Source organism: Carassius auratus, chromosome 3 (assembly GCF_003368295.1).
Source record: "Carassius auratus strain Wakin chromosome 3, ASM336829v1, whole genome shotgun sequence".
Classification (NCBI taxonomy): Eukaryota; Metazoa; Chordata; class Actinopteri; order Cypriniformes; family Cyprinidae; genus Carassius; species Carassius auratus.
In genome coordinates this window covers 16974040-17034987 of record NC_039245.1, presented here as the reverse complement: position 1 = coordinate 17034987, position 60948 = coordinate 16974040, and the positions used below count along the sequence as shown (strand labels likewise).

At 37.0% G+C, this 60948-nt stretch overlaps 3 protein-coding genes across 4 annotated transcripts; all 3 read left to right on the top strand.

Annotated features, from left to right (window-relative positions):
- Positions 1–13816: 13816 nt before the first annotated feature.
- On the top strand, positions 13817–15882 carry LOC113055664 (phosphoinositide-interacting protein-like). The gene is made up of 2 exons (XM_026222068.1): positions 13817–13961; positions 15274–15882. The coding sequence occupies exon 2, from the start codon at positions 15337–15339 to the stop codon at positions 15739–15741; it is 405 nt and encodes a 134-aa protein (XP_026077853.1). The 5' UTR covers positions 13817–13961; positions 15274–15336; the 3' UTR covers positions 15742–15882.
- A 3515-nt stretch (positions 15883–19397) lies between these two features.
- Positions 19398–21872, top strand: tmem238l (transmembrane protein 238 like). Its single transcript, XM_026221795.1, has 3 exons — positions 19398–19942; positions 20119–20533; positions 20971–21872. Exons 1-2 carry the CDS (start codon positions 19621–19623, stop codon positions 20520–20522), a joined length of 726 nt encoding a protein of 241 aa, XP_026077580.1. The 5' UTR covers positions 19398–19620; the 3' UTR covers positions 20523–20533; positions 20971–21872.
- Positions 21873–28567: 6695 nt separating this feature from the next.
- LOC113054955 (forkhead box protein K2-like) lies at positions 28568–48850 on the top strand. Of its 2 annotated transcripts, none has more exons than XM_026220776.1 (9): positions 28568–29001; positions 40458–40649; positions 41735–41864; positions 43385–43531; positions 44071–44312; positions 44604–44806; positions 46131–46370; positions 46456–46668; positions 47256–48850. In XM_026220776.1, the coding sequence occupies exons 1-9, from the start codon at positions 28730–28732 to the stop codon at positions 47435–47437; spliced, it is 1821 nt and encodes a 606-aa protein (XP_026076561.1). In that variant the 5' UTR covers positions 28568–28729; the 3' UTR covers positions 47438–48850. The 2 variants fall into 2 exon arrangements, with proteins under 2 accessions (XP_026076561.1, XP_026076570.1); XM_026220785.1 differs by having other exon boundaries at positions 28570–29001; positions 44119–44312.
- Positions 48851–60948: the final 12098 nt, after the last annotated feature.

The window sequence follows — 60948 nt, the reverse complement described above, 5'->3', positions numbered from 1 at the left end:
AATAAACTCCAACCAACGCCATCAGATGCTGACAGAGGTAACACACTGATCCAACAAACTCTGAGAGACTAGTCTGTTGCCATTTGTCAGTGCGGTGTGAATTTGCCTTTAGAAACTCATACAAGCATTTTTGATTGTAAGAAACAATGTTTATGGGGCAGTTGGTGTCTGATGTTGTTGCAGATGAAATATGTTATTTAAATGTGAGTATGGCAATGTGAATTTATGCACAAATGAGATTTAAGAGCATCAGCAGAGGACCATTTTGAAAGTAAAGCTGTTGTTCAGCTTCAGAAGTGTTGCAGTGCGTGAATCACATGGATTAGGTTACTTGATACTATACATTTTGCGGAAATATGTTTTGAGTAACTTTATGCAAAAATTAGATTTTAGAGCTACAGTGAGTATTTTATGTAGTAGTGACTTAAATTTGTCAAAGGTTTTGGCAGTGACATACATGGTGTTTTGCAAAGTTTGCTGCTTCAGTATTTGTAGATTATTTTTCCAGGTTTCTATGGTAGACTGAAAAAACAATGATGAGCATATACGTTTTAAAAGCTATACATATATAAATAATGAGTCAGTATTTAAAGTGTTGACCCTTGTTCTTCATAACCTCTGCAATTCACTCAAATGCTGAATGCAAATCCTGAATGATGGTGATCCATTCTTGCCTTATTAGTTGTCGGAGTTGAAAAAAAAAAAAAATTATATCACTGCCAAAACTTTTAGGCATGACTGTTCACTTTCTTTATAATAGAAAAAAACATGTTTCTATATAGTGCTGAATGCACGAAGGAAAGGCTTATGGGTTTGAATTAAATTAGCATTTTCAGTTAATTTTCTATGGGTCACAAACCTCTGGGATTAAATTGTTCTGTTGAGAAGTTTTTAGATCATAAATATAGCTGTGTTTGCAATTTTTCCTCATTGAGCAAGCTTAATGTGCTTTGTAACCCAAATGATTGTCTGTGGACGAGGTGGTCTGGGGTGAACACATCTCCGCAGTTCCCAGGGCGTCCCGGGTTCTGTGGGTGTAGAAATAGAGATGAGAAACAAAATGTGAAGCTGGGAACTTCTGAGGGGCTTACGGAGGAATCGATCCTTCACAATCCTGTGAGCGTCCGAGGGATTCACCTTTACCCCTCACCGCTGGAGAGCTTCACGCACTGATCTCAGGTCAGACTCCAGGAAACGCTGATCTTTGCTTGACCTGTGCATGTAATTAAAGCGCTTGTGCAGTCAAACTGAGCATGCTAATGAGGAATATGACAGAGCCGGGATTTCCTAACTGAGAATAAATGCCACACACAATAAGAAAATAATTTGATGGGGGTGGGAGGTAGGACAATCACTGAAAATTGATAATAATACAAATATTATTCGGTGCAAAATCTCACATCAATTGTTAATAAGGTACTGTTCATTTGGCAAATGCCACAAAAAGTTAGAAAATAATGCAATTTAAATGTCAGAAAAATCCTAAGGTAAAAAAAAATATTTGTTACCACATTTATTATTACGACAGTAAAAAAAAAAAAAATTATGTAAAGAAAAAAACATTGTGATATAATTACATACAAATTACTATGGTAAAATACCACATTTATTGTTACTCTTGCAATAGAGATGATTTGATAAATGCCCATACAGTATGATGCTGACCATCAGAGGACATCAGATGATGCAAACGCTGAATCAACAACAGAACTAACAAATATTGATACATGTGTGACTGCATCATATAATAATTATTCATTATTAATAATATTAATAGTGATCATCATCTGGCTGACTACGACTTGTATACATTTTCCTACAAATCCTGTCAAACGTGCACAAACTGACAGTCAACACTTATAAGCTATTACTAAATATTGTAGAAACAGAATTTTCTGTAAAGTTGCTTTGTAACGATTTGTATTGTGAAAAGTGCTATACAAATAAACTTGAAATGAATTGAATATAAGAAAATAATGTTATAATAAAAAAAGACAGAATAATTAAAGCTGCAGTAGGTAACTTTTGTAAAAATATATTTTTTACATATTTATTAAACCTGTCATTATGTCCTGACAGTAGAATATGAGACAGATAATCTGTGAAAAAATCAAGCTCCTCTGGCTCCTCCCAGTGTCCTATTGCCATTTGCAGAAATACATCGCTCCCGGTAAGAAACAACCAATCAGAGCTGCGGTCCGTAACTTTGTTTGTGTTCAAAATGTAGAAAAATGTGTATAATAAGCGAGTACACCATGAATCCATTTTCCAAACCGTGTTTTTAGCTTGTCCTGAATCACTAGGGTGCACCTATAATAAGTGTTTATATTCGGACTATTTTAGATTGCTTCGGGGGTACTGCGGCGGAGTAACCCAGTACCTTTGTGATTCTTCATAGACATAAACAGAGAGAAGTAGTTCCGGCTACGATGTTCTTCCGCAAGACGCAAGCAGTTCTGTTTATTAACCGCTAGAGCGTCAAAAGTTACCTACCGCAGCTTTAACATGGTGAAAATGTTATTTAGTAAAAAATACTGCATTTATTGTAGAAAACTGCTGATTTGGTTAATAAGACAATAATGTCACAAATGACAGAGCATGTATTTTATGCAGATCAGTGTAATAATGTTTTCCATTGTAATTTACTATGATTTTACTGTGGGGGAAACAAAAAAAAAATGCTGTAGAACTGTTGTTACCGTGTTACATTTTCGTCAGGTTATTTCAGCCTGGTGTTTTCCAGCAATTCATATTTCTTCACAGGTGCATTATTATCTAAAAGGCTCACAAAAGAAAAAGAAAATGTCTCTGAAATAATTCAATGAAATTTCAAGAATGAGAAATTTAAAGGTCAACGAGTATAGGAGGAAGACTCAAGAGCTCTTAAAGTAAAGAAAGAGAAAGACACTTTCTGGATTGAACTCGGAGAGATGGGGCTTTGAACATCACATTTGATGAGAATACTGTGACCTTTGGGCTGCACATAAAACATTTTTGTTGTTGTTATTGAATTCTTCTTTTAAAAGCTGTGCAGGATCGACATGTGATGAAACCCTGCTGGGCTGTCAACAGTGAGTCCAGCCTGAAGCAGGTCACATTAATTATGCTGAAGAAACAGAGAAAGTGCTTTGGCTGAAACTGTACAGTGTTTATATGTTTCCTTAAAATAAAAGTTTGGAATATAAGTGAATATTTCATGCATTCACTATAAAACTTCATTCCACTCCAGCCTTTTGCTATAATTTACCAGTATTAATAAAAAATGTAAAAGGTAAAATAAAGCAGTATGAGTTCTGTAGGTTCTCTTTAGCCTCTATATTGTTTAGCTAATTTGTTGATTCACTAAATGCAAATATTTCCTTCAGTCAATAAATTGTCAAAGCAACTATAGATGTTCGATTAGCAAGTTCTACATTAGCTGCAAAACATCATTAGCACCCCCAAAATCTTAAAGATACATATGTTGTCGTGATGTTTGTCTTTTGGATGAAAGCATCTGCTAAATGAATGTATGAGAATGCAAACAGAATTTGTCGTCATTTCATTGTTACATATTGTTTAACATGTGAACTCCGTGCCTCTGAAGACAACAGCTTGCAAAACAAAGATGTTTGAGTGGAAATTTAAGATTATAAAGTCATTCATCTTATAAAAGTAACCACATTATATATTCATGCTGCAGTGCATGATGGGAGTTTACAAAGTTGTATCCAATAAGCAGCATTAAAACAAAAATGTAATTGTTTATTTAGATTGTGTTAGGCTACTTGAGATGATATTTGAGGGATTATAGCCAGCCTAAAAGTGTTTTTTATGCAGATTCATAATCATTGACATTTGTTCTTATGTGTGATTTAAAAAGTCCTGATGTTTAATTTAGAATTAATTGCTTTTTCACAGTGTTGAACCATTAGCAGCTTCCTTATGTTGCCATTACTTTAAGAAACCAATAAGCCATTCAATATGTGCTTTTACCACAGTTAGAGAAAGCTCTGCATGTGTCAGGCCCAAGAATCCCCATTTCCCTGGTAAAATCAATGTAAATCAGTGTAAAGTTGTTTATTTTTTTTTGTTATCCTGATGCTCTGAAAGTCAATGGCGCTGTGAATCTCTCTGTAATACTCTCTCCATCTCTTGTTTGGTCTTGTTTGGGATCTTTGGCCCAAAAGCTCTTCTTTATTGCTTTGGCTGACTTTACCGCAGTAAGCGCTGACAGAGGCCTTTGTGCTCTTAGAGGAATGATGTGTATTACAGGAGTAAATGGGTTCAGATCCAGCTCGAGATTCTGGACGACAAGTTCAGGATCCAGATTGCAGACGCAGTGAGGAAACTCGTCTGGAGCATTCAAAAGCCTCACACGCATTTAAAGGTGAAGTGTGTCATTTTCCTTTTTAGGAAGTTCAGACAGTTTCAGCTGTGTCTGTTTAAGTCATAGATGCTTTCTAGGAATAGTTCAGGCTGTCCAAGATGTAGATGAGTTTGAGAATATGTTTGGAGAAATGTGGCATTGCATCAACTGCAATGAATCCTCTGCAGTGAATGGGTGCCGTCAGTATGAGAGTCCAAACAGCTGATAACAATGCAGTAATCCACACCACTGCAGATGATCAGTTAACATCCTTTGAAGTGAAAAGCTGCAACATTGCTGAGCAAATGATGTCATGCAACATTTCTCCAAAAGCTGATGCACAGCTGTGTGATGTCATACTGTCACGATCATTAGCTGTAGTGCCCATGAACTTCAGTAGAGGGCACTCCACTCAGGACCATTCCACCCATCCACCACCAGATGTCACTATATCATCACTTGGACACTAGCACCACTCATACTGTTGCACAACACCCGAACTACATCTCCCATGAGTCACTGCATCACTATCACCTTGCCACACCTGCACCTCATTCATCAGCTAATCTCCTTGCCACACCTGTACCTCATTTACACACACATATTTTAAACCTTAAAACAGGCATGTGTGTTTTGTGGCGAGAAACATATTATCAAGGCAAGAAGAAGAAGGTGCAAAGATGAAATACTCTTTTCTTGAACCTCACAAGAGCAAAACACATGGAGATGCATTACAAAAGACCAACATGAATGAATGAAACTTATTATTGTTACTATACGTCAAATAATTTTGAAACAAAAATGGATGATAAGGCTCCTATCATTTTCCATAAATGTTTTAGAACATGTCATTCAGACAGAGGGTGCTTTGATCCACAAATTATGTTTTTGTGTTTTATTAATCATTCTCATCTCTTTAAATCTTGCTTGTTTTTCCCCATGCAGTGACTTCAGTTAGAGCTGATTGTGTTGAAGGCTCATCGCAGCTGCTCTCTGTAAAGTCTTGTCTGACTCACTGTGTTTCTCTAGTGCAGGTTTTCAGATGTGAGAGTTACCTAATTACCCAAACAGACTCAAAAGTTTGCTGTTTGATCAGAGATGATGAGCTGTTTACTCACGACATCCTCACAGCACACAATAATTATGAAATAAACATCCTGATATCCTGCAAGGTGCGTCATCAACTGTAGTTTTTGATGTCTGAAACATGAGACGAGAGAATCTGTCAGAGCAAACACCAGAAACATAATTCAAATTTGAATAAATCATCATGAATAGTTTGTTTTCTTTCATATCACATTAAGCAATTAAATGTAACCCGCCTTCTCTTGCATTCTCCGTTTGCACATTTCTGTGTTATTGCTCAGGTTTCTATTAGGTGTCAATATTAAATTTAAGTCAGTGTTTGCTATTGCTTTAAATAAAAGTGTGTGTGTGTGTGTGTGAGAGAGAGAGAGAGAGAGAGAGAGAGAGAGAGTAATTTACCTAAAAATAAATACAAAGACTTTTAAGATGAAAATATCAAGAAATTGCTATTATAACTAGATAGCAGCAGAGGATCACTTATTTCGCTGCTTCTTCAACTCTCTATTTTTATTTATATTTATACTTGCTTTTGGATTTATTATAAAATGACTCTGTTATAACAACATTAAGTACTTGTACTGTAGTTAAGTATAAATTATAGCAAGTGCAAAAGTTACAAAATCTAATTTAATTTAAAAAAAAAAAAAAAAGAGCCCGGACACCAACAGCCTAGAAAGTATTATTTAAATAATTCAATTTATTTAAATAATTCAATAATAATGCATTCAATATCGTCATTGTTGTTTAATTTAAAAACCACATTTTTACATTTTAAACCATAGAAGCTGCTGAATATATTCAGCCGACAGATTTGTTGCTGCTGCAGTTTTATCAGTCTGAATTTAGTCTGAATCACAGCTCTACTTTTGACATCAGCTTGTCAGATTGTCAATCATGGCAATGACTCGTGCACAATTAGTGAATTCACTCGCGTCATTTTTTACACTCATGTTTGTGGAAACAGTATATATGTTGACGTTCTGGGATCAGAATCCCACCTAAAGTATTGCAGTCACAGATAAAGAAATAACAAGCGTGAAAACTAAATTTAAAAAACGCAAGTAAACATATATTGTACAAGATTTATAAATAGCAAACAATGGTCACAGATTGAAAAAATAATAATAATAACGCATTTTTACAAATAATAAGCATGAATCAAAATTTTAAACACATTTAAAATCATATTCTACAACATTGAAATATTAATGCAGATATTGTCTAACTTGGGCACAAAATCATGTTTTCCTCGGTTATATTTCTCTGTTTTTTTCTGCTGCCAGACATTTTCTTAGGCCTTTTATTGTGTTCAGCCTAAGGCACGCCTGTTCAATAATCATGCTGTCTAATCAGCATCTTAATACGCCACACCTGTGAGGTGGATGGATTATCTCAGGAAAGGAGAAGTGCTCACTAACACAGATTTAGACAGATTTGTGAACAATATTTGAGAGAAATAGGCCTTTTGTGTACATGGAAAAAGTCTTAGATCTTTGAGTTCAGGGGGCAAAAGCAAAAGTGTTGCATTTATATTTGTATTGCATAACACTATCATAATGTTTTCAATATATAAAGTTAGAATATAGAGACAGTATGAAAGTAAATCAGGCAGCAGGTGGCAGCGAGTATCTTCAGAGGACGACGGCAGATTCATTCAGTGAGGAATAAAGTGAATCATTCAGTATAAAGCTGCTGTGTGTAGCTGGTAGGACACCGTTCTTCTGTGGCTTTGTTTGGACTCTTCATCAAGCAAAATTAGAAAATAGGTATTGTATTATTCAAACTTAAAATATACTTGTTATATTGATAGTATACAAAAGTTTAATAAAGAGTTTCAATGGAGCTGATATTCAGGGAAAACACTCTTCCTCTTGTGATATCATTTTAAAATCTCAGAGTTAAACAAAATATGATAAATCTTACAAGACCATCAACCTTATCAATGACATACTGGACATGAAAGAAAAAGCTGCAAAGCTGTTTGCAAAAAAACAATACTTCAGGCAGGATTCTACGTTCATTCCTCTTGCACAAACAAAACTTTTCTTCAAAGTATGAATGGGTTATGTATAGAAAGTGCTCTCCCGTTATAGCACAGCTGGTTTGGACAGTTCACCAGAAATGAATGAGCTGTCTTATCTAAAACCAGGAAGTAACTGTGCGCATAGTCAATTAGGCCTATTAAAATAGCCTATGGCCTTTACAGGTACAGTACTACAACACTGTGTTAGATTTGTTTGTTTTAAGAATTTCCAAGTTCAGGTCTAATTTTCCATCATGCTATCTGTTCGAAGCCTGATGTGAACTGCTAGTTCTGGCATACAGGGTGATTTGTCTGATTTGGAGCAGATTTATTGAGTTTTCTGTCTAGCTGCAGGGCTTTTCATGTTGTGGTGAAGAGGAACATGAAAGGCCCCCCTCTTTCTCTCATTTTTTGAGGATTTAACTGCGTTTGCATCAGTGTAGCTGCCTGTCGATCGTCGTGTTAGACTGTTTTTGAAATGTGTTTTCCTCTAACTATGTTAACTATGCCAACAGGTCTGAACGCAAACATCACTCATCAAGAAGCCAAACTAGCAGTAGCCAAACAGATGACAGCCAACAGCTCTACATCAGCCCGTTCATCATCATAAGTGATGGCCGTGTCAGATGTGATCACTATGACAGCAGCTTATTTGACATAGCTCATAAAAACGAGCTGGCTTGTAAAAAAATGATGGTGAAATTTGGTCCTGACAGAATCTGGAGGTTTCATAAGCTTGCAGGGTTTCATAAGACTTTTATCATCACAGACCTGGGCTGACTCACAAGACTAACTACAATCTAAACCTAACTTATGTTGTTAATCTCTGCGGGACACGGCTTCGCATTTGGACACTTCCTCTCTGACTGTGCCGTTATATTTTTTACGCCATTATTTCTTCACCCACCTGCTTTAAAATCATCCTTAACTGGTCAAGGTGGTCATTAGTTGGAAAACCAGCTTGGATCAGCAACAATCCCATTACTTTGGTAACTAGAAGCATTCCTGTAACTCAAACCGTAGATCATGATGCTATCGCAGGGAACAAAATGAATGAAAATTAATGATAAAAACGTTGTGGGAACATTGTTTTAACATATTGTGATTAGAATGTCACTTTTAAGATTACAAAAACATTTCTTAGAACATTCTCCCTACTTTTTTACCCAAAATATGTTACATTATTTTTTTTATTTATGTTACCAGTCTTCTTATTTTGACTAGAACATTCATCAAATAAAAAAAAAAAAAAACATTTTGAAGACGTTACAAAAATGTTGTTCTAAGAATGTTTTCTCAACATTATGAGAAAAAAAGATAAAGTACAAATAAGTACGTTTTGAGAATGTTGTTATTACTATATCACATTTTTAATAAAGTTATATGAACGTTCTGTAAACATTAAGAGCATTTTTTCCTAACATTTATATAACTTTAAAAATCCTTTTTTAGCTAGAATAGCAACATCAATGTTATGGGTTTGATTCTCAGATAATTAATGAATCAATCGGGTGTTGACCAGACAGATCGATTCATGGGTGAGCTGGAGCATTAAAGTTCTGTGGCTCAGTTTATAGGCTTCTTGTTTTGATGAAGAGATGGACTTGTATTGCTTTGGTTCTGCTCTAAAGGAGGGCTGATGGTATTTCTAAGGTTGTCGATAAACAGCTCACAACTTTGAATGTGTGAAAGTGTGTAGAGACAGACAGAGAAAGAGAGAGACTGTTCATATCCAGACGTAAGCAATGTGTTCAGAATAATGTCTTTCAGAGAGAACACAGGCAGTGTAGATTTGAGTGAACTAGCAGGCTATCACTCTCCTGCTGTTTAGATTCAGAGCTGGGGTTAATAATAAAGCTCTTCTGCACTCTAGTGTTGAGCGCTGGGAAATCTGATTCACTTGAATGAATTTGCTTCGAATTGCTTGAATGAATGAACGAATGATGAATTTATATAGCGGTTTATTGTGTAATGTTGTACACCCAAGTTATTTAGATTAAAATTAAGTAGTTCAAACTTTTTTTTTTTTCAGTTAGTTAGAAAGGCAACTGAATATTTTTTATTTATTTAGGTTATTCATCTAATATCTATGTTTTATTTATGTATATTTATAATTTTATTTCTGCTTTATTTCAGTTACTTAATAGTAAGAACACTTTTCTTATTTTTCCGCATGTATCTCATTTCCACATGCTCCGCCTGTGATGTGAATGTAATGGCTCTCTTGTGCTTCTCTCCAGAGCAGGTAGACTCAATAACAACAGTCCCGCAGAACATTCTGACTGTTTGCTTTACCCAAACACAGCAAAAGTGACTCTCTGTGACCTGCACCGCTCAGCTGGAACGATTGGGGATTGTGTCTGAATACAGGGTCACGTCTGTTTGAGAACTCATGCAGAAACCAAATGAACAAACACTTTTCTTCACTTTTCTTTAGAGAACTTTCTCCCAGAGTGCACTGCACTATCTATCTATATGCATTATAGTACAAGGAATTCCATATTTCAAGATGTACAATATCAGATCTAATAATTTTTTTAGTGCTAGTATATGCCAAAACTAAGGCAACACTAGGGCATGTGATATCTGGGAAGCATTCAAATAAATGTGTTTGAATAATTCATTTCTTTTATCTGAACGCAGCTGATGGAACGTATCATTCTTCTGCTTATGAACAGCAGAATGAAAATCAATGCCTGCACTGAAGCTCTATGTGACTCTATGGGGAATATGATATCCCACATTATGTTTCTGCCCTAATCACCCACTTATTAATGATTTCCTGACAGATAGAAGGTGAGATCATGATACCATCAAGTCCTCTTGCACCAGAATCTGTGGATATTTGCCATCTGGGACATTTGAGCATCATGGGAAAACCACAACAACATTACTGATGAATTGAGTGCAGCGCCATCACTGATGAATTGTGGGAGAACACATGCTTTAGTAGATGTGTATTATCTATCTACCTGTCTATCTATGTGTCTATCTATGTATCTATCTATATCTCTATCTCTCTGTCTATCTGTCTGTCTGTCAAGTCAAGTCAAGTCAATTCTTCCACATGAACAAGAACATACATACAGAAAATTTAAATTGCATTACTCTCAGACGCTTGGGGCATACAGATAACACTATTAAATACAGATAATAAAATATAAAGCACAACTATACAAATAAACAAATAGGTAATGCAAAATAAAGATAAGTAAAGCAGCACAAGGCACACGGCAGATAGAGTGCAAACCAGTAAAGTAAACAGTGTGGATATAATGACCCTAGTGCAAAAGAGCATATTGAGTCTGATTCAAGTGTCAAAAATCTCAGAGAGCAATTCTTTATTTAAACTGACAGAATAAGTAGTTGATTGAGGTCAGTTAAATGCTGAACGAGGTAGTGAGCAGACCAATGCTGCACAAAGTGTCTGGTGCAGGTCCCAGAGTGTTAGTGGGAGCTGTGGGGGCTGGGGGGGGGGGGGGGGGGGGGGGGCTGGTGGGACTGAGGTTAAGAGTTCAGTGTTGCATGGGAAAAAAGGGGGGGGGGGGCAAGGTAGGGAGGGAGTGCAGCTTCCTGACAGCCTGATGGATGATTTTATTTGTCACGTACAAATTATAAGACATACAACAACCAGTGAAATGTAGGTTTGGCATACTCTTTTCAGACTGTGCGGAAAAAAAAGAAGAGAAAGTTAATTACAAATAATGAAATATCTGAAAAAAGAATAATAAAAAAAAAGATAATGAGATACAAATAATTAAATATACACAATATATTAAACTACTACACAGATGCTGTGTAGAGATGCTACAAAGAAACTGCTACACAGATGATGTGCAGAGATGTAAACAATATGCAGTGAGGATGAGTTGCATAGTTAAGATTACTTAAAAAAGTGCAGTGTGCAGAGAGTTATTGGGTAACCCTACACTACCAGAGTCTCTAAAGTGTAGTGTGTTTAAATGTCCATGTTTAGTAGTCTGATAGCATGAGGGAAGAAACTCCTCTTGAGCCTCTCCTCGTTTTAACCATCAGACTGGGGAACCATCTCCCTTACTGTAGCAGATTAAACAAAGGGTTTCCATTTCTATAGCCCCAATATAGACATTTTTCAGGATTCCAGGGGAAACCTCAAATTTTCTCAGGAGTCTCAGATGGTACAGCCGTTGTCTGGCATTTTTAACTTGGGCCTGAATGTGGTTAGCCCAGGTCAGGTCCTCAGAAAATGTTTACACCAAGGTATTTGATGGGTGTAGATCCGCTGCTGCCTCCTCCTGAAGTCCACAACCAGCCCCTTGGTTTTGCTGACATTCAGAAAGAGATAGTTTGTTTGGCACCATGATGTCACACTTTCTACCTCATCAAGGTAGGCAGCCTCATTGTTGTTGGAGATGAGGCCCATCACCACTGTTTCATCCGCAAACTTGACAGAAGTGGAGGTGTGAGTGGACACACAGTCATATGTGTAGAGTGAGTAGAGCAGCGGGCTCAAAACACAGCGTTGTGGGATTCCTGTACTCAGGGTGATGATTTTGGAGGTGGTCTGACCCACCCTCACTACCTGAGGTCTGCATGATAGAAAATCAAGAACCCAGTCACAGAGGGGGGCATTCAGTCCGAGGTTTCTGAGCTTGGATGGCAGCAGACTGAAGAAGCTGTGTGATGGGTGGGTGGGATCACCTGCGATGCAGAGGGCTTCAGGGATGAGACGGGTTCCATAAATGTCCTGGATGGAGGGGAGAGAGACACCAACGATCTTCTCACCTGCTCTCACCATGCGTTGCAGAGTCTTTCGGCAGGACATGTTGCAGGTGCCATACCACACAGTGATGCAGCTCGACAGGATGCTCTTGGTGGTGCCTCTGTAGAAGGTGCACATGATGGGGGACGGGGCTCTGGCTTTTCTCCATTTGCGGAGGAAGTAGAGATGCTGCTGTGATTTCTTGGCCAGTGCCGCAGTGTTGTCGGTCCAGAAGAGGTCCTCTGTGATGTGCACACCCAGGAACTTGGTGCTGCTCTTCTGTTGATGGTCAGAGAAGCATTTTGAGTGTCCACTCTCCTGAAGTCAACAACAATCTCCTTCATCTTCTCCACATTCAGAGAGAGATTGTTGTCACTGCACCACCTGATCCTGTAGTTTGTCTCATCTTTGTTGCTAATGAGACCCACCACAACCGTGTCATCCGCAAACTTAATGAAGAGGTTGAAGTTGTGTGACAGTGTGCAGTTGTGGGTCAGCAGAGTGAAGAGTAGGGGGCTCAACACACATCCTTGGGGGACCCCAGTGTTCAGTGTGATGGTGCTGGATGTGTTACTGCCGACCCGTACTGCCTGAAGTCTTCCAGTCAGAAAGTCCAACAGCCAGTTGCACAGCGAAGTGTTGAGCCCCAGCTGGACCAGTTTGTTAATGAGCTGCTGAGGGATGATTGTGCTGAACCCTGAACTGAAATCTATGAACAGCATTCTCAGGTATCTTTTTTTGGCTAGATGTGTGAGTGCTGAGTGGAGGGTAGTGTTGATGGCATCATCAGTCGAGCGGTTGGACCGATATGCAAATTGGAAGGGGTCCAGGGAGGGGGGAAGGGTAGACTTGATGTGGTGCATGACTAGCCATTCAAAACACTTCATGAGAATAGGGTTAAGAGCAACTGGATGGTAGTCATTGAAGAGAAAGCACTGATGGCATTGAAGAGATGGCTTCTTGGGGACTGGAATGATGGAGGTAGTTTTGAAGCATGTGGGAACAAAAGCCTGACTAAATGAGATGTTGAAAATGTCTGTGAAGGCATCAGTGAGTTCCAATGCACGGCCTCTCAGTACACGCCCAAGGATGTTGTCAGGACCTGGAGCTTTGTGTACATTGATCCTGCTGAAGGATCTCCTGTCTGGGGCCAGCGTCATCACCTGGTCGCCGGGAGGAGGTGGAGTCTTCTGTGCAGTGGAGCTGTTTTGTGTCTCAAAGCGAGTAAAGGAAGCATCTGTCTGTCTGTCTGTCTGTCTGCCAGTCTATCTATCCATCTATTCATCTATCTATCTATCTATCTATCTATCTATCTATCTATCTATCTATCTATCTATCTATCTATCTATCTATCTATCTATCTATCTATCTATCTATCTATCTATCGTCTGTCTGTCATTGAGTTTATCTGTCTGTCTCTGCCTGTTGTTTCTTCTATCGTTCTTTCTTTTTGTAGCTCTATTGTTTGTCTTTTTTATTTTGTTGGTAATGGGTTGTGGGAGGAGTGAGAACTCCACTTAGTGTCCATCTAATGCACTTCACCCCTCTCTCTCTCTGTCTCTCTCACTCTCTGTCTCTCTCACTCTCTCTCTCTCTCTCTCTCTCTCTCTCTCACACACACACACATGATTCTGAGGTCTTGGGACATCTCATAGCAGAGGAGATGACAGGACTGATGCTCATCTGACAGATCAGACAGATATCAGACTCAGGAGGATCCTCACGATTACACACATACACACACACAGACACACATCTGACAGGTAAGACCTTTCATTCTGTAGCTTTGTAACCTTCATCATTCATACTGAAAGACCAGCAATAGACTAAAGTACATAAATTATGTCCATATATTTTATTTATTTTTAAATCTTTTATTATGCAGAAATTATTAATTGCAATTTTGTCATAATTCACGTTCACCGAAGTGTAATATTCATAATGTGGGCTGTTTATGATTTTTCTGTTCAGTAGCTCATCAGGGTGTGGTCCTGTAAACCTTCTAAACTCAACAGTTATTTTTCTACAGTATTACTGAAATACAGTGCATGTAATGTAGGGTGACTGTTGGTAACTGTTATGTTGTTTATTATCATTTCAACATTGTTTATGGTATTCTGTTTGGGCTTTATTAGTGATGTTTCCCAAGAAAAGAATAGCTGTTACTAATGTCTGTATTAAGTATTAAACTAAACATTTGTGGTCTTGACATGCATGACACATCTTGTTGAGGAGAGTTTGTGCTGTTACTTTAGTAACTGATCAGATGCACTATTTTCACCTGCTGAACCACCAGAAAATACAAATAAAAATCCCACAAATGCACAATGAAGGAGGAACCACATCTAGAAACTAGATGATGGCTGAGCGAGGGTGCAGGACTCTCTACATGACAGCCAAGAAAAAAAAAACAGAAAACAGCAGTCTAGCAATGCAGTTAAAAACTTTCTCTGCATAGCACCTTTACATGATAGTGGCAAATGCACACCATAAACATTATCTTCATAAAATAAGAACAATATACATCAGAGAAAAAAAGATGGTTTGATGGATGAAATCATTAGCATATTCCTTGATGTGTTTTGAAAAAATCGTCAGTGCATGTTATTCAAACTAAACAAATCATCTTTTATTAAAATGCAATTATTGCATCAATTCTAAAACAATGTTATTTTAATATTATTGAGATATACCTGTATGTTTTTTATTAATAGTTTAACTTCGTTTTTATTTTTATAGTTTCTGTTTTCCTTTTAATTGTTTTGTATACATATGTTTGTGTTTATGTGTTTATCATTTAGGTTTAATATATCAATATATATATATTTTTTTATTTTAGTATATCAGGTTAAGCTAAATAAAAATGAGAAATGCTTCCTTGGCAATTTAAATATTTTATTTCAGTTAACATTTATGTATTACTATGTTAGGAAATGCTGTGTTAATAATAATGAATTATTATTATTATTATTATTATTATTATTATTTTTTTTTTTTTTTTTTTTTTTTTTTTTTTTGCTTGTATGACTGAATGCTTGAATTCATTGATAAAACTCACTTGATTATTTCCCACAGGCTCGGCTGACCGGGTGTCACAGCGCTGTTACCCTGCGGTCACGTGAGGTGCAGGGGTGCGGGATGTCCGAAGACATGTCGTCTGTCCCAGAACACCTGCCTCTCAGGGACGGTGCGCGCTCAAACTCCTGCGAGCAGCTCACACCTTCCACCGTGAGCACAGTCCTCAACCTGTCCCACAACAAGATCTCCTGGACCCTGCAGCCCACCACAACGGGAAACTGTGAGTACTACTGGCAGGCCATCCTCCTCATGACCTCGGGGGGCAGCGTGCTGATCTGCGGGATGGTGCTGAGTGGACTTTACCATGCTGGCTTCTCCAAGATGGCCACAAATATCCTGGGTCCCACCCTGCTGTCATTGGGGCTGATGGTGCTGGTGGTGGGTTTGGTTTTGATGCCCGTAACACGACAAATGAGGGATCAGAGCGCAGCAAAACACCTCTACAAGCCTCACATAAACCTATGAGGAGAACGTAAGGCAAGAGACTACAGCTGATTTTGAGCTTTTGTTTTTCTTACTTTTAGAGCAGGGTTATTAAAAAGTGTGTGTTACCTGAAATAAAGCTAAAATAAAATATAAATATTAGATGGAGCACTAAAATTACTAACTGGAACTAAATAATAATAATAATAAATATATATATATAAGCTTATTTAAAATATTAATAAAAACTATAATAATATATAAATAATACTTACATTAAACAAAGTTTAAGTTGGCAAGTAAAAAGAAATATGTTTTTTAAATGACCAGCTGGAAATAAATAAAACTAGATAACTATATATATATATATATATATATATATATATATATATATATATATATATATATATATATATATATATATATATATATATATATATATATATATATATATATATTTAAATAATAATAATAATAATTAATTTAACATAAATAGTAATAATTAAAGAAAAATACATAAAAAACATTAACAAATAAATAAAAAATAAAACTGCAAATTCAAAATATTCATAAAACTAGATAATAATAATACTAAAAACATCCAATTTAAGTGTTTATTGCACTTTATCTATTATCTATTTTCATCTGTAGATTTCAATTACAATTCATATCATTAAAGTTTTCTCAAAATGAGCCAAAAATTCCCACTTCGGCATCACTTACATACACCAAACTTAACAGTTGTATTCATATATATATATATATATATATATATATATATATATATATATATATATATATATATATATATATGTATATATTGAAGGTTTCATTCTTCAATATCATTCACCTGATTTAAATAACATTTTATTCTTATATGTATTCCCTGTTGACAGTATTTTCAGATTTATTGAGTAATAAAAGCAATCCAAAATGCCCTCTGTGAAAAATATCTAAATATGCCAACAAATTTGAACCTAGCTTTATAGGTTACTGTTCTGGAATTCTATTCATTTTAATGCAAACTTAATTAGATAATGCCTCATTTTCATTTCTGGGGATACTTTAATATTTTCACCCTATTCACATGTAGTGTCTTGCCTTAATGGAAAAATTGCATTCTGAACAAATGTATTGAACACAACTTGTTTTTGAATGACTAAACGGGCAAAAAATCGAATAGACTCCATATCTGCAGGAAACAGAGACTGCAGGATGGACACTTTCCCCTTGGGTCTGAAACCATGCATTCTTCTGAAAATGTAAGAATGTAGTTTACAAAGTTCTTCTGCTTTCCTCCATGAGTCTGTTTAACCAGCGTGGTGACTGACCTGTCTGCTTTGTGTGTAGCTTCAATGCAGATCTGAGCTCAAAACTCAGTATGCATAATGTGAATATTAAAATTGTGTTTGAATATTGACTCGAATTCTTATTTACTGTGAGAGATGTATTTGTTGTCTTTTTTTAAGCTGATATGTGTAACGCAACCTTTTTTTAATATTCTTTGTTACTTATAGTATTTATTCATATTTCTAATTTGCATTTTTTCACTCATTATACCATCCGATCAGAAAGTGTCCGAAATTAGAAACTGAAGTCACCAAACATGACTGGACCAGAAAGATGCGTGCAGCTTTAGTACACAAACCCAAGTCTCTTGTTTGAATGATTTGAGCTCACATTTGAAAGGGAAATTTTTAGGATGTGCAACCTGACACAGAATCCCACATACATGTGTTACTATTTGCGTGTAAACAGCATAGTGTGATATAGTGCATATTAATCAGTATTAAAGGGATAGTGCACCCACAAAGGAAAATTCATCATTTGAAAACCTCACGTCCTTTCAAACCTGTATGAGTGTATTTTGTCTGTGGAACCCAAAAGAAGATTGAGAAATGTCTCAGTCATTCAAATAGGGATCCACACAATCTGGAGTTTCGGGTCTTACTTGCACCTCCTCCAAATAGGAGACAGGTCTACTAACATGGAGGCTAAAGACGGCAGACTAATATCAGTAGCCAATACACCCCTTGAGATCAAGGAAGTGAGGTTACCTGCACAGCACCTTCCACTGGCCTCCATTGCACTCATTAAAACTCACTCCCATCCGGGTCACGGCACCAATATAACCCCCCTGGGATCATATTCGCACTCGCTCCAAGTGGGACTCGAACCCAGGTCGCCAGCATGGGAGGTAAAGACTGCAACCTCTAATATCAGTTGATAGAGCTAGTTTTCAATGATTTTTGGACCTCAAGCCTTCTTTTACCTCAGTTACATGTGTTGTACTGAAACGGATTTATGAAGTGAAAAATAAAGTTGAAAAGAAATAAAAATTTACTGTCCCGATCACCCAGACATTGTGTCCCAAACATGCAAACATTACCAAAAAAATTAATAAAAATGTGGGCTCAGTTTACAGAAAAAGTGTATGTCACACATCTTTACATTATAATATAACATTGATTCATCCTCAAATGGGTAGATAATATCAGTATTACAGAAATATATAATGTGTTTGGCTGATGATTTTAATTTCTGACAAGAAACCTTGCTCACGTCAGAAATCTAAAAACTGTCCCAATCACTCTTAATTCACCCAATGTATAGACAGTAGCATTAATGATATGATGGCAGTTATTACATTTTTTAAAGTGTTTATTGTAGTGCAGTTGTTTTGTGTATAAATAACAAACTTATTTCTTCTTTTTAGAAAGTTAATACAGCAGTATTTTACAGAAAGGGGAATAGGAAGAGTGTAGAGTTAGCTCTTCCATGAGATGAGAGTAAGGTTAAATGATAGGGATCTTTTTTGGGTTGCATTGAGTTCCGTGAATATAACTCTATCAATTTCTAAAATAACTGTGCATTGAAATCATCATTATTTAACTACTAGATACTACTTTTTTAAACCGTTTTCCACAGCCATATAGCAATGTTTCCCTAGGTACAGCCCCCACAAACACATTATTCTTCTTATATATAACTTATTTGAATGAATAAATAAATAAATAAATAAATAATTCATAACTAGAACATAATGCTAACCATATAACTACTATTATTTTTTTTATTAAATTATGTTTAACAACATCATTAGCAGTAGCCTGTATATATATATATATATATAATTATATATATATATATATATATATATATATATATATATATATATATATATATATATATATATATATATATATATATAATTTCTACCTATGCATATATAATACACTTTTTTCAGTCATTAAAGAGTTAAGGGCATATAAAGAGGATTGAAGTCCTACCCCCTTTTTTTTGCACAACTTGTGCAAACTTACAAAAACAGGGAAGCGAGACATAAACACACTCTAACAAGAAACGATCATAAAATAAAATGTAAAGTAAAATAAAAATATTCTGGATTTGCATGTCAAAATATAGTATTAAGATACATAAAAGTGAAAAAATAAACTTACATTATTTAGGAAAAGTTGTCATAATACTTTAAAAACCACTCTTTTAGTTGTTTGTAAGTCTAAGAGACGAAACAAGAGAGTTCAGATCCACAAGAAAAACTGGGGAAGAAAAAGGAGACTAAAGCCATTTTTGTTTATGAATGAAGAATGTTGCATTCAATATAAGACAATGTATAACATTCAACAAATAACAGCTTTGGATTTTCATAATAAAAGATAACGTCTTTGAGGACAAAGATATGGGACACATTTGTAAGGTTAGAGACAGGTACTTAAGTCAACCCATAATTTGTTGGTAACACCGCTATCAAAAACAAATGTCCTACCGTTAGCAGCCGTGCAGCCAGCGTGACGTCACGAGGGCGTTCCCTCCCTGTGCGCCAGGTGCGTCTCACCTGAGCTCGACAGTTCTTCCGCTAGCGACAGGAGCAGCAGCATCCTCCTCATCCTCCTCCCGAAGATGACGGCGCTGAGGTGCATCGGCAGCTGCCTGCCGTCATTCGTCATGGCGATCGTCTTCGACATCATCGGCGTGGTCCTGCTGTTTGTCGGGATATTCGGTGACGTGCGGATGAACGGCGTGCTCTACGGGGATTTCCTCATCCACACCGGCGCGCTGGTCTTGTTCGCCAGCCTGGCCTTGTGGCTCGTGTGGTACGTGGGGAACATCAGGGTGAAGGATGAGGGCTTGGAGAGCAGATCGAGCGCCGCGCACAGCGTCAAAGAGCTCGCGAGGAGGCTCACGAAGAGACTGTCCAGAACACACCTGAAGGACAACACCGGTGAGAAGCGCTTTACTGCTTTACTGATGCGTCTCACGAATCATTTTTTATTTATTTATTTATTTTATGATTACATTTAAGATTAAACATGATGAAATAAGCTACCCCAGTCTGTGCCCACTCTTGTATTTATGTGTGTATTGATCTGTTGAAGCTTATATATTATTTTTGCACAGGTGAGAAAACAGGAAGCAAAGCTTCCACTGTTCGAAACGTGACATGGGGGAAGTCCACCTATTTCCCAGGACTCCAGGATCTTGAATCGGATATGATCAAATGTGATGAACTATCCAAAGAAAAACCAGATGATGATCAGTTCATGTGCTACCAGAATCAAGGGTACGAGGACGAGGAGTCCTGCAAACCAATCCAGGAGGAGAGCGTTGACCAGACCCAGTCCGAAGACAGTTCTGAATCAGATAGAAATCAGGAGACAAAGTCTGGAGATGATCACTTCACCTGTTACCAGAACGAAACGTACGAGGAATCAGAATCAAAATCAGCTGCAACAAAAGATGGTGAAAAACCTCAGGAGGAGAAGCCAGATGATCAGCCGGAGAGCACTGAGGATCTGATGTGAAAAGAGTTGAGGTAAATTAACCCTAATCGCTCAAATAATAGAGCAACTGGAGTACAATTCAATTCAACATCATAAACTCCCAGTATATGACTCTACACAGTTCCACGCTACATGGCATTTTCATAAACAAACATCCTTGTGTTTCTATTTTAGCTGCTGTGTACATGTTTACCAAGATACAATGCAAATCTAAACCTATTTTAGGTTATTTACATAATATCATATTGCATTAGTTTTTGTATAGTCATGTTATGTACAGTCTTGCATGTATCATCAATCATTTCTGTAGTATTTTCACCATTCATTGAAACTACATCATCCTTGACCACTAATTTCCATTTTAGATGTGCATATGCATGTATAAATTGAAGCAAACTCACTAATTCATCCATGAATTAGAAACTTCTCTTACTCGCCAAAGTTTAAGATGCCTGTTTTCTTCTTCTAGGTCCTAAAACAATGACTGAATAACCACGAACCTTCAATAGTCTTCAAACATTTGCCATCAGCAGTACATATAGAGATGCTCAAATGGTACTATAGTACTATATATGCGTTAATATAGTAAAACACAGCTGTCTGTTGTGTTTCTCTATACAGGGTTGAAGATTCTCAATGGCCTGTTTTTTATAAAGCAGGGTGGCTAACATTATACTCTAATACGTTGCACATTACTAAAAATTTATCCAAATTAATAATGCTTTGGCAAAAGTTTTGGCAAATTTGAAATGGAGAAATGGATATTTTGATAATCCCGAAATATCCAAATATTTTCTGATATATACCCATTCAGTGTGTGTTGTAATGTGCACTTGTGTTTTTGTTACTGTGTTGTTGTAAAATGCTGCTTGGTTTTGCACATCCTCATTTGTAAATTCATGCATCATGCATTGTAGGAATCCATTTCCCTTTCAAAGTGGCAGCTGAGCGCTCATGCAAACTCCTCCAGAGTCGAGCCATTTCATTTTGTTGGTCTTCAGCAGTGACCAAACCAGTCTGACCGCAAATACAATGGACTGATAGTTCATTCAAGGGACCTGTTGGTTCATCTTTGCACACAAACATTTAATACTGCACCCAGGCCAAAAAAAATCAATCAAATAAATCAAATCTATTTTTTCAAGTATATTTTGCTATATATTATAGTAGTGAGCGAGTTATGTGAAAATAACTGTATGTGGAAAAACTGCATTTATGTAAATATAAAGCACATGATCCTGACATGCCAGACAAACCCTGACTGTAAATACTCCCTCTTTCTCTCACACTACTGTAGCTGTTGTTTTAACCGTTGCAATATGAAATGCATGTAAACTTAAAGCCCAAGTTTGTATAAACAATTAAATCACATTTCACTCATATGACTGTATTTGTGTTTAATTCACGTGGTGTTTGCTTAGTCACTATTGCTACATCATACGGTTAGTGATTTGCTGTAAGGCCTAACCTTTGAATGTTGGGGTTAATCATCAAATTGAATAATGGCTCAATTTCAGCGACTTCCTGAAATGTGCAAAGTCTCTCTTTGACTCATATTTGAGGATTGCTTAACTGAGTAAACAACTCGGCACAACTTACAGTATAATGCTGCATCTGCACCAGTGCTTTGATTAATGTTTTTTCTGTCAGTGGAAATATCTGCATCTGTTCACATTTGTTTATCTAGCAGATCCACTGTCAGGGTGATGACACCAGTCTGAGGAATATGCATAAAAATAAGTCTTGACCTTTTTTTTATGTAGGCGTTCGCTAGGCAGTCTAACTTGTTTTGGTGGTTGCATAGTTGCCTTCAAAGAAATGCACTGCGTAAGAATGTGGGTGAGCTGCTTTATAAAAGTCTTGTTGGGGGAAAGTTCCTGTCATTCGTTCTTCAGGCCCATCAGTCTGCCGTACGTCCGTCGGCTCTCCTTACTTTTGAGCTTTTTCAAGATGGACTGCAAGGAAAGAGTGGGACGCTGCTTTATCTTTCTCTTCTTGGCCATTCTGTTCGACGTAGTTGGACTAGTTCTCTTCTTCATTGGCATTTTTGCACCCATCAGTTTTTGGGACTTTTTCGTTCTGTCCGGACCAGTCATCATCTTCCTCAGCCTGGTGTTTTGGATCTTTTGGTATCTGGGGAACCTGACAGTGCCGTACCGCGAACTCCTGCCCAAGTGAGCAAGGATTGGAGGAGAAATATGGAATGGAGATGTTAAATTAACTTCCAGAAAGCGAAAGGACTCATGGAGTTTCTGAGTAACTAAAACAAAGCATGAATGACGTGTCACAAGAAGGCCTACTGGAGACAATTGCTGGATCACCATTGTCTTGGGATTTTAAACTTTAACAGTGATTACCATCTTAAGATGCTTCCAGAATGAGAATGAATGTGGAGTGACAGAAAACAAATCCTGTCAATTAATTTTAACAGCAAAGAATTGGACAATATGACTCCAAAACTGCAGCTACCTCAGTAAGATCAACTTTTTTTACAGTTCCGACATTTTTCATGATCACTTCATGGTCGTGAAAGACCTATTTTTTGCATCATGTACGGTTCCTGCCTCTTTTTGGAAGACCCTGTCATGCAATTTATAGAAAACATTAGTAAACCTCAACTTGACCATTGACACTGTGGTTACTGCACTGTATTGAAAACAAATGATTGATTTATGATTGATGTCTTTCCTTTTCCACTATCTTTCCTTTATATAGATGTTTACAAAAGCTCTTGACATGATTACCAGGATAACCAATAAAAACAAACAAATGTTGATGCTGAACGTGAACACCTGACCTGATATGATGTTGTGGTTATTGTCAATGTGACACATAAGTTTAACTTATAAAGTGAAGTTTTTGTTTGGTCAATGACAATCAGAGACACTTATAGGCTTTTGTTCTGGTCAGAGATGTCTTTCTGAAAACCAGATGAACTGGATATGCAAGTTTAAACATCAGCATTGAGATGCATTATTATGCACAAGGTTCTTCCCTGATTTGGGGAGATCATATGACCAGTCCAATAATGCAGATCCCCAGTCAGAGTTTTTGAAAGCAGAATAAATTGATCATGGGTGAGTTTCTGTGATGCTGCATCCACACCAGCAGGTGTCAGTACGCAGTCCACTGTCATCATGATTAAACTTCTTCTAAAAGCAATACCGAATGCAAATAATAAAATGCAGCTAATTGTAAAATCATGAACAGTTTAACACCCTCGTGCACAAAACAAATGCAACCAAGACTACTATAAATGCATGTTCACTCACAGTGAATATAAACATGGTTAGGGTTGAATTAGTAGCTGTCAATAGCATTAAAGCATTGCAAAATGTTCAACTGTTCTAATCAACCTGTGTTATCATAATATTTTTGATTATTGTTTGGCTTGTGTAGCTCACCGTGAGCCACATAAGCATTGATTACCCTTTGGGGTAGGCTAATTATAGTGTATAGCAAATAACTATCTTCAAATGGGGGTGGGTACTCCACAACAGGGCGTGGCTTCTTCCCTTTGACAGACAGATACATGACAAGGTTTGTTTTCCCAAGCCCTGTAGCCGATACAAAAGATCCCATTGGTCATTCCAAGCATAGTACTGATTTCCCCCAAAGATCTGACAAGCTATAACTCCAGACTTACTTTTATGTCTCACAATTCTGAATTTTTTTTTTACTGAAAGCTTTGAAAGAAGAACTTGTCTTTCATACTTATGCATGATTTATATAATTATAAGATTTCTTATGACCTGTAAAATACAATGTAAAATACAAGCAGCATAAATAAATTGATAAATGCTTGTGAAAGCTGCCAAAATCCCATTTTTGCATAAGTGGGATGCTGTCGTTAGCCACAGATATTACACCGGTTTACTAAATGGTTTCTGTAAGAGCTTTCCAATGTAATTGTTGGCTTTCTGCAGTGCTGAATATTGATCGCTCTGCTCTTTATTTTAATAACCCATGAGCATGCATCCTGGTGGTCATCAGTAGATTGCCGAAAATACCACAATGAAGCACAAAAAGCAATTTATGTTTGTGTGAGAAGAAAGAAAGAGAAGCCTTACAGAAGATGAGTCCAGCCAAACATGTAATCATATTTCATCACATGAGGATTGCTTTTCAAATGGTCCACATAATTAATGTGAAAACTAATACGATGGCATAATCCAACATAAACATGCTGATGTGCTCGAGTCCAAATATTGGTACGTTTGGTGTAAATGTACCACAATATTAATGACCCATCTTTTTCACAGGGCGTATACCAATTTTTGTTCCATCAAATGCTCTCTAGATTTAACATGTCTCTCATTTCTCACAATCCATTTACTGAATATTTTTTTAAGTTTGCATGAAAAATATTTCACAATTTTTACAGAAGCTCATATTGAGGAATAGTTCACCCTTTAATAAAAATGTGCTTGAAAATTAGCTGAAAAGGCCATCCAAGATGCAGATGGGTTTGTTTATTCATCAGATTTGGAGAAATGTTACATCACTTGCTCAGCAATAGATCTTCAGCAGTGAATGGGTGCCGTCAGACAGAAAGTCCAAACAGCTGATAAAAACATCACAATTATCCACAAGTAATCCACACCAATCCAGTCCATCAGTTAATGTCTGGAGAAATGAAAAGCTGCATGTTTGTAAGAAACAAATCCATCATTAAGCCATTTCTTAAGGCAAATAATCCATAATATTTCTTTCTCCAGTGAAAATGGCATCTTGTCTGAATCAGGAGTGAAATATGCACAGATTAAGCAGAGTTTACAAGCAAAACAAAAACAAACAACAAAAAAACAAAACAATCCAAACCATTTCTAAACAAATATGTGAAAAATTTTATAAGGCTGCTGAATGATGCAAATGTAGCATCAGAATAAACATAAAACTTTTATTATTCCCCTTAACAGGGGCGGATCTAGAAAAATATTTATGGGGTGGCGAGAAGGGGGCAGGAATTTTTGAGGGGTGGCAACATATGGCAGACGTATATATATACTGAATTTAGTCACAGTTGTCACAGTTTGATGATAAATATATGTGCATATGAAGCATAGATTTTATTAGCTGACAATAATAATAAATAAATAAGCATTATAGGCACAAATACAAATGTACTTTTAGAAATTGTTTTTGAAAAATATGGTGTTATTGTTTTGGCAAGCTTAAATTAAAACTTCTGTGAAAACTTGTGTGATATTCCTTTAAAATAATGGTTTAGTATATCTTTATTAAGTATATTTTACTAAGCAATTTCTTACATCATTTCTTTGAGTTAGACCAAACTTTTATTTTGGTGGGTTGTAATCAGAGTTTCTGTGTTTTTTAATAAACTATTATTATTAGCTAATAGGCCTACTTGAAGTACAGCATACTCTTCTGTGCAATAGTACTATATTTCTGTTTGAATTTCTTCAAGTTATATCGAAATTTTATATTGACAGGTTGAGTCAGTTCGGGAGTTCAAAGCGGGTTCGCGAATCATTTGTGTCAGTTTGGGGATCGCGAATCATTTGAATCATTTTGGGCGTTCGGAGCGGGTTCGTGAATCATTTGAGTCAGTTCGGGAGTTCGGAGCGGGTTCGCGAATCATTTGAGTCAGTTTGGGGATCGCGAATCATTTGAATCAGTTCGGGAGTTCGTAGCGGGATCGCGAATCCTTTGAGTCAGTTCGGGGTATCGGAGCGGGTTCGTGAATCATTTGAGTCAGTTTGGGGATCGCGAATCAGTTCGGGAGTTCGTAGCGGGATCGCGAATCATTTGAGTGAGTTCGGGAATTCGTAGCGGGTTCGCGAATCATTTGAGTCAGTTCGGGGATCGCGAATCATTTGAATCAGTTCGGGAGTTCGTAGCGGGATCGTGAATCATTTGAGTCAGTTTGGGGATCGCGAATCAGTTCGGGAGTTCATAGCGGGATCGCGAATCACAAAAGATTCGCGCTAGTAAATTTTCAAATGGCCATAACCTTTAATTCGTTGTTGCCAACTGGGGTGGCAGCAGGGGTGGCAAGGCTTTCTTTTAGTGTGGCATTTGCCATGCCACCCCGGTTGATCCGCCCCTGCCCCTTAATAATAAAAAATGAGTGCTATTATTGTTTTCAATTATGCAGCTTTTACTGTTAAAATCTCAAAATGTGTTTTAGGGTTTGTGTCGATATGACTGAGTGTCATTTACCAGCATGTTTGTCCAGTGGTCATTTGAGAGGCTCAAATGCATTATACGAGATTCATATAAACATCATGAACAATAAACGGTAGCTTGCTCTGTCATTTTCATCTCTGAGGGAGTTGCAACAGTTTAACGTCTCCCTCTAGTGAGTAAAGTAGAAAGACAGTAGTAGGCGGTGTCCATATACACCGAGTACAATTATCCAGTCGTTTTTTTTTTTTGTTTGTTTTTTTTTTTTTTTTTTTTTTGCAAAGAATATTATAACCCACCATTTACTTTGGCTAAATGTAAAGACATAACGCACCATCGGAACTGTTCCTCTGAATCTGCACGTCATTACTGGACACCGAGGGCATACACGAACATATGTGTCATATAAATTAAGCTATTGTTCTTTACATGCAATTTGTCTTGAACTCAAAACTGCCCATAACAATCACAGTTAACAACTTAAAATTTAACATCCTAATAGATACAGGCATTTATACTGAATTCTTGTAGCGATTACTTCTACATAATGCAACTCTAAAACACGATCCTGATGGCAGTAATTGATAATGCTGGAAATATTTACATTTAGCAGATGCTTTTATCCAAAGCGTGCTCTCTGGGTATTGAACCCACGACCTTTTCTACTCTTAACGCAATGCTCTACTGCTGAGTCACAGGAAATATGCAACAGTAATTCTTAATAAGACATAGGAAATGGACTGATGTAGGCGATGTTGCATGAAGCATTTATTTGATTGTGTCAATATGGATCTTGGGTATGTTCGTTGTGTGTCTAGCGAGTCCAAAGATACATTTTCATTCAAGGCTGGACAATAAAGTACAACTAACTAACTAATGCTGTGGTGTATCAGCTCTAGGGTGGAAATTAGGAGTATAATATTGCATATCCAAAAAGCATACGAGTTATAAATAAATAAATAAATAAATATACAATGTGCTTTTTAGCAAGTGTCAAAGTCATTGTGTTCTCAGTAGTTCCTCTAGAAGCTGTTATCGGGTGTGAATGCGCCCGGGCGGGTTACAACCAGCAGCACTGTTTACAAACAACAGGAAGAGATGACGTCATCATACAGAAGCACATGTTCCGCGAGTACGTGCGCGCGTCTCCCTGTACGCGTTCACGTGTTTAATGAATTTACATCTGCTTGAGATTTAAACGACATTCTGCGTGCTGTGTAAAGGAAAGGGCATTTTTGCGCCTCAAAACGCGTTTGTTTTCATGACCTCCATACACCAAACACACGCTGACGCCGCTGAGGATTATGGGGGATCGGCGACTGCAGACGTGGAGAGACGGAAAACGCGGACTGGAATTCAACGGGATTCTGTATTTGAGCTCATCAATTTTCAAACGTACCGCAAATCTTTAGGGGTTATTTCACTCAGAGATAAATTTCTAGTTTCTATATATAAATTGCGATCCGGTATTAATGGCAAATAATTGCATTTAAATTAAAGGCGCTTGCGATTTCGCAAAGCCATTGATACGCATCAAGAAAACTACGATTTATCATTATAAAAATAAAAATTCTTCAAGATTCTATACGGGTTTATTTTTAAATTATTTTTATAGTACAGTGTTAAATAATAATTTTATTCTATATTCACCATATTATTATTTTACGTGATTAATTGTTATATTATAAAACCATGGTACGTCAATGCACGGTAAATCTCCAGTCCAGTGTTGACAACTCTCCACGTGCATGCGTGTTGAGCATTTGAGGCACAGCGCAACCGACCTTCAATCCGCCAAAATCACCCATATTCCTAATCTCATTGGCTGCGATTGAATTACCGCATCCTTTAACGGGTCTCTGATTGGTTGGTTTCTCCGTCAATCACAGCTCCCTCTCCACCAGCGCGCCCTGATTGGCTATTGCCCCGTTCGCTTTCTCTCCGTGCTGAATCGCGGCGGTGGGTCGAGTCGCCGCCGCTGATGCTGGTATCCCCGGTCGGGCACGTTTAACGTTTCACCTCCCTCTTCATATTTACCATTCATATCAATCGTGTCCCGTTCCGTGTGCTGAAAGATAAAGATGGCAGCGGTGGCCCGCCTGGAGGGCCGTGAGTTTGAGTATGTGATGAAGAAGCGCTCGGTGACGGTGGGTCGGAACTCGTCGCAGGGCTCGGTGGACGTGAGCATGGGCCACTCGAGCTTCATCTCCCGCCGGCACCTGGAGGTCTTTAGCGCCGCAGCGGAGGACACGGGCTCGGGGGAGTTCTATCTGCGCTGTCTGGGGAAGAATGGGGTGTTCGTGGACGGGGTGTTTCTGCGGCGGGGGGCGCCACCCCTGCAGCTGCCGAGAGTGTGAGTGATATAACCTTTATCTTTTTCGTGCTCATCATCGGCCTCGGTGTTGTTGTTGTCATGAAACACCGGGAACACGTGCTTGTGTCCTTGTGGTGCACATTTCTTTTTTTCGTTTCGCTTTCAGCGCCTCTGGGCTGTGTCTCAAACTCTAGCAAGCTGCTTTAGTAGACAGCATTCACGGGCTTCATGTACAACATCGTTTTTAAACGATGCACGTACAATTTCTGCTTAAGTGCATGGAGCGTGACAGACGTATGGAGATTTTTGAGCCACGGGAGGCGAGTGCAGCATTTTTGGACGCCATACGTGCATGCAATATTTTTGGGGGTGTCATAGGTGCGTGCTGCAACAAATTAGAGCATGCGCGTGTAGCGGTATATCTGAGCCATCATGGGTGTGCAGATTTTTTTTAAGTCATTGCTTTCGACAGATTGTGATGTTATAGATATGTGCAACATTTTTAGGCAAGTGTGCCAGCATTTTTCCAGCAACAATAGGTGCATGCAGCATTTTGGGTGGCATAGACACGAGCTGCAGCAATTTTGGGGCATTGTAGGCATGTGTAGCAGTATTTTTGAGCAATAGCGTGTGCAAGTAGCATTTTGGGGGTCATAGGCACATGCTGCTGCATTTTGGGGTGCATTATAGATGCTTGCTGCAGTTTGGGGTGTTATAATTGCATGCAATATTCTGGACATCATAGGCACTTCTAACAGCATTTTTGGGCATCATTGGTGCATGCAATAGTTTTGGGGTGTTATAGGTGCAGTGTTTTTGTACATCATCGTAGATGCATGTTTTTGCATAATATGAAAGTGTAGTTGCATTTTTTGGGAACAATAGATGCATGCAGCATTTTGGGAGTCACAGGCACACATGCTGCAGCAGTTTTGGGCATCATGGGTATGTGCAGTATTTTGGGTGATAAGAGGTGCATGTAGCAGTTTTGGGCATCATATGCATGTGCAGTATTGTAACATAGGTGCACACAGCACCAGTTTTAAGCACCATAGACAAGTACAGAAGTTTTAGCTATCTTAAGCAATGCTCTAAACATGCTGTCTAGGTAGGCAGTTCACTACGTTTCAAATTTATATGCATATTCAGACATATGTATGCAAATATCACCTGTAATAATTGTCAGAAATGTGCGTGAAAGAGAAAAAGCGTGTTTTATCATGAACTAATGATTGTTGTTTTGTCTCAGTTGGAGTGTAAAACCATTGAAATGGTGAGATTCATTATATCCTGACTCTATGCATCATATATACTCTTTGTATAGCCTTTTTTTGGTGCATCTCAGAAAGTCAGTTAGGTTTGCTGTCAGCTGTTTCCATTTTTCTTTATTTGTTTGTCTTGAGAAGATGTTGGACATCTGGGTGTGTTGACATTATCCTGAAGCCGACCTTTGGATAGTGCAGTATCTGTTTTGTCTGATTTGTGTTACGTCTCACACACAGCTGCATGGCCAGCATATTTCAGAAAGATTTTGCTGTGTAGATTTATATCTCTCAGGTTTTTTTGTTTGTTTTTTATGCATTTAATCAAATCACAGCGTCAAGCATGACTGTAGTGCACACTTTTCCCTTTGCTTTTTTAAGCACATGACCCAAATATCTCAATATAACAACAAATCTGTTGCACCCTACAGTGCCAGCCTTAAAAGCAATTTTGTGCACAGCCATTTTCAGCCCTGCAATTCCTTCTGTGGATTTTAACCAGACATATCACCTCTAGATGTTCATCTTGATGTGCGGTGTCACATTAAGAGTGAGGTGACTGTAATAGTTGGGCTGATTAGCGCTTTCTAAATACAGAAGCGTAGTCCACATGTTTGTTTGAGTCCTATGGAGCTGCAGAGAGCATGGCAGTCCATGTTATACAATATAGTCTGCATTTATGCAGTTTGTTTATAAATGTTATGCTAATTAGATTGACACTTATCTGAAGATTAGAAAAGAGCCACGTCCACATATTGTTATTAGCAAGAAACCAATCTGAGACTAGCAGGACGTCCAGATGGTTGGTATGGAGTATAATGGACAGCACGTTGGAGGTAGAGACGCTTTGAGTTTCAATATTGATCAAGAAGCTGAAGAGCATTTAATTGGTGGAGAGTTTTGTTCTGATTGGCTCTCTGTCAGCACAAAGAGCTGCAATCGTTTCCACAGATGTCATGACGAGGAAACAACAGAAACCAAGTTTTTCAAGTTTTTTTTGTCCTCCTTGTTAGGGAATATCTGCGTAATGGATTCAAACATGGTGAAATGTCAGAAGCATCCTCATTTTATATAGGCTTTTTGACATTTCAGGCAATTCACCGTGTAATTCAGAGCTCCAGATTATGCCTAAAACAGTCGCATTTGCACCAAAAATATTCATTTGCGAGTTACATTTTTGCTTAGGTTGACACTGTTAACTAAAATTTACATGTTGTGTTTTAAAAAATTGCGTGTAGTTCCTTTTCTTTGAATGTAAATTCTTGTTATCAAGATCTTAGTCTGTTCTGTGTATCTGACATTATTTGTCGTGCACTTGCCGTCGTATAATTACAATAATCTTTGTGCTCAGTTACCTTTAATAAACAGTATCAGTTGAAAAATTCTCCCAAATTCTTAACGAAATTCAAACAATAAATACCATTTAGGTCTTTAATTAAATGCAAGAGCAATTCGCCTCAGTTCAAGCAGCACGTGAATCCATGATTTCTTTCTCTTTACTACTACAGTAAAAAACAATCATGATTGGACATCAACAGGTATTTTGTACGTCTTACTGAAATGTCTTAGTAAAGCTTGTGAATCATTCCACACAACAATCATTTACCTCAGAATAACCAATCAGCTAGAAACAGAATAACTATAAAGAGGAGCATTTTGCAAAATGTATGCACTTTATTACATATTCATATTTTTACTTAACCGGTTGACATAATAAAGCAAGCAAGTAGCTAAAGATAAAATTCAACACCACCTATGTAATTGCATGTTACTCATGAAGAAAAACAGATTGGATGTGTGCAAGACATAAGACAACATTTATAAGGATGCATTGATTAGGATCCCAGACTACACTCAAGGACCAGGTGATGCTGATATAGTTATGGTCCGTGATATCGGCACAGATTCAGTTCTCAAGTTGGGAAAGATGATTAGTTCACTCTTTAAGTGAACCTTTAGTTCCCAGGACATCTAAAGATGGATAAAAATGCTGATAAAGACAAGAAAATATATATTTTAAATTATGTCAGAGGAGCCATTATTTTGACCTAACAGCTGATGCTTTCAAGCAGATAAAAGACCGTAAAAATCTAAAGTATTTTCCACATTCTTTATCATATATTAATTTATGTGCCATAATATATATATTATATATAAAATAAATTTTATATAAGAGAAGCTTTTATCCATAGCGACTTAGTGCATTCCTGCTAACATTGTTTTTGCCTTAACATTTGTTCCCTGGGAATCGAACCCACAACCTTTTGTGCTGCTAACGCAATGCTCTAGCACTGAGCCATGGGAACACTGTAATATAACAATAAACAGCAATATTTATTTTCATACACACGCACCTATATAATGAAATTTTATTTTATAACATTTAAAAATACCGTACCATTTGCTAATGACTTTATTAATTTATTCATCAATATTTTACATGTCAAATATGCCTTCATAGTGTTTGGAGACAAGACTAGCTCACCGCTGGAGCAGTGAGTCAGGGTTTAATATCTGTTATAAAACAGCCTAGAGAGTTTGTTCCTGTTGTAAGGCAGTGAGTCACTGGGGATGGGGTTGTTTCTGTCTGGAAAGTGTTTGGGTTTGGAGCTTTGGTCTGTCTTTGAGCCCATACACCCCCGCTGATGACGTTATCGAGTTTTCGCGTCAGATCAGTTCTCCTTTAATCCTGTAGCTTTTTTAAGAGTTTACAGTCGAACATATTTAGTATCTTCAGTTATTTAATTGAAATGTTTTTTGTTGTCCTTATGGCAAATGAACAATGTAGCTGTTTTTCCTTGCCATTTCATAAACTAAGTTTTCTCTCCTGACAAAAAACAAAAACAAACAAAAAAGGTTCGATCCTGAGTGCTCCTTATTTTAATTTCCGTGGCTTAATGTGAATATCACGCCACACGTACTCCTGAAAAGACAACGACAATAAAAAAAAAGCTAAGCGTCTGCTGGTAAAACAATCAACAACCATTGATCTCTTCATTAGTAAGGCTCCTCATTCACTGTCAGAGTCGACGGTTCGCGCTTGTTAATGATGGCTGCGGCTGCAGTAAACAAAATGTCTGCGGTCACTGTTCAAAGTCATACGGGTTCGGGCACCATAATACATCTAAAAAATGCATTAAAACAGCTCGACACCGCTTTAACTTGGCGCAAAGTTCTGGAAAAAAACTGTGCCAAGATCTTTACCCATCCCTTCTCCCGTGTAGTCTAAAACCGCGACCGTGTCGATTGTCACTTTATGTTTGAAAATCTATTGCACGAATCGATTGGACCAACCAACACAACTTTCGAAAACTAAAATAGGAAATTGATTTTAACGACCTTCTCTCGGAGCGCGTCCAGTTTTTTTTTTTTTTTTTTTTTTTTTTTTTTTATTCGAATTTAAAATGCATAATTTCACTTAGGGTGAAGAAAAGCTTTTTGCTTCTCTTCTGAGGCCTCAAGTTCGAGCAAAATATTACTGCATGTTTATTTAAGCATTAGAATACATGACTGTGAAAAAACAACATATTTAAAATATTTTTTATGAACCAATTATTATTAATTAAGTTGCTTAAAGAACTATAAAAAAACAGCGTCATGTATGCATGCATTGTTAAATAAATAAAAAGGGTGGAAAAAACAGTCACACAGAATATTTTTTTATTTATTGAAAAACATGAGATACAGTGGGATGGGGAACAAAAACCCAACATAAATTCTCAAGATATTTTTAGAAAATTAAATTAAATACATTAATTTTACACGTCTTTCTTAACTTTCTTACTCTCTTGTGCGAGACTCTAGTCCAACGGTGTCCCTCTAGAAAATTCATACCTACGTCATCACCATCACCAAAATTTTCCTTTTAAAAAAAAAAAAAATAAACTTGGAAAAAAAATATATATATAGACCGACCTACCAATCGTTTTTTTTTATTTATTTTTTATTACTGTTACTGCAAACCAAAATATTTTTAAGGATGGCCTAGAGTTGTGTGTCTGTGATTTGACTGACTACTGTCCAATGCATTTAAACAATGTGTAATGCTGCAGTTGCATTTGATTGAATTTGTTACATTGTAACATTGAAACAGGTTTTCTGTCACCTTTATTTATATAGTGCTTTAAACAATAAAGATTGTGTCAGCAGCTTTACAGATTTTTTTATTTTTTTATTTTTATTATAGTTAATTTGATCTGTGGCTTGTTTAAAAATTTCAGTTTAGTTTTGTTATTTACATTTACATTTATATTTAAATTGTACATTTTTATTCTAAGCAACTTACAAATGAGGGCAATAGAAGCAATAAAAACCAACAAAAGAGCAATAAAATGCAAGTGCTATATTTGCATATTATTAGTCTTATATTTCAATTTCACAAAAACATGTGCAGCATTTTGTCAAAGCAATAAGAAAAGGACACATTTAATTTAACTTGTCTTAAATCTCACTTTGAAAAAAAAAGTGCATCGAATTGATTTTACTTTTCAGCTATTATTTTTTAGAAAATGAACACACACGCGCACACACACACACAAAAAAAATGCTTCCTGTGCAAGATCTTTTTGTGTTCTGGTGTTTTGTAGTTGAGATGCAAGGAGATATGCAGGAACAAGTCTGTTCGGGTTACACACACACACACACACACACACACACAGCCCCAAACAGAGGAATGTGAGGCTTTGAGATCCCAGCATTCCTGTTTCCTCGTAGTTGCCATGACAGATTGTGCTTGGAATGGCTGCCTGGAGCAGAAACACATTTAACATTCAATCCTGAATAATCGAATTACAATTTGCATGAACAGAACAATTGTTTAATATCTAACAAAGACAGCTGGCAAAGTTTAATGAATGTTTACTGAAAGAGTTTCAACATTTTATGTGAGAATGATTATTTTCTTCTCTGAAATTCATTTGTTAAAAACTAGTACTTTAGCTTTACTTAAACTTTTCTTTGTTGTTCTATCGTGTCTCTATCTCAGTTTGTAAATGAGTTGTTATAATTAAGTAAACCGTGCTGAATACTGAGTGTTTTATGGACATACTGATTGTCAAAGAGATATGATTAAGCAACGGAATCTATTTTTATCTTTGAAATGCAAAGAAAGCAACATATTTTTTTCAAAAACCTTTGTCACTTTATTGAAAACACATCTGACCAGAACCAAGAAGATCCAAAAACAGGGTTTCTGCAGATCTGCAAAAGATCTTACAAAATTATTAATAATTAATTTGTCCCTTTCAAAGATTAAAGCCTTTTATAAAAGTCTTAAATCAGAGAAGAATGAAGTCGTGGCATTAAATGTTGCATGCACTGAAAATAAAACAAATTATTTAAATAAATAAAAATGTATCTCATTCAGTATTTCTGCCTTGTTTTCTATCCTCAACATCGAATTAACATGCATTTACTTGAGATGCAAAATTAATATAGTTATATAGAATATAGTCTTGTTTTATGGGAAATTGAACAAAAGTCAGTTTGTGCTTAAAACAAGCACAAAATTAGTCAATGGCATAAATGAAAACTTGTTTCCATTTGAATTAAGTTGCTTGGCAGATATTTTAAAATCTTTGATGCATAAAATTGAATGAATCTTCAGACGTTTTTCGATCACACAGACCTTTTCGAGGTTTTGTTTAGCTGGACTTTCAGTGGAGGGACCGGAAACTTGCAGGTGTCTTAATTTGCGTTTTGAAGATTGACCAAGGGTTTATGGGTTATGGGCTTATGAGTGAGTCAATGATGACACAGTTTTCATTCTAGTGTAATGTCTCAGTCATGAATATTTTTAAATGTAGCCGTTCAGTTTGAGTAAACTTTGTGGTTTGGACTGGAGAGGAATTCCAGTAAATTCCTGTGTCATGTAGAACATCAACAAGACCTCGAGGAACAGACTCGTCACTCAGAGAAGTCCAGCAGATGTTGTTGATGAAGCGCTGCTCGTTCATGACTGCTGCCCAGTGTGCAGATGTTTTACTCCAACACAAATCATGATGCCAGAACGTGAGGCGTTCATATCATGAGTCTTGTTGGATGTGGAAAATGTTCTCTTTTTGTTTAGAAGTGAACTGTTTATTGTAGTTTGTGTGGCACATTTCTCCTTGGGCTCTAATCAAGAGCAGATTTGCCCACTGTGGAGACTTCAGTTTACCACAAGCTTTCAGCTGTTAATGCTAGTTGACATAAGCTAGCAATGAACAGTACTTCTCCAGAAGTGTTAGAAGTCACTCACTCTTTCCAACACACAAATATGTAACAAAACATCATCAAACGTCTAAAAAAACGATGTAGATGTAGCTGCATCGCCCAGCTTTAGTGACATGAGTTTACAGTAATGGGGAAAAAAACATTTATATACATTTATATAAAATATATCAAATAAAATTTTATATAAAAACATTTTATTTCAACTACATTTCACATTTTTTATTTAGTTTAGTGTAATTCACTAAAAAGATGAACTAAAAACCAAAACTGAAATAAATGTATAAAAACTATATAAACTCAAACTGAAGCCCTATTCGGACGGGACTAGTTTTACAGGGGGTCGTTAGAGAATGTTTGATATCTTTGCTTCCTGGCAACGAAATTATAATAAAAATAATAACAATAATAAAATCAAGAGCCAGATCACGTTAACTATTAATACCGGCTATTGTAATATCAGCATCAGGTAAGATTACTCACGTTCATTTATGCACTCAGTTACATAATGTTTTAATTACAGATGTACCTTTATGAAAATTAAACATGGGTTTAGCCTACTACAAAAAGAAAAGGTAAACCAGTTAAACTAAAGAAACCACACATTAACTTGGTTTTGCTATACTAGCCATTTAGTATTTATTGTGTAATAATATTAATCAATCCGAACGACTGTATGCAATGCATGCATACACAGCATGTGATCTGTGTGACACCCAGATGCACAAAACAGACCCTCCCACCTCTGTAATAAACACGGAGATGTTAGTCCCGTCCGAACTGATGCATGAAAATCTCAGACATCAGGTGGTAAGAATCGAAACTCAAGCGTAGTTTAGAAAACTAGTCCCGTCCAAATAGGGCTAATGACAATCACACAACAAAACGACTACAATGTTAAATACAAATAGAAAATATACAAAAAACTAAAAACTGATTCAAAATTTTCATACAAACTATAATAGTCATATCTCAGAGATACTAAAATTACACTAAACGGATGTATTTTTACAACATTAATAATGATTAATAAATATGTTAGTTAATGCATAAACTAGTGCTAATACTAATGTGGTTTTGGTTGGAAAAACACCAGTGTAATTAAGTTACATTAGCTTAATTTGGAATTTAGTTTAATGAAAAAAATAAATAAATAAATAAAAAAAAGAAAACAGGAGTCTGCAAAGGAACAAAGACTAATTTAATTCAACAACTAAACAATTAGGATCCATTTAAATGAGATGCAAAATGTTGCTTGCTTTTCAATAAATGTGTTTTTGGCAGATTATTATTATTATTATTATTTTTAATAATTAGTTTAAATATGCATAACAAAATAACGTTATGTACAGTTGATATTATCTGAACTAAAATTGACAATCTACTCTTTGTAGACTGATGAGTTTGTCTGTATTGTAAAAGTGGAATCTGATTTCACATCAGCACGTTTTCTTCTCATGCATTTAGTTTCTTAAAGTTGAGTCCAGATGTTGGCCGTAGCTTGACTCGGGACGGTGTTTATTCCAGAATTCAGACACCTATGAATGTCAACTCTGTTCCTGAACAAAGGCAGAATGGAAACCTGTTTTTGTTTGTTAGTGAAGAAGCAGGATTTGGGGATAATTGAAGACGCTGGGTGTGATTTGGTGTGCATGTGTGCCAAGTCTGCAAGGGCATGGAGCAAAGTTTAACACAAGGTTTGGCACAGAAACGCATCGCCCAGTGCCAAGCGTATGGACGTGATGCCGGAGCGGAGAGACCGGCCCTCATCCACTGCTCCTGAACTCCTGAACAGAAATGTACCAGTTTGGATAGGTTTTCTTTCCCTTTTGGCTTCTTTGGTTAATAAGTGCATGTTTCTGAATTAAACTGATATACAAATCATTGTTGTAAGCCTTTCTACAGCAGTGTCAATAATTCAAAACTTGTTGCAATGTTTACCTAATTGAGAATGACTAGAAGAGTACATGCATTTTTCATTTCATTTTAATATATTTGTGATTTTTTTTTTTTATAGTAAATTTGGAAGGATTATTTGTGTTTTTTTTTTTTTCTTCATGCATTTAATTGTTTTTAATGTTTAGTTTACGATGGAATGAAAACTAAATGCATAAAAAAAACTCATAATAAGACAAGAAGCATCTGTTTAATTGACATCCAAACTGTTTGTTGGTTGTTTTGTTGCTTTTTCCAATAAAATGTTGTAATCGTTCCCAGAAGTTAAGGATTGTTGGTGATGTGTTGTAAGAAAATAAAACTTAAACTCAAATTAATACATAAAAACGGATCAAAAATAGTAGTTCAAAGACACAATCAAAATAACATAAGTCAAAATTAAAAATAAACTGAAATTGGAAATCAAAAGGCATGACATTAAAATAGATAAAATTGCACACATGTCAGATAAGTTTATTATGACTGAGAAATGTTTTAATAACTTGATAATTATAATTAATATAATTAATAATTTATAACAATATATAACAGCCTGTCGGAATCAACAAACTGATTCAAAACAGTTGATTCAACATTAAGTTTGCGTCAAAAGTGATAATATAAATGCTTGTGTATTCCATGTTTCTTATATATATTTTTTTATTAAAATGTATGTAAATGTTACTGTCTATTGTTATATTGTTGCATATTAGAGGTGGTCGACCAATAGTAGATTTTGCCGATATCGATAGCTATGTTGGACCACACTGGCTGATACCGATTAATTAACCAATAGTTTTTCAAATGGATACTGAACAAAAACTAAAATAGTGCTTTATTTACAAAAAAATAAATAGAATGTATATTTTAAAATACGGACAAATATAATTTAATGGAAAACTATGTGAATGGCGCCCTGTGGCAGGGCAGGATTTTCTGTCAGAGGCATTTAAATCCGGGTCTGAAGTTTCTCGCTCTGTTCAGCGTGCTGCATCACGTGTCAAAACAAACAGCATGCGCTGTCAGTGATTTCAACCACTAGAGGCCACTCTCCCATTGTATAATGAAAACCGAGCCTTCTCAGCCGCTCCAGCAATGGACACATCCTGGAAAACTGTCGGCATGGATTTCTGCCTGTTCCAGCAATCAACTATCGGTGCCGATTAATCGGCAAGACTGATACATCGGTCGACCTCTATTGCATATAAGTTAACAATATTAATTGTATTTAATATATTTAGAGATGTAGTGAAAAATCAATCTGTATATATCAAAAAGCTAAAATAAGATATAATATTATTATGAATTATATATATATATATATATATATATATATATATATATATATATATATATATATATATATATATATATCGATAAAACATATATATATCGATAAAACATATATCAATAAAATAAATTTGTATAAATAAAAAGTATAAAATAAATATAACAATATTAATATTTAACTTTTTTAAGGAAGGGCTTTATTAATGTATCAATTGTGATTTATTAATGCATTTTATTATTATTTATTGCACGTGTTGTCTTCTTGCAGTGCTAAGATAACTGGTTTCTGAGACCTGTGTTTGGTCATGTTTTGGTGGGTGTAGTGACTTGTTTACTCCTGGGGCTTGTAGTGCTAACACTTAAATAGTAGTTCGTCGAGGGGCGGTTAATTTTAGCATCGCTTGGAGATCTGCTTATACTCCTGAGCTTTATTACCACAGTCGTCTCAGCCAAAGGAAACTTCTGATTGAGGCACGTTAAGAGTGTTTGCATGCATTTAATAAACCGATTACACTTATTAAACTGCCTGCACATATAAACACCGCAAACTGTGAGTTTCTCTGTTTTTCTGATTTCATTTTGCACGCAAAACCTGTAATGTGCTTGTTCACTGGCACTCATTTACAAATCATGAGCTGAATGTATTTCTGTGTTAACTCTTCTCTGTCTTAAACGCTCCACACATGTGTTTTGGGAGCGTGAAGCTTTGTTTTGGCCACAGATCTCATTGTTAGATGCTTCTTCGATCTATAAAGATTATTTCCCTTAAGTTGCACTTTCTCTCTCTCTCTGTCTCAGGTGCACGTTTCGGTTCCCCAGTACAAACATCAAGATCACATTCACTGCGCTGGCGAGCGTCAAGCGTGAGAAACAGGAACCTGAGTCTCCAGTGAAAGCGGTTCAGCCACAGATCTCCCCTTTAACCATCAACATCCCCGATAACATCGCTCACCTCATGAGCCCCCTGCCCTCGCCCACCGGCACCATCAGGTACAAACACAGCATTATCAGCACACACACATATCATAACCAACACACGCCTTTAGATGCAAACACATTATAACCAACACACACCATTAGGTTGATGGACCAAGCAATTTGTGAAAAATGTGCAATGTTTTTCTTATTATTTCGTTGGTGATGAAGATTGCCGGATAACATTTTTTATGTGCATTTTATTTGGCCAAGTTTCATTCTTTTTCCTTGCACATGCAAACAAAAATTACCACTGTACACAACTCAACTAGAGATTAAGAATGGGAGTTTGCATTGGAACAAAGACTAAATAAAAATAAAAATAAATCTCCCATTTAGGTTAGATGCATCTGTTTAATTGGCATGCAAAAGCTTGATTTGTTGCCATTGGCAGAACAGAAGTATCGTTGACTTGTAAGGACTGAAAACTGCAATTAATACATAAAAAAAAAAAAAAAGTAATTGTCCAAGAATGCATGTGAATAAAGTTTATCAAGTTTATTAAAAAGCATAAAAGCAATTTCAGTGGATTGATTAAACTTGTCAGATTCAGCGAACTGATTAAAATATATATATGCTAAACAATTTAAGTTAAAATATTACTATTCTGACGATGTCTTTCATACTATTCTGGACAGTGTAACTTACTTGGCAGTGTATGGGACAGTCACAAACCTACCGGTTTTCATCCAAAATATCTTAAATTGTGTACCAAAGATGAACGAAGCTTTTACGGGTTTGGAACGACATGGGGTCAGTGATTAATGACGACAAGTTTCATTTTGGGGAGGAGTAATCCCTTTAATGAATGATATGACATCTTTCCTGTATTGGAAAAGATTTCAAGAGCGTTTGGAGCAGAAACGGTGATGTTCTTGTTGAGTTGGTGGTTTTGTGTGTTTGTGACTGCAGCTGTGTCCTTTATGGGCCACTTTCGATTTGATTGGTTTAATTGAGTTTGGCTGGCACACAAATGAGGCAGTTTCCTGTTCTGCATAGAAAATTAAACTTCCTCCTTCCCCGCGGTCCATCTGTTTCCACCGCTCGGTTTCAGATGATGGTTCTGGAGTGTAATGCATTTCTCTGTGTTTCTCCATCAGCGCTGCTAACTCGTGTCCGTCCAGTCCGCGTGGTGCGGGATCGTCCGGCTACAGGCTGGGCAGGATCGTGCCTGACCTGCAGCTCATGAATGAGAACGACAAGGAGGCGTCAGGAGGGGACAGCCCAAAGGTGACTGACACGTCCTGCACTGATAAACCTCACACTAGCAGACGTGTGATGACCAGTCAGAAGATGGGTAATGTTTCTGAAGGAAGTCTACTCCAGTCCTCAGTGTCACATGTAGGGCCCTTTGCTTTCCGTGATGCGGAAAACGTAGAAGGGAATCCAGTCATAAAAACGGAACTTACAGTTTAACGCGGAATGTCACAGAATTTGTCCAATTTTGAATTAATTAATCAAAAGTAGGTCATTGCACTTGCATCAAATTGCGATATGGACTAATATTTGTAAATATTAAGCCGGAAAAGTCTATTTAAATATGAATCCTGCATGTTCTGCATGTCTGTGTTAATTAATGACTTTGTTTTCGTTTGATTTGAGTAAAACTAGCGTCACATCACATACACAGAACTGTAAAGGTATTCACAGCAACCTGTCAAAATAAAAGTTTGGTTTAATTTAAAGAGAAAAATTTGCCAGAAATGTATTACTATTGTTCAGTAAAATACTACTACTACTACTACTTAAATTTAACAAACATGATTTTTTTAAAGGAATAATCACACAACATTTCTTCCATGTTTTATTTTTAATAGTAAACCCCCTTTGTTTTCCCAAAAAACTAAATATTCAATAATTAAAAGAACATTTTTATTGAATGTTTTATGCCTTCATTTGATAACTAGAAAAATGTAAATAAACAACAGAATTTGAAACAAAAAAAAAAAAAAAAATTCATGAGGCTATTTTAAGAAAATATTTGAATAGATTAAGTTATTTTTATGCATTTGAAAATTTAGACATGCTAAAGCACAGAATTAGGTAACAATAAAACATATGGTGAAGAAAAACTAAAACATTTCATAGTGCCCTAAACATGTAAAGTTTGTTAAACTTTTAATAAATTGTTGTGAAAATGTATGTGTTATGATTTTAATTAATTAGACATGCTTTTTGATTAATACAATTAAATGTAACCATTAAAAAGGAGTTGAGAAAAATGTAAACAGAGAAAAATGTAAACAGGAAAAAAAATGGAATCCAGAAAAATTAAAATGAAAAAAACAGAATTTGGGGAAAAAAATTTATGGATTTCATAGGGCCCTTCAGAAATCATTCTGATATGCTTCAATATTTTTTGTGGAAACTGTGATTCTTTTGAACATTCATCAAAGAATCTTAAAAAAAATTAATGTATCTCAGTTTCCACAAAAGTATGAAGTGGCACAACTGATAATAATCAGAAATGTTTAATATCAGACTGATTTCTGAAGATCATGTGACACTGAAGACTGCAGGAATTATGCTGAAAATTCAGCTTTGATCACAGGAATAAATTATTTTTAATATATTCTCACACAGTACACTTTCTTTAAATTAGTAAGAATATTTCACATTATTACTGATGAACTGAAGAGATTCTTTCCTCCAGAAATCTTACTTATTCAATATTTTTGTCAGGTAGTGCACTGTCTTTGGATTCAATCTGAGTTGGTTGATCTGAAAGCTGAAATCTTCTGTTTCTCTAGGACGACTCCAAGCCCCCGTACTCGTATGCTCAGCTGATCGTTCAGGCCATCACGCTGGCGCAGGACAAGCAGCTAACACTAAACGGCATCTACACACACATCACCAAGAACTACCCGTACTACAGGACGGCAGACAAGGGCTGGCAGGTCAGAGCTGCACCCAGTTACAGTCTGTCATCAGTCTCGGGGAGATGCAATCTCTATTTAAAAACATAAAAAACAAAACTCAACTCATTTTGTAGGCATGCAAGAAAATGTCCTGCATGCTCTGCTTTTTATGAAAATATTGCAATAATTCTAAAATATTTATTTTGAAATATTCATATTTTTGTTATTTTTAATTTTATATTTACATTGCATTTTTAGCAATTTTGTAGTTTTGTCTATTTTTATTCATAAGGCGGATTATTTTTGTTATAGCTTCTTTATATATATGTGTGTGTGTGTGTGTGTGTGTGTGCGTGTCTGTGTGTCTGTGTGTGTGTGTGTGTGTGTGTATGTGTGTGTGTGTGTGTGTGTATGTATAACATCAGTATTATCTAGATTGGGCTGATTAAGAATTATATTAAATATAAAATGTTAGACTTATTTACTTGTTTATTTATTATTTCATTTCTTTTTGTTTAAAAGGAAGAATAACGCAAAATAACATCTGATGACCGTGTCTGTCTGAATCTGTGCTTCAGACGGCTGAAGATGTCAGTTGGCAGTATGAATGCATCTCTCTCTTTCAGAACTCGATTCGTCATAACCTGTCGCTGAACCGTTACTTCCTCAAAGTCCCGCGCTCACAGGAAGAGCCGGGCAAGGGCTCCTTCTGGAGGATAGACCCGTCATCTGAGAGCAAACTGGTGGAGCAGGCATTCAGGAAACGCCGGCCGCGGGGCGTCCCGTGCTTCAGGACCCCGCTGGGACCCCTCTCATCCAGGTCAGGCTCATGATACTCACCTTTATAACCTATGATTCTTCTTATCAATGTGAAAAATGGTTGCGCTGCTTTATAGTTCTGTGGAAACTGTGATACTTTTTTCTTTTCGGGATTGTTTAATGAATAGAAAGTTCAAAAGAGCAGCATTTATTTGAAATGGAAATATTTTTGACAATATAAATGTCACTTTTGATCAGTTTAATGCTTCTTTGCTGAATAAAACGAAATCTTGCTGACCTCAAACTTCTGAACTTCTGAAGCTCGTCCTGATGTGTTGGTCTGTAATAACAGGAGCGCCCCGGCGTCGCCCAATCACTCAGGAGTTCTCTCCGCCCACTCCAGCGCCGCCCAGACCCCCGACAGCCTATCACGGGAAGGCTCACCTGTTCCCATGGAGCCAGAGCCCGCCTCTGCACCTCCCCCTGCTCCTCCCGCTGCTGTCCAACCCAAACTAGCTGTGATTCAAGAGACCCGCTTTACCCAGAACACCACAGGTGCTCAGACACTGACGCGTGTTGACCTTTTACTGTCTGAGATTCATGAGCTTTAACGTTATTTATCATCTATATAATCTATGATGGTCTGATTTTGATGATAATAGATATATAATTATAGACTTATAGAACTTTTATTATAATTTATTTTTATTATCAAAATAATTACAGATTATCAGTATCAGTAAGAATCTGTGTGACACTTTCTGTCTGTCTATCGTCTGTCTATCTGTTTATCGTCTGTCGTCTGACTGTCTATCGTCTGTCTGTCTATCGTCTGTCTGTCGCCTGTCTGTCTGTCGTCTGTCTGTCTGTCTGTCTATCGTCTGTCTGTCTGTCTATCATCTGTCTGTCTGTCTGTCTGTCTGTCTATCGTCTGTCTTTCTGTCTGTCTGTCTTTCTGTCTGTCTGTCTGTCGTCTGTCATCTGTCTGTCGTCTGTCATCTGTCTTTCATCTGTCTATCGTCTGTCTGTGTGTCTGTCGCCTGTCTGTCTGTCTATCATATTTCTGTCTGTCTATCATCTGTCTTTCTGTCTGTATGTCTGTCTGTCTGTCTATCATCTGTCTGTCTATCGTCTGTCTGTCATCTGTCTATCGTCTGTCTGTGTGTCTGTCATCTGTATGTCTATCGTCTGTCTGTCTGTCTGTTATCTGTCTGTCTGTCTATCGTCTGTCGTCTGTCTGTCTGTATGTCTGTCTGTCTGTCTATCGTCTGTCTTTCTGTCTGTATGTCTGTCTGTCTGTCTGTCTGTCGTCTGTCATCTGTCTGTCATCTGTCTATCGTCTTTCATCTGTCTATCGTCTGTCATCTGTCTATCGTCTGTCTGTCTGTCGTCTGTCTGTCTTTCTGTCTGTCTGTATGTCTGTCTGTCTATCGTCTGTCTGTCATCTGTCTATCGTCTGTCTGTCTGTCTGTATGTCTGTCTGTCTGTCTATCGTCTGTCTTTCTGTCTGTATGTCTGTCTGTCTGTCTGTCGTCTGTCATCTGTCTGTCATCTGTCTATCGTCTGTCATCTGTCTATCGTCTGTCATCTGTCTGTCGTCTGTCTGTCGTCTGTCTGTCTGTCTGTCTGTCTGTCTGTCTTTCTGTCTGTCTATCATCTGTCTGTCTATCGTCTGTCTGTCATCTGTCTATCGTCTGTCTGTTATCTGTCTGTCTGTCTATCGTCTGTCATCTGTCTGTCTGTCGTCTGTCTGTCTGTCTGTCTATCGTCTGTCGTCTGTCTGTCTGTCTATCGTCTGTCATCTGTCTGTCTGTCATCTGTCTTGTCTGTCGTCTGTGCATCAGTTAGTTCAGAAGTGTGTATTTGTCTTCTCTCTCAGCGTCTCCCATCACCTCTCAGCCTGTTCTGATCGCGGTCCAGCGGTCGTTAGCGCAGACGATCAAACCCGTCACGTACACTGTGGCCACCCCCGTCACGTCCTCCACATCTGCGCAGACGCTGATGCAAACGCTGCACGTGGTGCATCAGATCCCCGCGGTGGCCGTCAGTGCCGTCGGTGGAGCAAACCTGCAGCCCGCCGTCAAAGCAGAAGCGCTGGAGAACGGGGAGGAGGTCAAAGGTGAGAGCTTCGGTTGAGAAGCTTGACCTGGTTTGAGTTTCTACAGATAATGTTATTAACAAAATGTGTGTTTGTCTGTCTTCAGTGAAGGTAGAGTCGGTTCCTGCCATCAATCACGGCTCGATAGGCTCAGCCAATAGGATCATTCAAAACAGCACTGCAGCCACGCCCCTCCAGACAGTTACCATAGTGCAGCAAGCCCCACTGGGTCAGCACCAGCTGCCAATCAAAACCATCACCCAGAACGGCACTCATGTGGTGCCCATCGCCACGGCCATACAGAGCCAGGCTAACAAAGGTATCAGATCAATGTAGAAAATTACATTTTTATATTATATTTCTATATTTGCTTTACATTTCTATAGCGAATATACATTTGTGTTCCCTTTTTCTCTAGCTCAGTCTGTTTCAAAATAAAAGCTCAAGACTTTAACTCTTGAAAGTGAGGAAATTATAATAGTGAAAGTACAATAATTATTACTTAAATAAAATAATGTATATATTTATTCAAAAATATTCATTAACCCTTTGAAGTGATGCAAAAGTTAGCTCTAATGAGCTCTCTCAAAAGTGAAGAAAATACATATGAAATGCAGTTTTGCTACAGTAAAATAATTAATTTTCAAAAACATTCATTTTTTACAACTCATTTTTTATTTTTTTTACAATCGCTGTAACTTATCGTAATGAAGAAAATGTGACTTCCAATGTTAATGTTTAAACTCTTAAACGTATCGCCCGGTAAATCATGTTTTTATTTACAGTGCTGTTGTTTTACAGTAGTAGTGAGATATTTATGTCTTAGAAATATGAATAATAATCCTGTGTTAATAATAACGTTAGACAGAGAATGGTGATGTGAAAGCTCTCTCTGTTCGTCTCCAGTGTCGAGTCCGTTACACATGTTGGCCGCTCACGCCTCGGCGTCCGCCTCGCTCCCCACCAAGAGACAGAACGGAGAGAACGGCAGCGAGCCGCCGGAGAGCAAACGATTGAGAACCCAGGACGAGGAACACCACGTCACCTCCGACCCGAACACAAACTCCACCAACCAGCAGCACAACTAGTCAGCCACCTCTTCCCCTCCCCTCCTTCCCTCCTTCTCTAGTCTCCTCTTTTCTCATCCCGGTTTCTCTTCCGTCCAGCAGCTCACGGTGCCAAAACTCAAGGCCTGGACAAAAACTCTTTGAACAGAAGCAAAAAGCGTCAAAAAAAGAACCGAATGCATAAAATACGATCCGTTACTGTCTGTTTCTGTAGCAAACCTTCTGCCTGTTTTCCGTTTTATCACTCGAATGCCTGATTGAACAAAAACTCACACCTTGAAACTCAAGAGCAACTGCCATCTGGTCCGATACTGGGCATTTTATTACAGACCTTGGAGGCGTTCGATCGGCTTGGATTCCGTTCCTTGGGAGTCATGGGAATTTTTAGGGAAAAATGTGGGCTTTGTGGGTGCAATGCCCTCCAGATGTGCAGATGTTGATCCCATCTAAGGATTCTAGAACCTCCGGAACTCGTGTGTTGCTCACAGCACACCTGGGAATTCCAGAACTCCCACTTGCGGAATCCCGATTTTATTTTATTTATATATTTGTGTGTTTTTGCCGCTCACGGCGGAACACGGGCTCCGATCCAACATTCCAAAGTTTGGCAGTCCACGTCGGAAGGTGGAAAGCCAAGAGGATGTCCTGGAATTCAGTTACACACCATGAACCACAAATTAAATTAAAAGTAGCGCATACTAGGGCTGAACGTGGAGCCAAAGGGATCAAAATATTCAGAAACACGTCAGATATTCCTGAACTCCTGGCAGCTAGCCTGACAGCATCCCCCAGCCGTCGTAGTGGATAATATGCAGTATTTTGTTGTTCATACATGGAGCATAGGGCGTGTTTTCAGATATAGACGTAATAATAACAATATATATATTTGAGCAGAAGTGGACATCCGGGACTGTGTCTGTTTTCTGTTTTGTGAAACAAAGCGTAGTTTCTTTTCTAAGATGGATAAAAATGTATCAGTGGAGTATTTCCTTCCCGTGTTTTTCCCTTTTCTGTTTATTTTTGTAATCTGAGCAAAAACCATCTTTGTTACACCGACATATTTTCACCCAGGTGCTGGAGTGGACGTGTCACTTCCATGTGCAGTCGAACTGTTTTCATCCAGCGTGCATGTAACGGACCAGACAGATGTACCCGAGCCGGAGATTTAAACAGAACAGAAAACAAGATGTAAGAAACCGCTTTGAATCAGACCGGGTCTGCACTTGATTAGACTGTTGTTTTTGTTTACTTTTCCCCTGTTTCTTTCCGTTTCGTTCCCTTTTTCTTTATAGGCTGTATTGGTGTGGGCTTAATGATTTGAGGGAGTCTGATGGATTATATATGTTTCAGACAAAAGCAAAAAATATATATGATTGACGTTTGTTCTTCTTCAGTGGGTCAATTTTTTTTTTTTATAAATTAATTTAAACCTTATTCTTTTGATGTTCTTGTCTTTTCTTCAATTAAATACATATTAATAACTAGATAGAAAAATAATATTTAGATATTTATTAACATTGTCATTGAAAGAAGTCTTGTATGCTCACAAAGGCTGAATTTATGTGATAAAAATACAGTAATATTATGAAATATTATGACCATTTAAAATAACTGTTTTCAATTTGAATATGTTTTGAAATATAATTTATTCTTGTCATCAAAGCTGTGTTTTCAGCATCATCACTCCACTCTTCAGTGTCACATGATCCTTCAGAAATCACTCTAATTTACTGATTTGCTAATTTAAAAAAAAAAAGTTTTGTTGCTTAATATTGGGCAGATTTATTTTCTTTTAAGCTAAGTTAAAATAAAAGGTTTCTAAATGGAGAGTAAAATGTATTTTAGGGCTGTATACAGATTTGGGTAAATAATGCCAAAATATGGGACGATGGATGAGTGTGTAAACCAGAAGTGTGTCATTCCTCAGATGAACACTGTGTGGCGCTGCAGTATGTGCTGCTGATATTTTCTGCATGAGAAAGTCGTGTGGGCCTACAGATGATCTTAAGAGACGCGCTGTTTTTAAAATATTTTTTTTTATTTTTTTTCATGCACACTGAAAATAGTTGAACCTTTAACCTCCCTTCATAAGATGGCTCTCTAGAGAGTACAGATTTCTTCAGCGCACTGTTAGTAAAGATGATTTGATTGACCTCCACGGCCCTCCTGAGGGGCTCGTCCTCTCCTTGTTGTGTTTCGACCTCTTTAACGGGCTGAATGTGAACACACTTCATCCGTACAGCCTGAGATTTGGCTCTAATCACACACAAGTCTTCTTAGAAAGTCTTAAAAATCACTTGAAATACTATTGCATTTGGATAAAATGGTTTGAAATGAGTAATTATTTTTTATTTTCCAAAAGAATTCTGAGATAAACTAGGTCAATGTTTAAATAGTTGGTTATTTAATGCTGTAACTGTTGGTCTAGTACAGTATGTCGCCTATGAACTGCATATGTTATATAGACCTATTGTTTAAATTAAATTTATGTTTTAAATTCAGGTAATCATAGCAGGTGTGATCTGTCCATTTAAACGTCTGTATTTAGCTTTAAATGGAATCTTTGTCGACAGTGTTCTATAAAAACTATATGCATTCTGATTCTGACATCCAAAGGCACAACAACACATCTTTCCTCTTCTTCCATGGGTTTGACCTGTTTCCCTCCACTTGTGACAAGTGTTTCTCTGCCACCACAATGCACGCAGCTGCAAGTGACGTAACAGTGATGTTTACACCAAACTGGTCTAGAAATGTTGTTTCTTATGTGCCTGTAATATGAGACTCTTTTAGTGAAGTGAGCAGCTGATGGCTGTCAGATAAAAGAGAGGAGACCATGAACGGAGACCTTCACTTCAGCCGTTCATCAGGGTCGAGTTTCCTGTGCAGTTTCAGTTTAAATATTCCTCTTGTCTTTGTGTTTATCATGGTAATGCGCACAAACAAGCCTCGTCAGTCAGACAGCGGGAAAAGGCAGCAGCAGAAGATCAGAGGGAACGCTGAAAGATGGAAAGAGAGATGGTGGGAGGTGAATTAAGGCTGTAATGGACACATCACTCTGAAACACGGATGTGGGAGGCGTTGCCATGGCGACCGGGCGGTGAGTGATGCTGATGAGAGGAAACGAGAGCAGAAGTGACAGACTCCAGCATCTGCCTCCATCACACCTGTTCAGACACCGCTCCTGTCTAGAGCTGAACGTCTCTGTTTAAGGTATCAGACCCGTTTTATGCATTAAAGGCTTTGTGAACTAGACGTTTTTCTTTTTTTTTTTTTTACTTTGAATTAAATGAATTATAATGTGAATATATTTCTTCTCGAGTCATTTGCTTATGGAATAACACTTCTCTCACTATTTCTGTTTGCAGCTTTCCAGTATGCGTGAAACATCAAGAGGACCTGCAACTTTTGCAATTGAAGTAATGGATAATTGTAAAAAAAAAACACATTTACATCAAAGAAGAAAACCAATGCAAATTATAAATTATCTATCTATCGATCTATCTATCTATCTATCTATCTATCTCATTGCAAGATTTTAACTTATTGCATAGCTTTCTATCTCTACACAAAGTTGTATATATATATAATTGCATACTGTATAAACTATATAGCAAATCTCAAACACTTAATTTTGTGTATATATACAGTATGTATATTGTTAATGTAGTTGCAAAATTTTAAATATCTATATCCACAGTTGGATTTCTAGTACATCCGAGTACATACTTTTTCTAGTACATCCGAGTACATACTTTTATGTATAGCAAATATCGATATGCTATATTGCAAATCTTGGCTCCATAATTGTTTATAATTGCACATTATCATTGCACAGTTCTATATATCAATTTAGATATTAGATTGACTATATATAAATGTGGATATTATCACCCACCTCTAATTTGATGAATGCACCTATAAGGCATGAAGATATATTAAAATCTCTAATGATTTTCTGTAAAGCTGCCTTGAAATGATGTATATTGTAAAAGCGCTTTACAAACCAAATTGACTTGACTTGATTTTTACTTGTGCAGTCTGACTGTTGGGCTCTGTAGCAACATATAGTCATTTTCCTGATAACAATAAAGTGCAAAAGCAGGTCCCAGACCCGTGTGGATCGTCGTTTTGTGCTGTGGCTGATCTAGATCATCTTCTAGCCCAGGACCCTGTCTCTGCCCCTGACTCAGAGGTTAGCGAGGGATCAGCCTCGAGCTGATTATACTAACAAGCTCTTGATTGGGCCGAACTCTTTCAGTATTCTAGGTCACTACATTTAGTTAGTCTCTGGAAATGAGGTTATGTATATTTGTTCACCGACAAAATACCGCTGTGGTGTAGTTGATGCCATTGTAACACTTTATTGTTAATATGGTCCATAAATTTAGTTCATATATCTCTGTCAAGGATACATGAGGTTATCAATTTCACGAAAAAAGTATTGTTTTATATTGCCAAGGCTTTTTGGAATTGGTGTTACAATAATTTCTTGTTTGGACATTTTTGCTTTTCGTCACTACATTTGGTTTATGTCTCTGTGAAACTGATATAGTTTTTTTTTTTTTTTTTTAGTAACTGCTGTGGTACACTGTTAGATAATGATATGATAACTAAATTATGTCAAGATGTTTTTCCATTATTTAACTTAGTTTCAATTTTATTTTATTTTTTATTATTTTTTTATTATTATTATGGGAAGTTCATCAAGATTGATTAGAAAATAAATAAGTTGTAAAGACTTGTACAGCCACATTTTTTTTAAAGCTCAGTTTATTGGAAATGTTCTCTAGTGATTTTTTTATATATTTAATTTTTTTACAAATATATTAATATATTTTAAAATATATTAATTTTAAAGTTAATATTTCTGATCCCATTGGCATATTTTTATTTTTATTTTATTTTATTATTTTAAGTATAAACTTACTTATTTTTGATACAGAAAATAACTTGTCATTTTGAGTCTCAAAAAAATGTATCATCAAAGTTTAGATGGTTGTACTGAAAAACTACAAAATTACTGAAAAATAATATATATATTTTTTAAAAGTGAGTAATTCCCCATGAAAATCCAGAAAGTAATAAATGATGATGTTAAGATAGTTTTAGTCTCGGCTCCGTCCTCCTCCACAGCGAAACTCACTCAACAACCACAACCACTGACAATCACTCCAGTGTTCATCTGCTATTTTCAGCGTTTAGCTCATTGATTGATCGCCTGTGATCCTTATTTTGAAATCACAAAGCCGAACAACAATCTCTTTTGTGTTGGGAGTGTGTAATTTGGTGCCCATCGGGGTGCAAGTCAGGGTCCGAGTGGCTCTGAAGCGATGGTGGAGAGATTACATTATGAAAGACTCGGGTTAGCTGGGTTAAGATCAGCTGTTTTTAGCTCTCTCTGGATGCAGGTGGTGTTTCAGATTGTGTGTGTGTTCTTGGGTCTTTGAATTGAAATGTGTGCTGGAGGCAAACAGCGATGCTGCAGGTGCATTGACTCCCTCATAGAGGCGCTCTGGAGCAGCAGATGTGTGTCAAAGCACTGAAATCAGCCTCGAAGTATCACACTCCAGAAGATAAATAAATGTTTTTCTCACTATTCTGTTAAATCCAGTGTATCAAGTCCTCCGTGAAAACCCAAAGACAAGTACGTCTGAGCTTCTGTTTTCAGCGTTATCAAAGTAAATATTGCAATCTCCAAGCACCATCAAAGTTACATTAAAATAGTACAACTGGTGCACTATATTCTGCACCTTCAGCAGTCATGTGATCATTTTGTGAGAGGAACAGGTGCAAATTTATGGAAGCCCATATCCTCCACATAAGAAATTGTTTGATAAATCATGATATGATATAATTATGATATCATAAATTGAAATGGACAAAAAAAAAAAAACATAATTATGATGACAAATTGAATTTGTGAGAAGTCATATGAATGATATGTTATAAAAATGTCAATGACTTAAATGTTAAATGTTAAATGTATTACGACATAAAAAGCCATAACTATGACATTGAAATTATCAGATAAAAAAAAAAAAACATAATTATAAACAAAAAAAGTCTTAGTTATGGAGATAAACTTTTTATATCATACTTGTTTTTGTGAAAATGTTACTTTTTATGTCATGACTTTTTATCTCATAATTAACTACATTTGTAATTTTTACTCCATCTCATAAATTTGACTTGGTTATTGTCAGAATTTAGGCTTTTTGTCAGTATGAATTTTTATCTCATAATTGTCAAGCCAGCAAAGTCCATTTCTACTTTTCATCTTATAAACTTGAATTACTATGCCATAATTTCAAAAAAATTTTATTTAATAATTTAGACTTTTATGAAAATTTGTCTTTTTATACCAATTTACTTTTTAACTCATAATTTTGACTTTTCATCTCATAAATTAGATTATCTCATAATTCCGATTTGTCGTAATTGATTTTTTTTTTGTCAATTTATGACTTTTTTTACCTCATAATTTGAATCTGTTTTTTTAATCTCATAATTATGTCATTATGTAAAGAACTTCTGTTCAAAAATCAAATCATAATGGATCCAGTTAACTTAATGCATGTTTGTAATGCATTATTTCAAGAAAAAAAAAAAGTTTCACCTAGTTTCACGACTATCTTTTTAGCCTGATCTCATCGAGGCCGACCAAATTTTTTGATAACAAGTAGCCAAAAACAGATTCCATCCTCGTACATGACATCCACTTTTCACCATTCAGTCATTTCTCAATGTATAAAATCAAGTCAAGTTGCTGTATATCCCAAATATGCCACATTCTGGAAGTAAATGCTATTTCAGCGTCCAATATTCAATGTTATGAATGCTGTTTCATGTTGTTTCTGTTCATTACACACCCAAGAACACGGTCCATTTCTACACGACTTGGCATAAACCAAGATTTTCCGCTCTTCAAAGCAAGTTTAATGTTTATCCATCTGTTATCAGAGCAGCACAAACCTGCTCACTGCCAGACTAACTATTCTAGTTAGCAGATATGGCAGGTTTGTTTGTGTGCTGTTTCTAAACAGGCTCTCTAATCAATAAGCCTGTGAACGGAGACATCTGTGTTTCCAGACTTTAATTAGACACTAATGGCAATGTTGTGCCAAACTGCTTGTACACACACACACACACACACACACACTATCCTTCCATGTTAGCGCAGGATTAACAGTGACTACTGGAAGCCACAGGCAGTGTTGTACATCGGTAACACACACATCAGTCATAAATACACTCGAAGTTTGACAGCTGAACCCTGTGAATAAGTTATATAAGCAGTAGAAGTTGTAAAAAACCCATCAAATTGCTGCAACCCTTGGGTTTCTCCCTAGTTAAAATAAATAAACCTCCAAGCTTCTCAAGTTTGGGCCCAAAGTCCTATGGTTATCTCTCTTGTATAATTTCTCTTATTTTCAAGATATTTCTTTTCTCTCTCTCTCTCTCTCTGGTAATCATGCTCTTCCTCTCTTATAGAGGGTTTAGAGCAGATGTCCTCCTGCTTGTCAGACCGCCTCACAGGTGCATTCTGGGTCTTTGCCATCAGCAGTGTAATTGCTTCTTCACTCGGGTGTGTTGTGGCTGTATTTGGGTCTCAGTGGAGCACTTGTCAACAGTCTCTGTTTTCCAGGAAGTCCTGGCTGTAGATTATGATGTAAATTAGGCAGACTGTCACCTGGACACCTGAGTGCAGGAGGTGTTATCTGTGCTGATGTGGTTTCAGTTTAGTGCAGAAAGATTCGTTGTCCGTTTACTGGAAGAAATGAATCTTAGGAGATAAAAAAAACAATCAGATAGTTACTTAATCTTCTGTTGTGCAAACATGTTTTTAGTTCAATCTCTTTTTCTTTTTTGTGGGGTTTTGTAATTTGACTTAGACATCCTTATGTTGCAGTGGATAAATACATCCCTGTTTGCCTCTAGGTTTCACATAAATGGTTTTATAGCAGATATTCCCTAAAACACAAACCGATGGCATGTTTAATTTCCTTTTGGAGCTATAAAAAGCTGTTTATGTGGTTGTGGGGCTCAGTGCAGCCATGGGCATCATGAATGACCCAGACATCTGTGTCATGAACAGCATGCTCTCTTTGAGTCCAGGGGTGAGGACCTTCGAAAATGTTCCTAGGGGTTTTCTTTTTTGTATTAGTATTTTTAATAATTTTCTTTTTCTGACCTAATCCGAGTGTTATATGAATGTTATTAAGTGAGTCTTTTAGAGTATTCATAGAGAACTTGAAAAGACAAAAAGCAAATGGGCTTTATGTCCATGATAAATGTGGATTAATACATTATATGCTCTCTTTAAAGTTTTACATTTCCTGTACATTTTTTTTATATAAGTTCTCCATAAGTTCTATTTTAGTAATTTTAAGTTAGTTACCAATAAACTATTATACGTCTATATGCATACGTTTTAAGTTCACTATAAGTTGTTTTAAATGTTGTCTTTTATAATTTTAAGTTTGATATAGGTTAGTTATCAATCTGCATCTCTACTATTGCATCTCTATTTAGAGTGCTTGCAATACTGACAGATGAAAATCTCTTTAAAATAAATAAAAATTAAATTGACAGTCATCACCTAAATAAATAAATAAATAAATAAAGATGCATAAAAAGCTGAGATTCAGAAGAGGAAGTCACATTGCACAGGAGTGTTTACATGCGGTTTTATGACGCTAATGTGAACATGTCCCACTTCTTAAATTTAGTTGTTCTGTAGTCATGATGTTGTGTTTGTGGTTTTGTGACTCTCGTGTTCCTGCAGACCTGCATATTATACACTTTTTGTCTGTGTTTGATAAAGCACTGAAAAGACAGATTTTAAAGGTCAACGCCACAGAGAGTCTCCTTCGGGTCACTGGATTAAAACACTGAGAGCTCAGCTGGATTCAGATGGTTCAAAGGTCTTAGATGAACAAAAAGCATACTGTACAGTATATACTTGCATACTGACAACTTCTTTAAAAAAAACTACTATGTGACAGTATGGAATCTGGAGTCTAAGCATGGAAATTCATGAAAGCATGTGTGTTTTCTCTTGCTGTCACATCACTGTGCTCACTCTCTGTGCTTTCTCTTTCAGAGTGCACACCTAAGAAGACCTTAAATTATAAAGACATCGAGATTGAGTTGATTTCTATCTGTCTGTCGGATGATATCTTGTAGTCCAGGTGCAGTTCTATACAAATGCGCTTGCTCTGGATGGGCATCAGACACACTAGTTCCGGCTGTAAGTACACTATCAGTATCACTATTGCTGTTAGTATCTGCCTGACACCACTGATCCAGGCCATAGACAGTATTTCCTTCTCTGTCAGAGATATTAAAACAATCAGCTTCAGAGGGCTGGTTTTATCCGTCAGACTCCCTCTTTGCAAATCACAAAAGATAAATGAAGCAAAAGACAAACGGGTGAATAATTTTTTTTCTTTCCTTTCAAATGAAGCTCGAATAGTCTGTAAAGATAAATGGTAATAGATTGCTTCTGTTCAACTATTTTTAGCGTTTCCTTGTACATTTCTGTGTCGTCCCATCAGATGTGCACCAAGATGACAGAAGTCACATGAACTTTGAAACGGAACAGAATTTAGGACCCGCGACAGCATAGGGACGTTCACCTCTTTGTGTAAATCTGGCTCTGGGAACACTGAGCAATCTATGACTACCGGACTGAAGTGCTTGAGAAGGGTTATGTGGACATAGAAGTTCAGATAGATATGAGGGGACTAAGTTGTTTAGGGACTTAAAAACAAAAACTAGGGTTTTGAGCTCAACTCTGAACTGGACAGGCAGCAGATACGATGTGAGTGGATTTATGGAGGCCCAATAAAAGTCTCGATGACGCATTTTGGACAAACTGGAGACGGGCCGAGGAAGTAGTGTTCATTCCACAATAAATTTAGCTACAGTAGTCTAACCGTGATGTTAGAAAAGCTTGAATCACTCTTTCAAAATCTTGAAAAGAGAGAAAATACTTAATAAAATAAATAAATAAATAAAACAGGATCTAACCACTGCATTTGTGAAGTTTCCACTCACTGTCAAGCAAAATTCAGAAATTCAAAAAGTTCAAAAAGTTCAAAGTTCAAAAGTTTTTAACTAGAGTATTGGCTTGAAATGTTGATGTGGTGATCGTTAACAAACTTTGTGGGAATGCCACTAGGGGGACCACATAATATGGTTTCAGTTTTCTTTTCACGTAGATTAAGAAAATTAAACTCTATTAGAGGGCCCAGATAGATGTTACTTTAGTGTTTAAGGGGCAAATAAATCTGGGTGTCACTGGTGTAGCAATGAAAAGATAACAGTACTTTTGTAAAATAGAGCCCAATGGGAGCATATATAGAGAAAAAAGGGTAGGAGCTAGTATAGATCCCTGTGGGACCCCCTATGGGAGATTGGCAGCTGATGACATGAGGTTGCTAAGACGAACTAAGAAACTCCTGTCCTTTAAATAGGAACTAAACCAGCTTAAAACTGTTCCCGCCATTCCCACATAGGACTCGAGATGGGCGATAAGAATCTTTAGATCGACCATGTCAAATGTCGTGTCATGTCAAATAAATAAATAAATAAATGCAGCAGTAAGATCTAACATCTCACCCTGGTCACCCTGGTCAGTTACCAAATAAAAATAGTTTAAAACCTTTAGTAAAGCAGACTCGGTGCTGTGAAATGTTCTAAAAGCTGACAAAAAATGTTTCATAGACACAGTTTTGAAGCAGAAAAGACAGGAATTGAACAACTTTTTCAATAATTTTAGAAAGAACAGTCAGATTACAAATGGGCCTATAATTTGAAGTATCAGCAGGGTCAAGTTTTGGCTTCTTTAGATATATATATAGGAGAGGGAATGATATCCAATAAGCAAAAAGTAGGTTTTAATTGAGAAATTATTTCTTGTAGGGCAGGCAAAGAGATGGGTTTGAAAACACTCCAGATGAGAATGCAAGGAAGAGATTTGGGGGTGTCAATATTGAATTCGAGTCTCGAGTCACTATTAAGAAAAAATCTGTGAAAATATTTTGGGTGTTAAAGATTGTATTATTTGATCTTTTGCATGTGGATTGAGAACAGAGTCATTAATAATAATTTTAAAAAAAGAACCTTAGGCTTTTGACAATTTTGATTAATAATGTCGGAGTAGTAATCAATTTTAGCAATTTGTGCTGCTTTTTTCCAGGACCAGAAATATTAGTCATCACGACATTACAGGAGGTGAAATTCTTTCTCTGTGCTGTTTGGGGAGGACTGGGCAGATAAACAATGACTGTTTACCAAAGAGCTGTTTTGGCAGACTGTAATGTCCTCGACTTATCCATCTCCGAAAATAGAGCAATGAATCCACAACCTGAGCAAGAACAGCTCTAAATCTACTTGAACGATTTCATCCCTCCCTTCCCACGGACGTACAGTTTCAATTTGATTGTTTAATATCACAACACACCCACTACTCTTTTTAAAACCTAGATAGCAGTCCACCTAGATTTGCATTGTAATTTAATTGTAGTATACAAAAGCTGACCCAACAGTAGGTCCAGAATGCATTGCAGTATGAGAATAAGAAGTTATTGTAAGTGTGCGTATTTCATTCAGTACAGGAAAGTACCTAATATAGACACTAAAATGTACCCAGTAAAATGTATTTTTATGATTGAGAACTGTGAACAAACACATTATCTAAGCATTGAGTACCCAGTCTACTGTTGGCATACAAGGGTGCTCTGAGTGCTTGATGTGGCTTGTGGTATTTTTAGATGGTTATCACCCACAAGGTGAAAATTATTCATCAACAGAGTTACTCTGTATTTTTTTATTGGGTCACTATTCACTACTGTGTGTGTGTGCACTAGGATAGGTGAAATTCAAGTCCAAAAGTGAGTTTTGATTGAATTACTTCTGTAGGTCTGTGCTGCTTGAGCTGCAAACTGTTAAAGATGGATCAATCTGATTTGATGAACTGGTTCAATAGTTCGCCAAAAAGAAAGGTTCACAAGAATGATTTCTTCACAAACTAAACATCAGTTTAGTATATAGTACTATAGTGAGTCGAAATGAGATTGCAGTAAAAAATTGTAGTTGATATCCCATCCTGTTTATTCATTTAAGTTGAGAGCATTGAAATTAATGTTTTGAAAAATGTAGTAATCCATAAGTATTTTTCGTACATACAGGAGTTTGTGCGCTGATAAAAGTAAACATACTGCAGAAATAGTGTGAGTCTTGTCATGTGCTATTCTGAACCTAGTGACTCTGTATGTTGGTGATTTTTCACCGCAGCTCTGTCAGCTCACGCACACATACACACAACCATGCATCCTGTCACACACACTTCCCCTGATGAGGTTTACTCAGCAACAAGAGCTGTCTGCTGTTCCCACGGAAACAAAGCAAATCTATGCATGCCGTGACATCTCTCGTCAGCCAATCTGAGCGGCCTCGCTCTCTCTGTCTGCCTCTCTAGATCTGCTTTAAATCTCTATCACGCCAACCCACAGCACTGCATGAACATCTCTACTCACTGTAAATTAAATGCATCTCATTCATAAAGTGTTTGTATTCTAAATCGCCTGGCTCTTTGTAGCCTTGAGACATACAGGATCAACTGCAGAATGCCTCATGACTGTAATGTAGCATCTGACAAGGGGCACTTCCTGTTTTGATTGTGTTTACAGGAGATCGCCGTGGCAACACTTCAAATATTCAAACACTCATCACCAAAATTCCAAATTGAATTTGCAACAACGTTCTGACCTCAGAGGAGCTGGAAATCACACACACGCGTCACTCTGACCAGAGATGCACCGCGTGGGATGGACAGGTGCCACGAAGCACTTATAGTGACACACAGCACTGCAGAGAAAGACGACTTATAATCAGCATGAAGTCCAGTATATTTTGCAGCTTTATTCCGATACCTCTCCATTTATGGTCTGATTGACATGTAAAAATCAAACAGAGCTATAAAAGAGAAATATATCTTTCCGACTGTAGAAAATTTGATGCCGAGAAATTAAGAAGCGCTCACTGAAGCACTGTTAACATGACATATCAGCTGGTGCGCTGATATAAACCATTGACTCTCAGATAAAGACAACCAGTTAATTTGGAAAAAGTGCAGTTTGTATCAGACACTCAATGGCGTTCTTGGCCGTGCTTTTGTACACCTCTGCAATTGCTGTAAATGTTAGCACAAGGACAAGCATCATCTGAAAAGCTGCTTCTGAGTTTGTTTTAAGATCTTAAAGCTGCCCCGTCTCTCTCTTTCTCTCCCTGTCCGTTTCCATTAGCTGCACTGAAAGGCTGTGGTCAGGATGAAAGGCTTGTCGTTTGGCTGTGATGTCTTTCTCCTGCATGAATAAGCATATCCAAGAATCTCCAGACCCCCAGGGGCCTCATGGACACTGTCCCCTGCTCCGGGCCTCCTCTCTCAGGACACTGCTCTGCTGCCTTTCTACTGCTGTAGATGTTACCAAACAAAAGACAGAGCAGCAGCTTTCCTACTACAC

Excerpts from the sequence above, each read along its gene's own strand:
- LOC113055664 (XM_026222068.1), top strand. The coding sequence starts at position 15,337 with ATGTCCGAAGACATGTCGTCTGTCCCAGAACACCTGCCTCTCAGGGAC.
- tmem238l (XM_026221795.1), top strand. The coding sequence starts at position 19,621 with ATGACGGCGCTGAGGTGCATCGGCAGCTGCCTGCCGTCATTCGTCATG. Across the intron at positions 19,943-20,118 it reads ACACCTGAAGGACAACACCG|GTGAGAAAACAGGAAGCAAA; the intron begins GTGAGAAGCGCT and ends ATTTTTGCACAG.
- LOC113054955 (XM_026220776.1), top strand. The coding sequence starts at position 28,730 with ATGGCAGCGGTGGCCCGCCTGGAGGGCCGTGAGTTTGAGTATGTGATG. Across the intron at positions 41,865-43,384 it reads CAGGAGGGGACAGCCCAAAG|GACGACTCCAAGCCCCCGTA; the intron begins GTGACTGACACG and ends CTGTTTCTCTAG. Across the intron at positions 46,371-46,455 it reads GAACGGGGAGGAGGTCAAAG|TGAAGGTAGAGTCGGTTCCT; the intron begins GTGAGAGCTTCG and ends GTCTGTCTTCAG.